Source organism: Pinus tabuliformis, chromosome 1_2 (genome assembly GCF_031772625.1).
Source record: "Pinus tabuliformis cultivar Carrire ecotype Pingquan chromosome 1_2, CPIR1, whole genome shotgun sequence".
Lineage (NCBI taxonomy): Eukaryota > Viridiplantae > Streptophyta > Pinopsida > Pinales > Pinaceae > Pinus > Pinus tabuliformis.
The window spans coordinates 1,041,519,634-1,041,591,722 of record NC_142298.1 but is presented as its reverse complement, the minus strand read 5'-3'; positions in this window follow the sequence as shown (position 1 = coordinate 1,041,591,722).

The window sequence follows — 72,089 nt, the reverse complement described above, 5'->3', positions numbered from 1 at the left end:
TATGAGGAGTAAAGGAAGGGTACCACCCACCACCCCCCACACGCTCATGGCGATGGGTGCGGTGGCCCTTCGCATGAATACATGCAAGGGTGGTGGGAAAGGTGGCAGGCATGGCAAGGAAAAGGCGGGAAGCGTAGCAAGTAAGGTAATATAGGGGATTGGCAATTCTATTGTTGTTTGTGGAGTTAAGGTAAGATAGGGAAGTGGTAATTGTATTGTTTTTTGTCAAGTTTGGAGCTGGATAACTGGAGCAAGGAGCTGCAGGCATTTTCGACGGCATCTGCGGAGCGAGCACGGGTATGTATCTTGGTCCTGCAACCCTATTGCAATGGAAACATGGTTTGTTTCTTCCTGGAGGGATCGGGAGAAACCTGGGAGGGAAATTGGGGGACTTGCTGGGGAAAGTGTCACAAGCATTGTATGGCTGTTGTTTGGTTCTGCATCTTGGTTATAAGGCATCCGAGTATTGACGTAGCCAGTGGCCGGGAAGCCCATCCTAAGAGCTGCATTGTGACCTCGCATGATAACTGGGGTGGAACGGGAGAGGTTGTGTACTGGGGATGGGTAGACTATAAGGAAAGCAGAGGACGATGATGTAGTTTCACTGGGCAGAGGGGAATGGAAAGGCTCACTCGAGCATGGGGACTCTTGCTTGGCCGAGAGAGGGGACTGTCAACCATTCTGGGTATGAGTGACACTAGGAAGGGAGAAGTGAGAAGCATGCCAGGGTAAGGAGACTGGCCTCGTCTTCCAACTGGGCTGTCACCCAAACTACGTCCTGCTCCGAGAGTAAGTGGGCTAGGAAAAGGATTAAGGAGAACACCGGCAATGAGATTCAAAGCTAGAGGTTAACACCTCGTTCCTATGAATAGGTCTTGAATAGAGTTGTGATGGCTCATCTTGCAAGAGGAAGAGTTCACGACACACATGGGAGGGAGCCTACAAAGGCTAAAGATCCGAGCACTTCAGAACTGCGTAGAGGACGAAAGTTTGTTGAACACCTCATTAGTAAATTCATTGCGGATTAACAAGAGGGAACAGATGTAGGCATTCGTAATCTGCTAGAATAATGGGAGGAAGAAATTAAGCAACATAGTGAGATAGAGGAGGAGATAGAGAACTGCAGGACCTTAGTCCCAAACCCTGGGAATACCAGAGGAAGAATAACTCAATTTAAGCAGACCCTTTATCTCTACTGGCTTATGAAAAGCCTGTTCGGGAAGGCCATGGAACAAATATCAGTGGGGATGGCTCTATCCCTCCAAGACATGCCCAATTACAAATAGGATTTGCAGTGAATCCAATTCTAGTTCCATAAGAAGGACATCCATCTGGATAGAATCCAAAGGCACATCCCATGCATCATCGAATTAACTTAGATGCTTAGTGAAACTATCAAGGATTTGGAACTAGTCGAATTGGCATCGGAAGAGTAGCAGGAATAGTTATTTAATCTGATCTCTTTTTGTTTTATGCGGGTAGCATTTACTTTACATTATGCATGCTTAAGATAGGTAGACATATAGCATTTTGTCATGAAACTAAGACATACTTAGCTTGGTTAAAAAGGCTGAAACTTTATTGTTTTTGGATGGCTTATAACAAGGATAGGTGGCCAACAAACTTTGTTTCCCAATGGGCAAGTTGAGGCCACCTATCTCATATATGTGGTGTAAATTCGCCGTTTATAAATAGAAAATGAAGTATCCTGCCAAGCTTAACAAAAAAATAATTGCAAATAATCTTAAGAGAAATACAAGAACAAAATATAGAATCTTAAGATATTTATTAATCAAAACTCTTGAGCTAGGGTAACACCATACAAATACTCCTTAAGGAAGGAGATCACTCCACAAGTCATCGCTTGTCAATACAAAACCAATACTTGACATGTCTCAATGGAGAGTCTCTAGCTTCTATGTAGGCTTCATACATACAATACCATGGGTAATAACCATGGGTATTTCAATACCATATATCCAATACTATGGGCATATCACATTATTTCCTAACTACTTGTGGTCTCTTGCATTATGCAGGTAGAACACTTTATTTACTAACTATGGCCCATTTATTTATTATCCTTACATCACATTATTACTTTGGGTACCTCCATATTATCCCCCTAGGTATACTACATTTCACATTACTTCAATCAACAATTGAGCTTCCCCCCAACAACATTTTGTGTTTATGATTAATAAGTTTAGAGAGAATTTTTTGTAGCTCTCTCTTTAGTTTTCAAAAAATAATAATTTATGAAAATCAATGCTACTAGAAATATTCTGACATTGAGATCTAGCGTGAGCATAAGCAAAGTATTATAAGATAAAGTGTTTTCATCAGTGTAGATGATTTTCATGAAGCTCATTACTTGATTGTTCAAGATGATTCTTTAGGATTCCAAGGATATCACCACAAGTGATTAAATAATTTTTTGCATTGGGAACTTTGAAATTGACAACAACATATTTTTTAATTGACAATGTTAGGTATTCATATAAAGTGTTAAAAGATGTGATAGGTAGTCTTGTGTCACCATTATGCAAGGTGTAACCATTTGTGTCACCATAATTCAAAATCATTCATAAAGTTCTTAAAAATTCCTTCAAGGCATTTGTTTACCACTTTGTCCATTTTTCATTGGATTGTATTCAATATTTATTGTTAATGAGGTTCCCACTTGGTGAAACAATTCCTTTCAAAAGCTGCTAGTGAATTTTGAGTCAATAATTTAACTGGCTTTATCTTTTTTCTAGATACTCAAATGGAGTGAGCATATTTTGTTAATCACTTGGTGACTGTAAACATGATATTTTTTGTCTCTTTGTGGACCACCACTCCTCTTGGAAAGATGTGCCAAGGAACCTATTGAGGAAAACCTCTAACTCATCTTAAGGGAGTAAACACCTTCCAACCTTATCCATCAAAGAAGGAACTTCTAAAATTATTGGGGTCTTGGTTGTATGTTAGGGTCCAACCCTAACCCCCTTATTGATGTAATAGGATCGAGTCATAGTTATAGTTAAGTAAAGAGTCAATAAAGCCCATATTAATAATTGTAAGTGGTTGAACCGCATTTAAAGAAGGGACCACAATTAGTTGTAAATGGGCCATGGTATTAGGTAGATGGTATTAATAGGAACCATGGTATTGACCCATGGTATTGCATGTATGAATCCTATATAAAGGATATAGACTCCCCTCGAGGAGCATTGTGTCTTATTTTGTAATTGAGCCCATCTCTATTAGAGGTTGCCCCCTCGAAGAGGCAAGTGAACATTGCTTTCTGAATAATAAAATACTTGTTGTTATTTCTTATTGTTCTGTGTTATGGGTATATTTCTTCGCATATTTTGTATTCTAGTATCTTCTCACAGGTCAAGAGCATAACAAGTGGTATCAGAGCACTTTCCAGGGCCGGTAGGATCTCCAATTTTTAGCATTTTTTTTTGGCTAGAGACGTGTTCCGGCGTCTTTAAACCACGAGATCTTTCGTTGAGCGCATAAACCTACGGATTTGGGGAGGCATGCACGCAGGAAATACAAGAGGTGGTCACGCTTGTTGGACTCCCTTGTAACCCATGTGGGTACCCCTTCGAGTAGTAGCGCATTAGACAGAACAACGCACGGACTATCTTCCAAGTACCCTCTGGGTATATCGGAAGCCCCCTAGGCTCTCTTGAAACCTCACCATAGATAAACCATCGGTCGTCTTGCTGCTACAGTACACCGATAATAGCACTCGAGGAGATTACTCACACGTACGATAGGGTAGTCGGGTTGTACGGCTAAGGGTACGATTGATCCTCCTTGGTTAGTTCCCTGAAAGATTGGGCCGAGTACTACTTTTAGGCCCTTATGTGTATTGTGATCTGTAGCACCTGACACTCCTTGTGACCATCATTCCTGTGTCTCTCTCTGGATCATGCATCATCTTTGCCAGATAAGATCTAGCAGGTGGGGTTCTGTTGCAGCAGCAACAATCAGTTTCGGTTTCAGATCTATTCGATCCTCCATTCAGATCTATCCGATCCGCCATTCAGATCCATCAGATCTGCCAATAAAATCTATCAGATCCGCCATCCAAATCTAACAGTTTGGGTTCTGTAGCAGTCGTAACAATCAGATCCGCCATTCAGATCTAGCAGCAGGGGTTCGATCACTGCTGATAGATCTGACTATTTGTGTGGGCTCCTATACTTGTGCATGATTCTCGCAAGACTTTGGGCAGCATTGACTTTTCTGGGATTCGGCTACTGCAGTATTCCTAAGCGAGTAAAACTCCTTTCGGAGAACCCCCAGGACGCTTATATGAGACTTAGCCCATAAGAATCAGGACGACGAGCTGAGCAAGAGGGTACCATTCAATTGTTAGTGCCAAAAAAATTTCGGGCGGTCCCAAATTTTAAGTACATCAGAGCAGTGCATGGTACAAACTAGAGCTCAAGCTATGGCCAATGAGAAGATTGACAGCCTGGAATCAACATTGAACAAGGTATTGTCGTCGTTGAAGACCTTAGTTTCCACACTCTCAAAGGGCAAGATGGAGGAACGCGCGGAGGCATATAATTTCAATGAAAACATTGAGGGCGAGTCTAGCCATTCTCTTCACCTCTTTGGAAACCACCAACAATCTCAAACGCGACCACCCAAGCTGGACATGTATAATTTTGATGGCTCTCATCCGGCCACATGGATAGCACAAATGGAGCAATATTTCACACTGAATCACATCAGAGATGATGTGACTCAGCTTAGTGTGGGTAGCATGTACTTGGACAATGAAAGATGGCAATGGTGGTAGTGGCATCAATGTTGCTATGGAAGGCCCGTGACTTGGCAGACATTCACAAAAGCTCTTACGGATCGCTTTGACCATGAATCTAACTTTTTGAGTCGTCTCACTAAACTCCGATAGACAAGAACAGTGAACAAATATATTACAGTCTTTGAAGCCTTAGCTTTCCGCACAGGAGGTCTACAAGATGAGTTCCACTTGGAATGTTTTGTCAATGGTCTCAAAGAATCCATACAAGCCCACGTCCGACTGCAACACCCTATCTCATGGCTGCATGCTTGCAGGATATCCCGTGAAGTAGAATGTGCATTAGCGGCCCAGTCCAATTGCCCAAATTTCATAGCCAAGGGTCACCCCACCCAGGCTCAAAGCACTACCCAAACACTCAAGGTTCAAAAGGTGTCATTGGCGGAAATGGCGGAAAGAAGAAAGTAAGGATTGCGTTACTACTGTGATGAGAAATACTCCCCTGGGCATAAATGCAAGGAGCCCAAATTCTTTCAAATTGATGCTACTGATCACAGTTCATTGCAGGAAGCCCCACCACTGGAGGAACCAGAGGAGGAAGACGGGGACAACCAGTCAGTCAATGTACTTGAAGAACCAGTTATCTCGCTAGATGCTTTGGAAGGGATTTCTTCTCCCCAAACTCTCAAAATCTAAGGTTTTATTAAGCATCGCTCGGTAGTAGTCTTGATTGATAGTGGTAGTTGTTATCGGGAAATCTAGTGTCCACTCAGAGCTGCTTGTCCCACTAAGACGGGTAGCTATCTTAGAAACAAACAAAGTAAAACTACTTTCGCTTTCCTTTATGAGAAGTAGATAAGAGGGGAACAGAAGATACCAACCTCAATCTTGCGCTTGGTTCCTCACTTGGTTCCTCTCCCTTCTGACAGATCTTTGCCACTCCTTCTTCGCTTACCCGACTTCAAAGAGTACCTGTAGAGTCAAAGCAGCATAATACTATCGAAGAATAGAGATCTACAATCATAAACAATATAGGACCAGATATATATTGACTACACAAATGCATATATCATCAATCATACAAGAATGTGGAGGAAAACTCGAATAGCTTCATTAATAATAAGAATAGCAAAGAGGATTACAACCATTTGTTCTGACCCAGCGTCATCCTCCCAGCATGAAAGCCCTTCTTCACCTCATGAAAAGCTTAGATCACCCAACACTATGATTTTCACCAAGAAACCAACAGCACTTCCTTACCAAATACAAGATTCCAGCCTCTGGATCTCTGTGATGAGGGATATATATATAGATGTTTGCAGGGGGGTGAGTCAGCTGTTGGGTTTTTAATTAGTGTCCTCTCTCTGATAGTTCATGGTTCCACTTGGAGATTGTTAGATCCCTATAATACTAGTGATTACCCCATTACTATTGTAGTTGTATCCCTTATTAATATTATTGTGCCCATATTGCCCCCATATTGTTATTATTGTGCCCCATAGAAACCCTCTATTGTTATTTTTGTGGCTTTATAATATTATTGTTAAGTTGGCTGGGTTATATTGTGACTCCTTAGACTCCTATATATAGAAAGGAGTTTTTGTCATTTGTATCATCCAAGAATTGTTCATTTATGTAATGTAAATGAGGTTTCCCCCTCGAAGAGGGTGAATTCTAAGGCGTTGATCTATCTTTTCTATCTTTTCTTGAGCTGGTTTCATAACATTTGGTATCAGAGCTTTTGATTCTAGGGTTTCGCTGCTCCAAACCGGTCATCGTGGAATTTTCCCTATAACTTTTTTTTTTGTGATGTTTCAGAAGCTAAAAAAAAAACCATTTGAGAAGACATCGCACTGAATCTTGGTTCCAAATTTCAGAGCTTTTCGCTCTATATTTGCGGAGATATGATCTGAGGAAGTTGGTCTTTTTGCAGACTCCTAAATTACATTCCAAATAGGTGACCTGGGGAAAATCGTCATAACTTTCTCTCTGAGCATCGGATTGAAATATCGTAAGAAGGTACAGAAAGAGAACATACTTTAGTTTTCTTATATATATTTTTCAGAGCCAAAGGTCGAAACAGTGACTCGTGGCACGTCATACAAGTTCGTTCTACTGAACTAATGTATAATCAGGTCACTGTGGGAGATTTGACATAACTCTTCTGTGGAGAATCCAATTTCGATTAGACTGGTGGCATTGGAAAGACGACACAGAGGGCTATCACAGGTTTCAATTTTAGAACTAGATGATTTGAAATTACATAGATACATCAGATTCAATATCAAGCTCCTACAAAGTGAAAAAAGGTGTGTAATTTTTTTTAAATTTTTTGATAAGCCTGGTTTGAAAAATTAGTTTGAAGGAACTCAAAGGGCATAGTTTTATTATCGGTAATTTATGACCCGAGGAAGAAAATGCAAACACCTAGTAGGCAACCTGAAAGCTCTAGCATGACTCATGAAGAAGAGGAAGAAATGCAACATGATATATCAAAATTACGAGACCAAGTGCAACAAGTGTCACTTGCACAAAAAGCAACAGAATATAAGATGGATGGTTTAAAGAAAGATGTATAAGCTAAGATGGATGGTTTAAAGAAAGATGTAGAAGCTAAGATGGATGGTTTAAAGAAAGGTGTAGAAGCTAAGATGGATTGTTTAAAGACAAGCATGGAAGATTTGAAGACATGCATGGAAGATTTGAAGACAGATTTGACAAAGATTCTACAAGAAATGCTTACTAATGGTGAAAGGGTAGTAAAGGAAACTCATGATGGGAACAAAAGAAATTTTAATCATGATTTCATAGACTCTAATGTTGGATCGAAGACCCACCATATTCCAAAAATTTATATGAGGAAGTTTGATGGCAAGGATCCCGCAACATGGATATTACAGATGGAGCAATTTTTCGATCTCAATAATGTGCAAAACACACAAAAGGTATGTATTGCAACTTTATATTTGGAACCAAATCAGTTTGTATGGTATCAATGGCTTTTCTCTCGTAAAAAAATTATCACTTGGGCAATTTTTACGGAAAAATTGCTAGCACATTATGAGGATACAAAAAGCAACACTTTTTTTAGCCAATTGATAAGTCTCAAATAAAAGGGTTCAATAATGGAGCACATTGAGGAGTTCCAAAAATTGAACATAAGGGTAAAAAATATTCCAGAGGAGCATAGGATTGATGTGTTCATAAGGAATTTAAAGGATAATATCCAACATGATGTTTGCCTTTGGGAACCTGATTCATTAGAGAAGGCATTTAGGTTAGCAAGAAAAATGGAAAGCAAAATTATGGCAACCAGGAAGCATACCACTCACAACTATAAAGATGGAAGTGTTGTTTCCCCTAGTCTTCCACAACCTATAAGGTTGACACCACAACAATTGGAAGAAAAAAGAGCAAAAGGGATTTGTTACAGTAGTGATAGCAAATACACTAAAGGTCATAAGTGTGCTGAGAAGAAATTATTCTACATAGATTGTGAAGAGGAAGAAGAAAAGGAGCAAGAAAGGTCAAAATAGGAGGATATACTCCAGGAACAAAGCCTAGATAAAGAAGAAATGAATCCGACCATTTCTTGTAATGCATTGGCGGGAATTACCACTCCTCAAACCATCAAGATAGAAGGACAAATCAAGAAGAAAAAGGTAATAGTGTTGATTGATTCAGGAAGTACCCACAATTTTATTCATTGTAAGGTAGAAAAAGAATTGAATTGCTTCTTATATCCAGCACCAGAGTGTCAAGTGATGGTTGCAAATGGAGGAACAATAAATTTCTCTGGAAATTGCCATAATATCGAGCTATCCATGGGAGAATATGTGTTGACTAGCCCAATGCTTTCCATTCCAATGGGAGGTGCTGATGTTGTACTAGGAGTCCAATGGCTACAATCCTTGGGTACAATATCTTTTAATTTTCATGAAATTTTCATGAAATTTTATGTGGAAGGAAAGGAAGTTGAATTAAGGGGTATTGCAGGGAAACTGGGAAAGATAATCATCTCTAACGATATGACAAAGCTTCTAAAACAGGAACAAAGAGGTGTAATTGCACAATTATGTTCGCTAGATGCTTCCACATTGGAATCATATTTTTCTCCAGATCTCCAAAAAGTCTTGGACAATCATTCCAAGGTATTTGAGACTCCCAAAGGTCTCCCACCTATTCGTGATCATGATCATGCTATTCATCTGATTCCAGGAAGTGTTCCTCCAAACATCAAGCTGCACAGATATTCCTATGCCCAAAAGAGTGAAATTGAACGTATGGTTGCAGAAATGCTAGAGGTTGGTATAATTCAACCTAGTCAAAGTTCTTTCTCTACTCCAGTAGTATTGGTGCACAAGAAGGATGGATCATGGCGCATGTGTCCAGATTATAGGGAGCTCAACAAGCTCACTATTAAACATAAGTTTCCCATTCCTATCATTGATGAATTACTAGATGAATTGCATAGATCAATTTACTTCACCAAGTTGGATCTTCGTTCACGATATCATCAAATCAGAATGAAGACTGAAGACATTCTGAAAACAACATTTAGAACTCATGAGGGTCATTATGAATTTTTGGTCATGCCTTTTGGCCTTACCAATGCACCTTCTACATTTCAAGGTTTGATGAATTCCATTTTCAAACCCTTCCTTAGAAAATTTGTGTTAGTATTTTTTGATGATATACTAATCTACAGCAAGTCTTGGAAGGATCATGTTGAACATGTTGACAAGGTGCTACAACTATTGGAGGAGAAACAATTACATGCAAAAAGATCCAAATGTTTCTTTGGAGTACAAGAGGTGGAATATCTGGGTCATATTGTATCTCATGAAGGAGTTAAGGTAGACCCTAGCAAAATTAAAGCCAATAAGGAATGGAAAATCCCCACATCCATAAAGCATCTGCGAGGATTTCTCGGGTTGACAGGGTATTATCGCATATTTGTTAATAATTATGGGAGAATAGCAGCACCTCTAACAACATTATTGAAGAAAAATGCATTTTCATGGACTCCAGAAGCAACAAAGGCCTTCGAACATCTTAAAGAGGCAATGTGCCAAGCACCGGTCTTAGCTACACCGGACTTCACAAAAACCTTTATTGTGGAATGTGATGCTTCAGGAAATGGAATTGGTGTCGTTTTAATGCAAGATGAAAGACCCATTGCTTTGAAAGTCGTCCAATCAAGGGAAAGTTTTTACACAAAGCTATTTATGAGAAGGAAATGTTGGCAATACTACATGCACTTAAGAAATGGCGACCCTACCTAATGGGAAGACACTTGAAGGTAAAAACGGATCATGATAGCCTTAAATACTTTTTAGAACAAAGATTATCCTCTGAAGAGCAACAAAAGTGGGTCACAAAGATGTTGGGTTATGACTTTGAAATCATCTACAAAAAAGGGAAGCAAAATGTGGTGGCAGATGCACTCTCAAGAAAGGATGAGGATGTGGAAGCATTGTTGTGCGCCATTTCTATTATCCAACCCGATTGGATAAACGAAGCAAGGGAGGAATGGAAGAATGATGAAGAAGAGTGGGCACTTATTTGAAAGTTACAACAATATTCTAGTACATCTGATACATTTAGCTGGCAAAATGATTCGTTATGGTACAAAGATCGCTTATACCTCTGTAAGTATTCCCAACTCAAACAAAAGATTCTTATGGAATTGCACACTTCTCCCTTAGGAGGGCACTCTGGATTTTTAAAAACTTACCACAGGGTTAAGAAGGAATTTTTTTGGGATGGCCTTAATTCGGATATTCAAAAGTTTGTGGCGGAATGTTTGGTTTGCCAACAAAATAAAGTTGAACAATTAAGACCCCGGGTCTATTACAACCTTTATCCATTCCAAGCCAACGTTGGGAGGAGGTTTCAATGGATTTTATCACAGGTTTACCCAAGTCTGAGGGAAAGAATGTCATCATGGTGGTAGTTGACAAACTTACCAAGTATGCACACTTTGTGCATTATCACATGCATTTAAAGCCAGTACAAGTTTCTACTGCATTTATGGAAACAATTCAAAAGCTACATGGAGATCCAAAGATTATTGTAAGTGACAGAGATCCCATCTTTACTGGAAATTTTTGGACAGAATTATTTTCTTGTCTTTGTACTCAGTTAGCTCATAGCTCATCTTATCATCCTCAATCTGATGGGAAAACTGAGATAGTAAACAAATATCTGGAAAGATATCTTCATTGCTTTGTCTCTGATAAACAGACACAATGGGTCAAATGGTTGCCTCTAGCTAAATGGTGGTATAACACATCCTTCCATACAGAAACAAAAATGACCCCATTTATGGAACTTTATGGATATCAGCCACCATCCATCACATCATATTTAAGAGAAAATTCTAAGGTTCAAGTAGTGGAACATCACATCAAACATCAACAACAATTCCTCCAACACTTAAAGGATAACCTCGTGTTGGCACAGAATAGAATGAAACAACAGGCAGATCAACATCGCAGCGAAAGAAGTTTTGATGTAGGTGATTGGGTATTCCTACGGCTACAACCATATAAAAAAATGTCCCTGAAGCAAGCTAAGAAGGATAATAAATTATCACCAAAGTATTATGGTCCGTACAAGGTGTTGCAAAAGATTGGTACTATGGCATACAAATTGGAGTTTCCTGCAGCTTCTTGAGTGCACCCAGTTTTCCATGTTTCATGTTTAAAGAAGGTTATAGGCGACAAGCTCCTAGTTCAAACAATATTCCAGAACTTGACGAGGAAGGAAAAATTATATTGGAACCGGAAGCAGTCACAGAGACAAGAACTAGACAGCTACGAAATTGATCAATTTCAGAGTATCTCATCAAGTGGAAGAACTTATCCACTGAAGATTCCACATGGGAGGATGAGAATTTTATACAGAAGCATCCAGAACTACTCAAGCGTTGAGGACAACACTTTTTTGAAGGAGAGGGGCATGTTAGATCCCTATAATACTAGTGATTACCCCATTACTATTGTAGTTGTATCCCTTATTAATATTGTTGTGCCCCTATTGCCCCCATATTGTTATTATTGTGCCCCATAGAAACCCTCTATTGTTATTTTTGTGGCTTTATAGTATTATTGTTAGGTCGGTTGGGTTATATTGTGACTCCTTAGACTCCTATATAGAAAGGAGGTTTTGTCATTTGTATCATCCAAGAATTGTTCATTTATGTAATGTAAAGGATGTTTCCCCCTCGAAGAGGCTGAATTCTAAGGCATTGATCTATCTTTTCTTGAGCTGGTTTCATAACAAAGATTCATGATCTCTTACTCATCGCTGGGCGAATTCAGAGAGGCAAGTGTCATTGGAGAAGTTTCTGGAAGATTCCATGATCCTCCACCTTGCAAATTGTCTCTGCCATTTGTCTACTCTCGCTCATTGCACCCTATAGAAGGGCTTTCCAGTATGCATCACACTTTTTACACTGAGCAGGTGAGATGCATCACACCCTTAGCACTGAGCAACCTATATGGTCCAGTTTTGACCAGTTCTGAGCAGTTTTCCATGGAGAACTTCTGGGATATGATGTAATCAGCTGACCTTGTTCCTTTAGGATGTGAAGCAACACTTTTAAGGACTTAGAAGCCCTTCATTTATGGACATGTATGATTTGGGTTGTAGCACGCCCAAAAATTTCTATAATAGCAGTACACATAACTTTATCCATCAAAGAGTCGCGGAAGCAGTGCATTGTTTTTTCAGAGCAGTTTCTAACTTCCAGGTCCAAATTGCTGATGGGGGGACAATGAAATGTGAAGGCCGCTGTGAAAATGTCAAACTTCAAATGGGGGATTATCAGTTAAAGACCCACATGTTTGCCATACACATGGGAGGGTGCGACATTGTCCTAGGTGCTGAATGGCTTCGCACACTTGGCCCAATCACAATGGATTTCCAGGAGTTATATATGAGCTTTAAGCAGAAAAACCACACACATACCCTCTGCGGACTCCAAGCGGGTGATCCCTCTATCATCAGCTCACATAGGATGGAAAAATTGTTGAAAAAGGGCCACCATGGAGTTATAGCCCAATTTAATGCCATCCAGGCCTTCGAACCCACTTCTCTTCATATTCATCCTGAGATGCAACAGATCTTAAACAACCATCTTCCAGTCTTTGACAAGCCTCATGAGCTTCCACCCTCGATAGGGGAACATGATCATAGCATTAATTTGGTCTCAGGGGCCCAGCCACCAAATGTGTGCCCATATAGATATCCGTTTGTCCAAAAGAATGAAATTGAAAAAATCATCAAGGAACTCTTGGAAGTAGGCATCATTCGTCCCAGCATTACTCCTTATTCATCGCCTGTGGTCATGGTGCTCAAGAAAGATGGGGAATGGCGTATGTGTCTAGACTTCAGGGCCTTCAACAAGTTGACGGTCAAAGATAAATTTCCCATCCCGGTTGTCGATGATTTGTTGGATGAACTAAATGGGGCTCAATTCTTTACTAAGCTCGACCTTCGCTCGGGCTATCACCAAATTCACATGAAAGAAGTAGACATTCCAAAGACTGCTTTCCGAACTCATGAAGGCCATTATGAGTTCCTGGTCATGCCATTTGGTCTTTGTAATGCCCCATCCACTTTTCAGAGCCTTATGAACCACCTGCTCAAACCATATCTCAGAAAATTTGTCCTTGTTTTCTTTGATGACATCCTCATCTACAGCCGCACCTGGGCCACACATCTTCAGCATGTAGATCTGCTCTTGCAACTGCTCCGGAAGCATAAATTATTTGTCAAGATGTCCAAGTGCTCTTTTGGCATGGAAGAATTTGAGTATTTGGGCCACATTGTGGGGTGTGAAGGTGTCAGGGTGGACCCCAAAAATTCCAGGCAATGCAGGTTGGCCTCAACCAAAGACCTTGAAGAGCTTGAGAGGATTTTTGGGTCTCATAGGCTACAATCGCAAATTTTTCTGCAATTATGCTCGCATTGCTAGACCCATCACTCAAATCCTCAAGAAAAATTCATTTCTCTCGAATGATGGAGCACAACAGGCCCTTATAGCTCTCAAACATGCCATGTGTTCCACTCGCGTATTAACACTACCCGACTTCAAAAAATCTTTTGTGATTGAATGTGATGCTTCAGGTACAAGTATTGGGGCGGTATTAATGCAAGAAGGTCGACCCTTGGCCTTCACTAGCCAACAACTAAGTGGGAAAAATCTGGGACAATCTACCTATGAGAAGGAGATGATGGCCATCTTACATGCAGTAGATACTTGGTGGCCATACTTATTGGGCAGCGTTTCCAAATCCGCACAGACCATCAAAGCCTTAAATGTTTTTTGGAGCAATGCCTATCCTCACCACAACAAAATAAATGGCTCGCCAAAATGTTGGGATATGATTATGAGATAATTTACAAGAAAGGGCACGAAAATATCGTAGTAGATGTGTTATCACGCCAATTTGAGGAGGAAAGCACCCTACTCGCAATCTCCCTTCCTATTCCAGAATGGATTGAAGAGGCTTGCAAGGAATGGTTTTCACATCCCTGGCTCTCCCAACTCATTAATCAATTGCAGGCGAATCCAAATTCCACAGCGGGCTACTCTTGGCAGCATGAGATTCTTCGCTACAAGGACAGAGTCGTGATATCACCAACATCCACCCTCAAAAGTCGCATTTTGGCGGAGTTGCACTCATCTCCCACTGCAGGACATTTAGGCTTTCAGAAGACTTATGCTCACACTCGACGATCATTCTTTTGGACAGGCATGAAAAAGGACATTCTTACTTTTGTAGCTGAGTGCGACGTTTGTCAGCACCACAAAGGAGAAACAGTCAAATCCCCAGGCACATTACAACCATTGCCCATCCGGCCTCAATATGGACGGAGGTTTCTATGGATTTCATTACGGGTCTTCCGAAGTCAGGAAACAAGTCCATCATCATGGTGGTTGTGGACAGACTTTCTAAGTATGCTCATTTTTGTGCCCTACCCCGCCCTTTTACACCGAATTTGGTCGCTCAATGTTTCATGGACCAGATCTTCAAATTGCATGGCATGCCCACTTCCATTGTGTCTGATTGTGACTCGATCTTCACTAGTAACTTTTGGCAGGAACTCTTCAGGCTACAAGGTACCCAAATTCAACTCAGTACTTCCTATCATCCACAAACTGATGGTCAAACTGAAGTAGTCAACAAATGTTTGGAGACCTACCTTAGGTGTTTCACTTCAGAAAAGCAACACCTATGGGTACAGTGGTTACCTCTAGCCAAATGGTGGTATAACACCAACTATCATGCCACCACCAAAATGACTCCATATGAAGTAGTTTATGGTCAACTCCCTCCTTCCCCTACTTCTTATCTCAAGGGATGCTCGAAGGTACAAGCAGTGGATCAACTCCTACAGAACTATACAACCATGTTGGCCCACCTTAGAGAGAATCTTCATCAAGCCCAAAACCGCATGAAGCAACAGGCAGATCAACATTGCTCAGAATGCCAATTTCAAGAAGGGGATCAGGTATTTTTGAGGCTGCAACCATATAAGCAAACATCACTCAAAGACAAGGGTTATCAGAAATTATCTCCAAAATTCTATAGATCTTATCAAGTACTTCAGCACATTGGAGAAGTCACCTACAAGCTAGCTTTTCCACCCACTGCAAAAATCCATCTAGTTTTCCATGTCTCATGCCTCAAGAAAGTGATTGGGAACCATTGCCGAATTCAAACCAGTCTACCTGAATTGGATGAAGAAGGGTCAATCTGGCTCCAACCTAAACAGGTTCTTGACACACGAGAATGGCACCTGCACGGCCACACGATCAAGGAAGTCCTCGTCAAGTGGAAAGACACCTCTTCGAAAGATGCGACCTGGGAACCAGCCACTATCCTTCAGTAGTTTCCACAGCTTCAACCTTGAGGACAAGGCTATTCTTATGGGGGAGGTCATGTTAGGGTCCAACCCTAACCCCCTTATTGATGTAATAGGATCGAGTCATAGTTATAGTTAAGTAAAGAGTCAATAAAACCCATATTAATAATTGTAAGTGGTTGACCCGCATTTAAAGAAGGGACCACAGTTAGTTGTAAATGGGCCATGGTATTAGATAGATGGTATTAATAAGAACCATGGTATTGACCCATGGTATTGCATGTATGAATCCTATATAAAGGATAGAGACTCCCCTCGAGGAGCATCGTGTCTTATTTTGTAATTGAGCCCAGCTCTATTGGAGGTTGCCCCCTCGAAGAGGCAAGTGAACATTGCTTTCTGAATAATAAAATAATTGTTGTTATTTCTTATTGTTCTGTGTTATGGGTATATTTCTTCGCATATTTTGTATTCTAGTATCTTCTCGTAGGTCAAGAGCATAACATTGTAATAGATTCTCTAATCAAGCTTTAGATTTCCTGTTGTACCCTCCTCTTCTTTTCCCTTAAGCCTTACATGACAAAGGGGGTGAGGTGGAAAACATAGAAGAGTTTGGGGCCATTTTCGAAGAAACATATGAGCTCAAAGACCATATCAGACCCACTCAATCAGAAATTTATCTGAAAAATATTTCCAATGGTATAAGGAAGTCTGAAATTGGCCTCCTAGATCAAAAGATAAGGGTAGTCAAAGTTGGACCCATAAAAGTCAAAATCTCGGAGACCCTATGACCCTAGAATCTCATAACTCGTTATAAAATCAAATTCAAAAGGCTTTTAGGGACCAGGGACCATGGATCCATCAATTGTCGGAGTCAGGGTCGTCTATTGACGTGACCCTGTAACAAAAATTAGAGGCTTAGACCTCGCGACCATGAAGCCCTGTAACCTTTTGTTAACTCAAATTTTGAAGGCACTCAGATTGAACCATTTATAGAAGGAAATGATCGCATAGAAAAGCACTAGGGACCCTTCTCTCTCTCCTTTGACCAGACAGGTGGAAAAATATCATTGGGAAAAGGTGACATCAGCAACCACCCACTGGGATGGGGACACATGGCAAACAGTTTTGAAGTTTTCAGGTACCCAAAGGACCCATATATGGATGACACATGGATTAATCACATGTTGACATGTGGCTTTGTTGGCATCATCCCAATAGTATACCCCAGAGGGTCAGAACCCTGTCACAATTGCAAATTATGTTTCAAAAGGAACCAGGATTTCAGGGACCAGGGTACTACAGCACTGGGGCATCTGGGTTCCAGCGTAGTAGTAAGCGACACCATTTTTCGGCATGGAGGAATCACCAAGTGGTAGTGGGCCTTCCCCCATTTCTCAAATGAAAAGGATTAAAGGGAGGCCACCTACGGAGCAGATCATCATCCATCTTGAAGCTACCTCACCCAAGAGAAGCTCCAGTCGGTAAACAATCGAGGTCATTAATCCGATGCTTGCCCCTGGAAAGTTAGAGTCAACAAAATGGATAGTGCAAACCAATGGTTGTGACTAATTCTGGTGGGTCAAGCCTTGCCTCCAACTCCACCCAGGAACCCTGCTAGATGAGATAAAATGGGCCCGCCACCTAACAGGGTAGCATAACGACCATGTCAGCAACTAGGACCATTATCAACTGAGCGTGGCAAGCTAGTGTGAGATAGTTTGATACATCACCCTCCTCCCTTTTCCTCTGCCCAATAGAGTTACTCCACGTGTCTCCCCCCCATGCCATCTCCTCCCTTTCTCGCTTGAAATCCCCGCGAACCGATGGTTGCATCCCGCGCGCCGACTGTTGCAATTTAAATAGGTCTATTTAAAACAATTTTATGGCAAGCCATTCCATCTATTTGCAACTACCTCCAATCAACTTCCAACCAAAGTGAAGACCTTCATGCACTCACAGTGTTCTATTCCCTCCACTTACAAAGAAATCCTATACCACCCTCATCAGGAAGAAATGAAGAAGGCCAAGGGGAAGTTGAAAGCCCCTGTGTAGCAACCCGCCGCTCTATTTAGAGAAACCATGGATGAAAAGTTACTAGGGGTAGGACTATTTTCGGACACTGTATGCACTTGGGATTCAAGGCATTCCTCGTGGGAGGAATTTTACAAGTATTTTAAATATGAAGGTCCCTCGAGTGACTGTTAGAATAGTCATCGTCAACGATGAAACCCCCACCTCAGAGGCAACCCCACATAACAAGGCCAATTATTTCTTGCACAGAATTGGAGCGAGGCCTCGCATTCTGGCTTACACGGACATGGTTAGATGGGTTATCGAAATGGTGGATATCACAGAGAGGAAGTTCCACACCATTAAGGGCAACACAATTGATTTGTTTTCAAGAAAAGCCTTTAAGGAGATGTACCACTTGGCAAACCCTCAATGCGTCTATGAAAAAAAGTATGTGGATGACTTAGGTAAAAAGCATGAGGATCCAACTGACTCCATTAAAGACTAGAGGAGTGACCCGAACAAGCACAAAAAGGAGAAAGATGGTAAGTACTCCATATGTTCACTAGCTTCTTCTTTTAGTTAGTAGTTTCCATGCTATGTAGGCTACATGCATTTCCAAATGTGTCTAAATTCCCTGATGATTGGGTCCCTTAAATTGACGGGTCTTCTGAGGGGTACATCTTCAATTGGGCCACTATTTTATTAAATAATTTGGCCAAACACATTCTAGCCTTCCACTCTTCCCGTATTGTCTCGGAGAATAAAATTCCTTCATTTTATATGTCAACCTATGTCATGGAATCCCTCTATTATTCCCTTGAATTTTGATTCATGGGATGGAAGTGGACCATCTCTGATCCAACACCAATTTACATTTATCAGGATGTACTCTGTGAGACCAATTATTTTTGTCTTTTCTAACAAATCTATCACAAGGTCATGGTCCCAATCTATGAAATCATATTTGAAACTAAGCCCCCCAGAATGTCCTGGGAAGCTATGGAATACCATAGGAGGATTTGGAATTGGTTTGGTGAAGAGTCATTCACCTACATCAGAGTCTTGGGCAGTCATGCACCCCCACATGTCTTACCACTATACGTCCCAGACAAGTTGTTGTGTAGGTAGGTGGCATACCAAACAGTTAGCCATGAGATTACCAAATCCTTAGAAGATTCCAACAAGAAGGTGTGGCCTCAATTCTCCCTGCCTTTTGTAATCTTCTCTTTGGCCAAATATGGGCATGCTAAAAGGGAACTAAAGCCTATTGAGATATTAAAGTTGGCCATTATTCCTACTGGGCTTTATGACCCATATAGAGTGGCAAAGCAAGTAGCCCCGAACTCTGGTATCAGAAGGTTCCTCCACAAAGAAAACATGTTTGATGACTTGTTTGCCGAAACAGGTTCCTTTGATTTAGTTTTGAAAAGGGTGAATGAGGATTTGTCAGTCCAGGAGCGAAAGAAATTGCTCACCTTTAGAGATGCAAGACTGCCCCCCTGCCATTGGATTTTTTGAAACTTCCTCTACAATGAAAAAGATATTTAAAGGATACCTTAGTATCTACTCAGCAAGGGAGTTCCTCCCAACCATTGGTCTCTCCCCAAAATGATGAACAAAAAAATTGGTTCTTCAGATCCCGAAGAACAACTACATACAATGAACACAAACTTGGAGCAGGTCTGGGAATAGTTTGATCAGGCCTTGAAGAAATCTAAGAAAGGGGAAAGAGGGAAAGAGGTCTTAGAGGGAGAAAATATTTTCCAGAAGTACACTCCATTCAATAGTCCACCATCTCAGCAGCACATTAGGCTAGAGAAATCCACAACTGAAAAGACACCAATGGTTACCAAACCTAAAGTAGAGATTATCCCAGTTAATCCTACTTTAGAGATCTTCCTTGACATTGAAGAGATTCCCCCAATGGATATTTTTTATAGCCCTGTGCATAAGGCAGTGGTAAAGAGAGGAAGGAAGAAGAGAAATATAGTACAGTCCCAGGCCTTAGTTCCAAGGAAAACCTCACAATATTCCCCCCTTGAAGTCCTCTGAAAAGGTACTTCAGTTTCCCCTGATGCGGAACTTGGAAAATTAACTCAGTTCATAGTTTCATATGATTTTTCCACCATGGACAAAGCCATGGAAGTTCAAGAATTTCTAAGAGAGAAGGATGAGAATATTTCCTCCTTGGAATGGGAACTCATCAATAAGAAGGAGCAACTGGAAGCATAGTGGCAAGCTTAACTAGATCAAAAGGAGATTACACTCACAGATCTACAAAATAGTTCAATTCCCTTCAAATTCATCATGTAGAGGAGATTAAGGCTAAGGATAAACAACTCCAATAATCCCATCAAAAGATAAAGCAATTACAAAGGGGGACCCTTCAGCTGAAGGATTTCAAGTAGGAGGCCCATAATTTGAATGTACGACTACAGAGGCAGCAATGATTGTTCTGTGAGAAGTTGAACTTGATTTAGGAATAATGCAGGTTGGGAAATGCTCTGACTAATGAACTTGTGGAAATGATTTCATGTTTTGATGAAGCTAAGAAGGACCTTAATGAAATGTTAGAATGGCAAGCCAATGTTGAGGGGAGGAAATCTGACTTTCCTAAAATTGATGTAATGCATAAATAAGTTATCCTTAAGGTATGGAAATCCTAGATACGATCAGTTAAAAATAACATCAGTGATGTGTGTGAGATGTAAAATGCCTTGTTGGAAACCATTAATGATTCCTCACTTGAATCGAATCAAATCTCCAATTGTCTCAAAGATTCCTTGCCATATGTGGAGATCCTACTTAGGAATTGGCTTGAACAGTCGGTTGAGTTCACATAGAAGGTTAACTAGCTGAGAAAAATTGATCTCGAAGCCAATTGGCACTTTTAGGTCAAACCCCACATGAATTGGTTGGTTTTGAAATCACTCACCAATATCTCCACTTAGATGTTGCCACCATTGTGAGAGGCTATCTTCAATAGTCAAACACAAATCAAGCCTTGTTCCCCTCCTGAGTTGGCGATACTTCTTAACCTTCAAAAATCATGGCAAAGATGGATAGTGGAGCATGGGTCCACCTCGAAGGATCAAGCAAGCCAATATTGCAGATCTTTTTTGATTTGAAATCATAACATATCTCTTCCATTTTGACATTTTTTGTAAATATTTTATTTTCAAGAAAGAATCAAGTTGTTATGTAATAATTAGAATAGTTAGGCCTTTGGCACACCCACATAGCTTATTATTTTAGACGGTTTTCGCACTAAAAGATATTTTGTAACTGTTTTTTGCTAGGAATCTTCCTATAAAAGGGAAGATGAACTCATTTGTAGGTGTTCGATTTTCTATTTTAGAGGCTGTAATTTTTCTGCAAGTTTTGCAAGTTATGAGGATTAATGACATGTATGTTGTTCTGAAATACTAATGAAGAATATTTTAGTGATTCCAAGCATTGATATGTGGAGTATGTGTTCCTATATATGTCTATGATTTTCATGTGTTTCTTTCCTTTTAGAAATCATGTAATTGTAGCTGCTGGAAATCAATCTTGTATGTCATATTTATCTATGTCATGCTATGGAAAATGGTACATGTAGATGTAATTTTTAAAGCCTTAAAATGCGCTCCATGGTTTCTAATTGCATTTCCTTTGTCTACACATTATTCAACTGAAGCTTAGTATACAAGATTCTATCTCTAGCCCTCTTCACGAGATTTCATTCTTCATCTCTTTCCTCACCTATACTACAACAACTAAATAATCTTCACTATCTGTGTGTAGGCCACCATGGCTGACCTTTAATTATTTGGAAGGAAATGTTGTCAATGTATGTGATGTGGTTGGTATATGAGTATGATTACTGAACCAAATTTAAATCATTCAATATTTCAACTCTTGAGCAATAATGATTCATCTATAAGAGACTCTAAGATGTCCTAAACACTGACCTTCTCCTCAACCTGGGGGTTGTCTCTAGGAGCGTCAACATCTTTTGTCGCCATTGTTAGGGTATGAATTAGAATATATTTGTAATGCCACCTCTCATATCACCCACTTTCACCATCATGTTGGGGTAAACATGAGATGAGGAGCTACGATGTCATGACTCAACCTTCTATATCATCTTAAGGAAATGGAGTCTACAAACCAAGACCTTCCTGACTTCTCTTAGGTGCTACAGGACCCCCAAGAGCTAAACCATCCCTCTAGGTTCCCAAACCCTGAGTTAACTTTCTTTTTCATTGATATGGACCCCCATATTATGGAATAAAGCTACCCAAATTCGATTGTAATCCTCGAGTCACATGCATAAGCCTGCAACAGAGCGACTGCAGTCTTTTTTACCCAGTTATGTGCTAGCAACCACGATATCTAAGACACTTTTACAAGGCTAGTCACCAGGCCACTGCCTAGAACTTGATGAGACTTTCTAGAATGATGTATGACACATAAACAAAGCTTTTAACACAAAACTTGATCAGGTACTCACCCTAGCCCATCCTAGTCATGAGAGTCATTTTGTCAAACACATTATGAACACGCAACCTACAGGTCCTAAATGCATATCTGAACATAGAGATCTGAAACTTATCTAAGGTTTACCAAGGAGGACTATTGCCCTCTCACAATAGTTTCAATAACATCTATTAGGTCATGCATTCAATAAACCTTCATTTATCAATCAAACATGATAAGAGCCATAACTTGGATCTATCATAAAACCATGCTTATAACCATAAATATGAAAATAATAGAACAACAATTAAATCCACATAATAACAAGTACATTTACTCATGAAATAAAAGAGGAACTTAGCTCTTATTGACATATGCAAAGGCCAACCAAGTTAGGGACTTCCACGTACCACTCAACCATAGATTGTGTTGAACCAAATATTTCTTTCAGCTAATCACCCATGTGCCATATTCCAAGCATGAATGTGGAATCTCATGGGATAAACCAATCCATAAACAACCAAGGGAATCTAGAGGTTAAACCACCTCCACCCTCACACTACCGTAATCTCACCTAAACTGGTCTCGAGATCACAAAACCAAAATGATCTTGGATGCCTCAGAATTCCTTCACCATCCCTTGAGTAATTTTCTTGTCTCCAGCCACCTGCTGAGGGCTTCCTAGAGAAATCCATCTCCACCCCCAACCCTTGGGATTTTCCTGAGACCATCTCACCCTGATCCAAAACCTTCTGGTAATCCAAAGCTCAACCAAGAATGAATCCCATCACACCATGACTATCCGGAAATGGAAAGGCAAGGCTGAAGCCACTATCGAAACCCAGCAAAACCCATGTCATTCACAACAAATAACCAAATACACACGTGAATATACCATGCATGCAAAAACCATCTAGGAAATCGTACATGCACCCTGATACCTACAAGTATTCTCGTTGAAGCTTCTTTATCTAACCTTTCCTTGCTTGATCCTTTCTTTCCTTTGCTTTCATTTTCCTTCCTTTTCTTTCTTTCTTTCCTTTTCCTCTTGGTGCTCTTCTCCTCTATCATAGTAATTCGAAAACTGAACTGACAAAATGCTATAAACTAATCCTCAGAAGCCTTTTTATCATTAAGGCTTACCATTTACTAGAGCTTTATAACATAGCTCAATACGGTATTTACAATAACAAACACATATACTTATGCACATTTCCTTCAATGAGAAAATAATCATATTGTTTATGGAGCTTTATAAATCCAACTCGATACAATATTTACAATAATATACACATATATACATATGCGCATTTCCTCTAACCAAAAAATAAAAGGATATGATGCCTACATATGCAACAAGGGAATCTAGAGGCTCACACCTCCACCCTCAAGATTAGTACCAAGATTCACCTCCTTCCCAGGAAGTCCAAAATCCACTGTCAGATTCAAACCTGCATCAAATGTCTAGTGTTGCAATCCTTGCACTACTTGTTCCCTTAGTGAACAGTTACTGACTCATTGTTCTAGGGCACACTCACAATATGCATCGGATTCCCTCTGACAATGCCACTGACCAAAACAAATCCATCCCTTGGCCTTCCCTTCTCTACTACATAGTTCCTCAGGAAATCTAGTCACCCCCTTTAGTGTAGTCACTCACCTTCCAAGTTCACCTGCATCCCCTATACCAGGTGATTCATCCCTTGACAAGGTTTACTCGCATGAAAAGGTCCAAAAACTAAGGCATATCCCTGCCTCAAAACCATCATACTAGTCATAACATGCTCATGGAAACAAATGGGAGCTATTAGGTACCAGTGTCCCATAATGGCCCTAATCCTGAATTATTTACCAACATATTGTTTCTTGATCCAATTCCTTTTTCTGTTGTTGCTAACCCTTGTAGTCAGTTTCAACCACCCAAACTAGGGATTACCTTGCTTTCCTATACCAAGCGCATAATTTCCATTAGAATAAAATGAATTAAAACTAATTCAAATCACACCTCATTGGTGGCTCCTCAATAAGGTACACTTGCAATTCCATTTACTTTCTTCCACAACAAGTCAAACCAGATCTTTGACCAAATCATCATGTCTAAACATACCACATCCAGTTAGCTCAAAACGCAACCATCATAAATCAGAGTCATAGATCACATGCTTAAAAAAAATTAAATAAAATAGAGATATTTATCCTTTAATCGATCTTTTGCTTCTACCTTTGTTCTTTATCATTTCTATACACACACTGAATTGGTTGCCAAACCCGACAAGCACCGATGCCTTCTCTTTAAGAAACAAGGGGATCTAGAAATTGAACTACTTCCTCCCTCAATATCATCAACAAGTGTATCTTGAGACTAAACCACCTCAACCCTCAATAGCAACAACAGTATCCCAAGACTAAACAACCTAAACCCTCAATAGCAATATGGCTATCTTGAGACTAAACCGCCTCAACCCTCAATATCAACAACAAGGGTATCATGAGACCAAAGTGCCTCAACCCTCAATATCAACAATAAGGGCCATAAAGTATCATACCTCCGTGTTTTATCACAATTTATAACACATACACATACACAGTGTACAACAAAACACATACACCAACACCTAGTGTAAAACACAACACATACACCTACACCTAGTGTACAACACGACACATACATCTACACCCAGTGTACAATACAACACATACACCTACATCTAGTGCACAATGAAACACATACACCTACACCCAATGTACAACACAACACATACACCTACACTCGACATACAACATGAAACATACACCTACACCCGGTGTACAACACAATACATATACATACACACAGTACAATACCACAAATACACATACCATGATACAACGACTATGCAATACCTATAGCACCATACCAAATACACACAACACAACATGTATAACATGTACACAATACCACATGTATAGAATTTCCCCTACACAACGTGTACAAAACACCCAATGTACACAACACCACTTTTCCAAGGTGTACACATCACCCAATGTACGTAACACCATCTTCACAATGTATACACGACAACACATGCACATAGCGCCATATGTACAACATGTGCAAAACACCACATGCACACAACACCATATGTACATAGCACCACTTATATAACATGCACACAACATTATATGTAAACAGTACCATATATACCATATGTACGCAATACTACATATGCAACATGCACACCATACCACATGTTCGCAACACCACATGTACAACATATACAAAGTAATAGCACTGAACAATTAGAGGCCACAATGTCTCTACCAAGCAACATAGCTTCTAATGTCTTTCCACTATCCATGCTTGTCCAACATGTCACAAATCACACTAATTTCATTCAGTTGATGTATCCCTCAACATTACCTACCATAGCGTAAACATAGACACAGTATAATCACATAATATCAATTCATATTCACATGATACTGACCTTGTAGATATGTCAGGCTACTCTTCCACTTGATTCCTCATAAACCAGGAACCTCTTCATGCCATTCACTAGCATAAGAAATCATTCCTCCACAAGAACGATCCTTGATGATCATGTCAGACAACTACATACATACATACATAGATATAAACATCAACATAAAACAATCATGACCCCTGACGAGCCCGTCAAACAATGAGATACATACATACGTGTATAAATTTATAGACATCATCATAATTATGATCACAACATAATTACTAGTTACCATAAAGTCAAGGTTAAGAGAACTCCCTTTATCCATGCACACCATGCACAACATTGAGAAAAAGGATACCCAACATAGCCAAGGCATCTGATGCTTTAAATACATTTAATTCACCTTTCCTATTACCTTTCTCATGACTATCCTGCCACCGTCCATCTATCCCAATGGACCCAATCCAATCCAAATGGATGTCATATTCTTACCTTAAATTGCCCTTTACTCATGCATTGATCTTCATTTGAGTATTACATTACCTGTTGGGTTTCATTCAGCTCCCTTCGACCTCCATTAACTTTCCTCTTTCCCAAACCAATTCCCAAGACTCTTAAGCACAAAAAGTAGAATAAAAAGTAAACAAGAAGAAAAATCATGGAAACCAATAACAATACGACACCCCAAACAAAATGGCATGGCCATGCACCAGAAATAAACAAAATTGCAAATCAGGTGTAAACAAATCATAAAAGACCGAAAGCACAAAACTCCCAACAAACACCCTGACTCAATTCCCATGGGTTCCCAATTCTTCCTAGGGAAATCTCAACCTGAGTCTTCTTCAAGATTTCATTGGAGCCTCTTCTACCATGCAATCCCATGCATCATACTACCATAAACACATAATTGTAAGTGCATAAATAAACATAACAATATACCAGTTACCTTACCTTGTTGTGTGAAACACACTTCCTTGTAACTGAACATGTACATATATAATCTCTCAGGGGATACCAATTCCTTGATGAATCCAACCATAATTGGAAACCAACTATTATACATGTCAAATACATGTTCATGAATGTAACACATATCCTCATAATGTCAGACAAAATCAAGGTTAAGAAGACTTCTTGTATTCATGCAAAGCACTCATTCGTTTGGAATTGTAGTTTCCAACATAGCCAAAGGAATTCTCACGCAATTCCTTTCTTGTACTTTTTACCTTGCTATAATTGAGTCTTACTATGCACTATCACATCACCCAATTGATATTTATATAAAAAAATTAACTATTACCTTGTCATGCTAGTACCAAGCATGTTGCCCTGCAACTGCTCACACATATCAGTTACATGCTCCAAATATCAATACATCATATCTATTAATTTGAAATCAACCTTTACCAATACTAACAACCATGTCATAATCTGGAATCAACTCATAGTCAGTCATAATACTAAAACTATCACCTACTCACACTCAAGTACATATCAACGGTCTCAACACATATCGAGTTAATACAACTGTATTAAAAAATATCATTCCTTCATGCAATCTTATAGACACATGCTCATATAATGCAATTAATAAAAAATTCAAACAAATTATAAACATAACATGTTAACTAAACCAAATTGGCGACATGATCAAACTCATACCTCAATGTATCTTAGAGGAGGCTACCACATCTGCACAAGTTAATTTAGATTAGTATGACACAATATCACAAGTATATCAACTCATACCTGAATATCATAACCATAACCATATTCATAGAGAAACCCATATAGCATGATACATATAACATCAAGATCTTAGGTGCAATGACCATAATCATCATGCATATGACCGCAATGCATATAACAAAAAGTTGCTATCATTCATGACTATCACACGTGTGTGCATATGATCACACGTATATATAACCATAACAACCATAGATGATATGCATGTATATAGCCACTAGGAATATACAACCATTAACCAACATACCTACATACCCAACGTATAAAGTTGTATGAGGATCTGATCTTACCCCGAGGTCCAGTGTTGTAACCTCACTTTGATGATCTGCATCTCTTTCTCTATTTTAGCCAACACATCAACATCATAACATACATCCACCATCATAATGAAATAAACTTCATACAATGACCTCATGCCCAACAACCTTAACTATGACAATGCATGCATAGCAACATGCATCTACCCCATCGAGTCGAAGTATTGAACCATGCTCTGATACCACTCATACCACTCTGTAACGCCACCTCTCATATCTACCCATTTTCATCGGCTTGTTGGGGTAAACATGAGATGAGGAGCTACTATGACATGACTTAACCTCCTAGATCACCTTAAGGAAATGGAGTCGACAAACCAAGACTTTATTGACTTCCCTCAGGTGCTACAGGACCCCCAAGAGCTAAACCACCCCTCCAGCTGCCCAAACCCCAAGTTAACTTACTTTTTCACTAATCTGGACCCCCAAATTTTGGCATAACACTGCCTGAATTCAACTGTAACCGTGCAGTCACATGCATAATCTTTCAAGGGAGAAACTACAGTCTTTTTTACCCTGTTCTGTGCTACCGACCACGATATGTTAACACTGCCTGAATTCCGCTGTAATCGTCTAGTCACATGCATAATCTTGAAGGGAGCAACTACAGTCTTTTTTACCCAGTTCTGTGCTAGCGACCGTGAGATCTAAGCCACTTTTTCAGAGCTAGTCATCAGACCACTGCCCAAAACTTGATGAGAAAATTAGCTACTAATATTCTCGTTCAAACATATGAATGCTCATTGGTAAAAAAAAGTCTTCCACTCACCTGAGAAAATTGCTTTTCAATGTTTTTGTTGAAACATATATCTAAAAAATTTCATGACCATGATTTACCATTCAACTTGATTTCCCACCTCTTTCTTAGAGACGAATTATAATATTTTGATATTAAAAATAAGAAAGATATCGGTCTCTCACCAATTTGTAAACCAAAAAATATTACGTAAACTCCCATCACTCACTCTATTTGATAATAGAAGTTTCTTTAATTTAATAAGATTCGATTAATAAACTAATATAATAATGATGGGATAAAATGTTACTATTTTGAAATCCTTTTGATTCCGTATTGTTAGATGATAACGATTTATTGTTTATTAAGAAAGATTAGGCTACCAAAGAATTCGTAGAACTTTTGTAAACTGCATTTCGTTAATTCGTTAATTTTGGTAATGTGAAATAGAGTTGTTTTAGAATTAAATGGTTTAAAAGTTGTCATTATATTTCACTTGATTTATTTTTTAAATATTTTTATTAAAATAAAATAATGATTTAAAAGTTGTTATGATATTCTACTCAATTTATTTTTTAAGATTCTCATTAAAATTTAAATAAACAGAGTTATTTTAATTTCGAGTATATTAAATATAAATAAATTAAATATAATTTTAGAAATTTAAATTATCTGGTAAATTAAAAATAAATTTTAATTTATTTTTTATTCATATTATTATTAATTGTGTTGAGAGGTGTTTATTAAACGTAAATGTGAACATAATGTTAAACATTTAACATTTAACATTTTTAATTTAATGTTGGTCTTATTTTAAAATCAATTTAATTATTAATATGCATAAGCATAATATAAATTAAAAAATATAAAGAGCTTTAGGAACACTCAAATAAGAGGTATGGTAAATAAATAAACCTTTTTTTTATATTTACTCCAAAGTCCAGTAAATAAATAAAACATTTTTTTATATTTACTCCATAAACATCTTTATATTTAAATAAAACTCAAAAAAGAGATTTTATTTAGATGAAGCCTATGAGAGAAATAACTATTAATACCATGGGCCAAATACCATATTTATAAAAGAGATATGGTAAATAAATAAATATAAAAGAAGTTTAAAAAGTTATGGTAAATAAATAAAAATATATCAAATAGGATTAGAAATCAACATCTAATTATATACAAAGCCTACCGGCCAAATACCATGGCCCAAATTATTATTAATGCTATGCAAAATTTTTTTATTAACCCTAATATTAATATTAAAATATTATTATTATTACTATTAAATCTAATATTCATATTAATATATTATAATATTAATATTATTAAATTTGAAAACTTTGGATTAATACAATATTAAATTTGTTATATTATATTATATATTAATATTCATGATATATATTAACTCTAGAAATATATGGGAGGGAAGAACAAAGACAGAGTGATAGCGGTGGAGACATGGGGGGGTGACAAGGGAGAGATGGAGATAAACTGAGTGAGAGGGGAGAAGATAAACAGAGAGAGGGGGGGAGATGAGTGAGAGAGGTAGAGAAGGGTAAGAAAAGGAGAGGGAGACACAAAGATGGAGGAGGGAGAGAGAGAAGGAGAGAGGAGTGAGATAGTGAGAGAGAGAGAGAGAACTTGCGAGAGAGGAGGAGAGAGGGAGGGATAGAGAGATGGAGTTGGAGGGGGAGAGAGAGAGGGAAGCAGAAAGACATAGAGAGTGAGAAGTGGAGAGAGAGGGAGTGACAAGGGAGATCTGGAGAGAGGGAGTGTATGTTTAGGGTTGAGATAAAGGGACAAAGAAGGAGTGAATGAGAGGAGGGGGAGAGAAGGAGAGAGTGAATGAGAGGGGGAGGGATATAGTAACATAGTTGGAGAGGGAGAGAGAGAGAGTGAGTGATGGGGGAAGAGAGAGGGAGGTAGGATAGAAAGGGAGAGAGAGGAAGTACGAGAGAGCGAACTTGAGAGAGACGAGGAGAGAGGGAGGGATAGGGAGATGGAGTTATAGGGGGAGAGAGGGAGGGAAGAAGAAATACATATAGAGTGAGAAGTGAAGAGAGAGAGGGAGTGACAAGGGAGAGATAGAGAGAGAGTGTGTATGTTTGGGGGTGAGATAAAGAGACAAAGGAGGAGAGATAGAGAGAATGGGGGAGAGAAAGATAGAGGAGAGAGAAGGAGGGATATAGTAATAAAGTTGGAGGGTGAAGAGAGAGAGAGAGAGAGAGGGAGAGAGGAAGGAAGACAGCGAGGATGTGAGAGAGTGGAGAGAGGAAGGGAAAGAGAGATGGAGTTGGAGGGTGAGAGAGAGGGAGGTAATCCTCCAGTCGTATGCATAATCCTGCAAGGGAGCGACTCCAGTATTTTTTACGTAGCTTTGTGTTAGAAACCGCGAGATCTAAGACACCTTTTCAGGGCTAGTCACCAGACCACTGCCCAGAACTTGATGAGACTTTCCAGAATGATGTATGACAAGTTGAAAAATCTTTTAACACAAAACTTGATTAGGGACTCACCCTAGCCCATCCTAGTTATGACATTCATTCTGTCAAACACATGATGAACATGAAACCTATAGGTCATGAATGCATATATGAACATAGAGATATGAAACTTATCTAAGGTTTACCAAGGAGGACTAATTTCCTCTCACAATAGCTTCAATAACATCTACTAGCTCATACATTCAATAACCCTTCATTTATCAATTAAACATGATAAGATCCATAACTTGGATTTGTCATAAAACCATGCTTATAACCAACATATATCTAGATAAATAAAAATAATAGAACAACCATTAAATCCACATCATAACAAGTACATTTACTCATAAAATTCAAGAGGAACTTAGCTCTTATTGACATATGCAAAGGCCAACCAAGTTAAGGACTTCCATGTACCACCCAACCATAGATTGTGTTGGAACCAAATATTTCTTTCAGCCAACCAACCTTGTGCCATATTCCAAGCAGGAATGTGGCATCTCATGGGATAAACCAATCCATAAACAACCAAGGGAATCTAGAGGTTAAACCACATCCACACTTACACTATTGTGATCTCACCTAAACTAGTCTCAAGATAAAAAAACCAAACCGATCTTGGATGCCTCAAAATTCCTTCACTATCCCTTGAGGAATTTTCCTGTCTCCACCCACCTATTGAGGGTTTTCTGGAGAAAACCATCTCCACTCCCAACCCTTGGTATTTTCTTGAGACCACCTCACCTGGATCCAAAACCTTCTGGTAATCCAAAGCTCAACCAAGAAGGAATCCCATAACACCACAAATATCCAGAAATGGAAAGGCAATGCTGAAACCACTATCAAAACCAAGCAAAACCCATGTCATTGACAACAAATAACCAAATATACACATGCATATAACATGCATTCCAAAACTAGACAGGAAATCATACATGCAACCTGTTACTTGCAAGTATTCCCATTGAAACTGCTTGATCCAACCTTTCCTTGCTTGATCCTTGCTTTCCTTTGCTTTCATTGTCCTTCCTTTGCTTACTTTCTTTCCTTTTCCTCTATCATACTAATTCCAAAACTAAACTGACAAAAGGTTGTGAACTGATCCTCAGAAGCCTTTTTATCATTAAGGCCTCTATTTTTCCTTCAGTTTATTTCTCATGCAAATATGTGACGTTTCACCTTCCTTTTCTCCTAATTTCCCTCATTTTCATAAATAAAATGCCAATAATTCCTTTTTTCCTTTTCAAATATTTTTATAATGCCTTTGCTAATTTCCCTTAGCCATAATAAACAACAAGTGATGCCCATTAGGATGCTTTTCCCAACATTCAACTTGAAATATGTGTTCCATGACCCTGGGCTATTACAAACCCCTCCCCCTTAGGGGAGCACCATCCTCGGTGTTCTATGACACCTACAACCAGCAAGACCACTGAAAACCAAAACATACTGCCCATGGAGCTTTATAACTCAACTCGATGTAATATTTACAATATCGACCTGCTGAAATCATGACAATCATACCGTTTACTAGAGTTTTATAACACAACTTATTACAATATTTACAATAACAACCACATATACTTGTACACATTTGCTTGAACCAGCAAATAACCATATTTTCTATGGATTTGTATAAATCCAGCTCGATGCAATATTTACAATAATATACACATATATACATATGTGAATTTTCTCTAACCAACAAATAAAATAATACAAAGCCTACATCCGCAACAAGGGAATCTAGAGGCTCAAACTTCCATCCTCAAGAGTAGTACTAGGTTTGACCTCCTTCCCAGGAAGTCCAGAATCCACTATCAAATTCAAACCTGCATCTAATTTCTAGTGCTACAATCCTTGCACTTCATGTTCCGTCAGTGAACAGTTACCATCTCATTGTTTTAGGGCACACTCCCAATGTGCATCTGATTCCATCTAGAAATGCTAATGACCAAAACAAATCCATCCACCGCCCTTCCCATCTCTGCTACAGAGTCCCTTGGGAAGTCCAGTCACCCCCTTCCATGCATTCACTCACCTTCCATGTTCCCCCACATCCCCTATCCTAGGTGATCCATCCCTTTGCAAGGTTTCCTTGCATCAGAAGGTCCAAAAACCAAGGCATATGCCTCCCTCAAAACCATCATACTGGTCATAACATGATCATGGAAATCAATGGTCCACATTATTGGGTACTAGTGTCCCACAATGGCCCTGCTTGTGAATGCTTTACCAACATACTACTGCCTGTTCTAATTCATTTTTTTGCGACTGCTAATCCTTGTAGTGAGTTTCAACCACCCAAACCGGGCATTACCTTGCTTTCTTGTACCAAGTTCATAATTGCCATTAGACTAAAAGGAATTGAAACTAATTCAAATCACACCTCATTGGTGGCTTTTCAATAAGGTATACCTTCAATTCCATTTACTTTCTGTCACAACAAGTCAAACCAGATATTTATCCAAATCATCATGTATAAACATATCACATCCGGTTAGCTCGAAAGGCAACCATCTTAAATCAAAATCATAAATCACACGCAACCATCATAAATTAGAGTCATAGATCACATGCATAATAAAGCTAAAATAAAATACAAATACTTATCTTTCAATCAATCCTTTGCTTCCATCTTTGTTCTTTGTTGTTTCTATACACACACTAAATTGGTTGCCAAACCCAGCAAGCACCCAACGCCTTCTCTTTAAGGAATAAGGGAATCCATAAATTGAACCACCTCCTCCCTCAATATCATCAACAAGGGTATTTTGAGACTAAACCACCTCAACCCTCAATAGTAACAAGGGTATCCCAAGACTAAACTGCTTCAACCATCAATAGTAAAAAGGGTATCCCAAGACTAAACCACCTCAACCATCAATAGTAAAAAGTGTATCCCAAGACTAAACCGCCTCAACCCTCAATATCATCAACAAGGGTATCTTCAGATCAAAGTGCCTCAACCCTCAATATCAAAAATAAGGGCCCAGACAGTCCCATACCTCGTTTTCTTATCATACTGTGTAACACATACACATATGCAGTGTACAACACAACACATACACCAACACCTGGAATACAACACAACACATAAACCTACACCCGGTGTAAAACATGACATATACATCTACACCTAGTGTAAAACACAACACATACAACTACACCCAGTGTACAATTTCACACATACACCTACACCAGGTGTACAACACGACACAGACACCTACACTGAGTGTACAACATGACACATACACCCACACCCAGTGTATAACACAATACATATACGTAAACAAAGTACAATACCACGAATACACATGTCACAATACAATAACTACGCAATACCCATAGCGTCGTACCAAATATACACAACAAAACATGTATAACATGTACACATTGCCACCTTCACAAAATGTACACAACACCACTTGCACAATGTGTACACATCACCCAATGTACGCAACACCACCTGCACAATGTGTACACAACACCACTTGCACATAATGCCACATGTACAACATGTACACAACTCCACATGTACAACACGCACACAACACCATATCTACATAACACCACTTGTATAACATGGAGACAACACTATATGCACACAGTATCACATATACCATATGTACACAATACTACATATGAAACATGCGCACCGTCCCACATATTCACAACACCACAATTACAACATGTAAAGCATATACACAACAATAATACTACACATATGGAGGCTACATTGTCTTTAGCAAGCAACATAGCTTCTAATGTCTTTCCACTATCCATGCTTGTCCAGCATGTCACAAATCACACTACTTTCATTCAACTGATGTATCCCTCAACATTACCTTCCATAACATAAACATAGACATAGTATAATCAGATAATATCAATTCATATTCACATGATACTGACCTTGTAGATCTGTCACGCTACTCTTCCACTTGATTCCTCATAATCTAGGAACCTCTCCATGCCATTCACCCGCATAATAAATCATTCCTCCACAAGAATGATCCCTGATGATCCTATTAGAAAATGATATACATACATACATACATATAAACATCAACATAAAAAATCATGACCCTAACGACCTAGTAAGATAATGACATTATACATACATGTATACATATAAAGACATCAACATAATCATGATCACAACATAATTACCAGTCACCATATGGTCAAGGTGAAGAGAACTCCCTTTCTGTGCACAACATGCACAATATTGAGAAAAAAAGTCCCCAACATAAGCAAGGCATCTGATGCCTCAGTTACATTTAATTCACCTTTCATGTTACCTTTCTCATGACTATCCTACAATCGTCCATCTATCCCAATGGACCCAATCCAATCTAATTGGTTGTCATATTCTTACCTTCAACCGGACTTTAGGCATACATCGAGCTTCATCCAAGTCTTACATTACCTATTGGGTTTCATTCATCTCCCTCCAAACTCCATTAAATTTTCTCTTTCCCAAACCAATTCCCAAGAATCTCAAGCACAAAAGGAAAAAGAAAAAGCAAGAAAGAAGAAAAATCATGGAAACCAATAACAATAAAACACCACAAACAAAATGGCATGGCCATGCACCAAAAATAAACAAAACTGCAAATCAGGCACGAACAAATCACAAAAGACCGAAAGCATAAAAATCCCAACAAACACCCTGACTCAATCCCCATGGGTTCCCAATGATTCCAAGGGAAATATTAACCTGAGCCTTCTTCAATATTTCATTGCAGTCTCTTCTACCATGGAATCCCCTGCATCATATTGCCATAAAGAAATAATTGGCAGTGCATAAATAAAGATAACAATATACCAGTTGCCTTACCTTTTTGTGCAAAGCACGCTGCCTTGTAACTGAACATGTACATATATCATCTCTCAAGGGACTCCCGTTGGCTTATTGGGCCCTGACCCAGGTTCAGAAGAGTGATTAGCCAAACAAATCTCGTAGCTACTAGCCCTTTTGGCAACGGCTTGCGAAGCGCAGACTGAGGTCTCACCCAAAGTAGCAAGGGAGGGTGCTGGAACCAGGTTTCTGCACCCTTGGGATGTCTTGATGTGGTCTGGAGGGGTCGCGAACCATTCTGTAGCCTCACACCATTCTGTACTACTATTGGGCTTCCGAGTAGATCCGCACGGGTGTACTTTCTTATTAATGAAATTATTATAGATCTGATCTTCTCGTTACAGTCTTTAAGAAAACGTTTAACAATAAAACCCAATGCGCGCAATTATAAAAAGATATAAACTCATATAACAGATGCATAAATTAGAACATAATAGATCCGTGAAACTTCAGAAACCACTTATCTTTATCAATATCTTCCCTCAATACAACTAGATCCGCCTTACGCACTCAGCTGTAGGGGTCCGCGCACACAGTTGCGGACTTTACCAAGCCTTTGCGTGCACAGCTGCAGAGCCTATATCTATCTACTAACACCCTTGACTTGGACTTACAGACGCAAAGAATATTTCCTTCACAAACTCATAACATCAAGATCCCAAACAAAACTTCCAAAAAACTAACTTCTAGCCATAGATCCTTGCTCTATTTATACATTCCCATGGTTCGTAGACCATGGGCAAGCTAACTCACTTCCTATTATTTTACATTATTCTCGGGTTGACAACCCTTTGACTTGACTCATTACAATTCGTGCTCCGCGCACTTCGCAGAGTCTTTACCATACCTTTTTCCAAAATTGTGGACTTTGAGTCCCAAAACCCTTACGTGGGGCCTCCGCTACCCAACAGGCCCCCAACACAATAAACGTGACTCATCTCGAGTCACTTGGCTGGTGTGGCAATCTTTGCGCGGAGGTCATTCAGCAACTTCTGCGCTTCGCTTACCCTCGCAACAAAATCATCTGCCATCTTCTTTACCCGTTCTACGCGAGCCATCGATGTATCAATATCTGATTTCATTGCTTGCCTGGGTTTAGATGTTGCCTGCATGTGTGCTAACTTTCCCTCGATGTTGGAAGAGACCGCGAATGCCTCATCAAGCCAAGGCTGGATGTGTTCTTTAAGCATTGCTTCCTTCTGCCAAGCTACGTCAACCTGTGCCTTGAGAACCCAGGTCTCCCTCATTTTGGCCAGTTGTTGTGTGATGGCGACCATTTGTACAGTCCCCCGGACTTTGTCATATTCCTGTTATAACTCCCGCACTTTTGTTTCTACCTGTTGTAGTGTTGGGTCGTCCTGTAGGGATGTGAGCGTAAGGAGGGACTGATCCAACAATCCCGAGCAATCTTGGACTACGTGCTTTATGACTTCCAACCCTGCTTGAATTTGTCGCAACACTGCTCTCGAACTTTTGGGGGTGTGGGTGGTTGTGCCTTCAGTCTTAGCTTCACAATTTTCAAATTTAATTCCCACGGAGCTTTCGCGGCCTCCTCTTGGGCCGTACAAAATCTAGAGGCCATGTAATGGATCTTGTTTGTTATTGGAAGTTCTGCTGGGACAACCAACTCTGGTACCTTGCTTCAAGCCGCTGCCACAGCCTGTTCCACTTCCTAGTTGTGGGTGACCAAGTCATCACGTTGTAGGCTAATTTGGTCCAGATTTTCCTTATGCTCCATTAAAATTTGGAGTGCGCGGTCTTCCTTAGCACGCAGCTCAGCGGTTACTCCATCCTACAATTGGTAAAGGGTTTCTCGAGGCAGAGCGGTGAAATTCAACCACCAACTTCGCATGTCACCCTCAGGTTTGGTTGAGACAGCGCCAACTAGCAATACTAAAGTGTTCATTGTGTGACTACGCACCATCTGCTCGGCTTGCTGCTATATCATCTGTTAGGTTTGGTATCATCCCTCCTGAGGGTCGCACCTGTAATCCCTGCAACTGCACTCTGAGCTCCCCCAACACAGTTGTTTTCTCTGTCATCAGCTCCTCCAATGCGCCGGTAGCGATATTGCATGCTGGTTCACTACTATCAAGAAATTCTTTCTCCAAAGTCTTAGCTATTTTGGACTTCTTACGTGCATGTGGCAATTCCTTGCTGCGCAACCTTTTGCCTTGGGTCGATTTTGTGGTAAAGTCGGTGCATTCCTATGTCTTTGATTCCTTCTACCTATCCTATTCCGAGGACATTTCCTGATCTTCCATGGTCTCTTCAGCAATTACTTCCTAGGTCGCCTCCTGCAGCGAAGCGGCCTTTTGTCCCTGACGTGTCCTTTTTGCTAGTTTAGTGAGTCACAACTGGATTTCCTTCTTTCACTACTGTGCCGCCATCCTTTCTAATGTGACCATGTCTGGGGCACGCTATTCCGGAGGCCATGCTACCAATACTTCGTAAATTTCATCGTCGGTTGCAATGAATGGGAGCTTGACCCATGTTCGCTTTGGATCCTTCCGCGCCCGGATATATAGGTTGTGCATGTCTACTTTGAACTCGGCTGTGCTTTGCAAATTGTTGCAGACCGTTGGGGACATCCACGGTCTGCAAGCGATCCATGTCCGGATACTTGCTTCCATGAATATCCAGAATACCTTGATCTCTATTATGAAACCAGCTCACAAAAAGATAGAAAAGATAGATCAACGCCTTAGAATTCAGCCTCTTTGAGGGGGCAACCTCCTTTACGTTACATAAATGAACAATTCTTGGATGATAAAAATGACAAAACCTCCTTTCTGTATATAGGAGTCTAAGGAGTCACAATATAACCCAGCCGACCTAACAATAATAATATAAAGCCACAAAAATAACAATAGAGGGATTCTATGGGGCACAGTAATAACAATATGGGGACAATAGGGGCACAACAATATTAATAAGGATACAACTATAATAGTAATGGGGTAATCACTAGTATTATAGGGACCTAACATGCCCCTCTCCTTAAAAAAAGTGTTGTCCTCAATGCTTGAGTAGTTCTGGATGCTTCAGTATAAAATTCTCATCCTCCCATGTGGAATCTTCAGCGAATAAATTCTTCCACTTGATGAGATACTCCGAAATTGATCGATTTAGTAGCTGTCAAGTTCTTGTCTCTGTGACTGCTTCTGTTTTCAATATAATTTTTCCTTCCTCGTCAAGTTCCAGCAATATTGTTTGAACTGGGAGCTTGTCACCTATAACCTTCTTTAAACATGAAACATGGAAAACTGGGTGCACTCAAGAAACTGCAGGAAGCTCCAATTTGTATGCCATAGTACCAATCTTTTGCAACACCTTGTATGGACCATAATACTTTGGTGATAATTTATTATCCTTCTTAGCTTGCTTCAGGGAAATTTGTTTATATGGTTGTAGCTGTAGGAATACCCAATCACCTACATCAAAACTTCTTTCGCTGCGATGTTGATCTGCCTGTTGTTTCATTCTATTCTGTGCCAACACAAGGTTATCCTTTCAGAGTTGGAGGACTTGTTGTTGATGTTTGATGTGATGTTCCACTGCTTGAACCTTAGAATTTTATCTTAAATATGATGTGATGGATGGTGGATGATATCCATAAAGTGCCATAAATGAGGTCATTTTTGTTGCTGTATGGAAGTACGTGTTATACCACCATTCAGCCAGGGGAAAACATTTGAACCATTGTGTCTATTTATCAGAGATAAAGCAACACAGATATCCTTCCAAACATTTTTTTACTATCTCATTTTTCCCATCAGATTGAGGATGATAAGATGAGCTATGAGCTAACTGAGTACCAAGACAAGAAAATAATTCTGTCCAAAAATTTCCAGTGAAGATGGGATCTCTGTCACTTACAATAATCTTTGGATTTCTATGTAGCTTTTGAATTGTTTCCATAAATGCAGTAGAAATTGTACTGGCTTTAAATGGATGTGATAATGCACAAAAGTATGCATACTTGGTAAGTCTGTCAACTACCACCATGATGACACTCTTTCCCTCAGACTTGGGTAAACCTGTGATAAAATCCATTGAAACCTCCTCCCAACGTTGGCTTGGAATGGATAAAGGTTGTAATAGACCCAAGGTCTTAATTGTTTCAACTTTATTTTGTTGGCAAACCAAAAATTCCGCCACAAACCTTTGAATATCCGATTTAAGGCCCTCCCAAAAAAATTCCTTCTTAACCCTGTGGTAAGTTTTTAAAAATCCCGAGTTCCCTCCTAAGGGAGAAGTGTGCAATTCCATAAGAATCTTTTGTTTGAGTTTGGAATTATTACAGAGGTATAAGTGATCTTTGTACCATAACGAATCATTTTGCCAGCTAAATGTATCAGATGTATTGGAATCTTGTTGTAACTTTCAAATAAGTGCCCACACTTCTTCATCATTCTTCCATTCCTCCCTTGCTTCGTTTATCCAATCTGGTTGGATAATAGAAATGGCGCACAACAATGCTTCCACATCCTCATCCTTTCTTGAGAGTGCATCTTCCACCACATTTTGGTTCCCTTTTTTTGTAGACGGTTTCAAAGTCATAACCCAACATCTTTGTGACCCACTTTTGTTGCTCTTCAGAGGATAATCTTTGTTCTAAAAAGTATTTAAGGCTATCATGATCTGTTTTTACCTTGAAGTTTCTTCCCATTAGGTAGGGTCGTCATTTCTTAAGTGAATGTAGTATTTCCAACATTTCCTTCTCATAAATAGCTTTGTGTAAAAAATTTCCCTTGATTGGACGACTTTCAAAAGCAATGGGTCTTTAATCTTGCATTAAAACAGCACCAATTCCATTTCCTGGAGCATCACATTCCACAATAAAGGTTTTTGTGAAGTCCGGTGTAGCTAAAACTGGTGCTTGGCACATTGCCTCTTTAAGATGTTCGAAGGCCTTTGTTGCTTCTAGAGTCCATGAAAATCCATCTTTCTTCAATAATGTTGTTAGAAGTGATGCTATTCTCCCATAATTCTGAACAAACTTGCGATAATACCCTGTCAACCCGAGAAATCCTCGCAGATGCTTTATGGATGTGGGGATTTTCCATTCCTTAATGGCTTTAATTTTTCTAGGGTCTAGCTTAACTCCTTCATGAGATACAATATGACCCAAATATTCCACCTCTTGTACTCCAAAGAAACATTTGGATATTTTTGCATATAATTGTTTCTACTCCAATAGTTGTAGCACCTTGTCAACATGTTCAACATGATCCTTCCAAGACTTGCTGTAGATTAGTATATCATCAAAAAATACTAACACAAATTTTCTAAGGAAGGGTTTGAAAATGGAATTCATCAAACCTTGAAATGTAGAAGGTGCATTGGTAAGGCCAAAAGGCATGACCAAAAATTCATAATGACCCTCATGAGTTCTAAATGTTGTTTTCGGAATGTCTTTAGTCTTCATTCTGATTTGATGATATCCTGAACGAAGATCCAACTTGGTGAAGTAAATTGATCCATGCAATTCATCCAATAATTAATCAATAACAGGAATGGGGAACTTATCTTCAATAGTGAGCTTGTTGAGCTCCCTATAATCCGGACACATGCGCCATGATCCATCCTTCTTGTGCACCAATACTACTGGAGCAGATAAAGAACTTTGACTAGGTTGAATTATACCAGCCTCTATCATTTCTGCAACCGTACGTTCAATTTCACTCCTTTGGGCATAGGGATATCTGTACGGCCTGATGTTTGGAGGAACACTTCCTGGAATCATATGAATAGCATGATCATGATCACGAATAGGTGGGAGAATTTTGGGAGTCTCAAATACCTTAGAATGATTGTCCAAGAATTTTTGGAGATCTGGAGAAATATATGATTCCGATGTGGAAACATCTAGCAAACATAATTGTGCAATTACACCTCTTTGTTCCTTTTTTAGAAGCTTTTTCATACCGTTAGAGCTGATTATCTTTCCCGGTTTCCCTGTAATAATTCAACTTCCTTTCTTTCCAAATAAAATTTCATGAAAAGTCCTTGAAAATTAAAAGATATTGTACCCAATGGTTGTAGCCGTTGGACTCCTAGTACAACATCAACACCTCCCATTGGAATGGAAAGCATTGGGCTAGTCAATAAATATTCTCACATGGATAGCTTGATATTATGGCACTTTCCAGAGAAATTTATCATTCGTCCATTTGCAACCATCACTTGACACTCTGGTGCTAGATATAGGAAGCAATTCAATTCTTTTGCTACCTTACAATGAATAAAATTGTGGGTACTTCCTGAATCAATCAATACTATTACCCTTTTCTTCTTGATTTGTCCTTCTATCTTGATGGTTTGAGGAGTGGTAATTCGAGCCAATGCATTACAAGATATGGTTGGATTCATTTCTTCTTTATCTAGGCTTTGTTCCTGGAGTATATCCTCTTCTTTTGACCTTTCTTGCTCCTTTTCTTCTTCCTCTTCACAATCTATGTAGAATAATTTCTTCTCAGCACACTTATGACTTTTAGTGTATTTTCTATCACAACTGTAACAAATCCCTTTTGCTCTTTTTTCTTCCAATTTTTGTGGTGTCAACCTTATAGGTTGTGGAAGACCAGGGGAAACAACACTTCCATCTTTATAGTTGTGAGTAGTATGCTTCCTGGTTGCCATGATTTTGCTTTCCATTTTTCTTGCTAACCTGAATGCCTTGTCTAATGAATCAGGTTCCCAAAGGCAAACATCATGTTGGATATTATCCTTTAAATTCCCTATGAACACATCATCTTATGCTCCTCTAGAATATTTTTTACCCTTATGTTCAATTTTTGGAACTCCTCAATGTGCTCCATTATTGAACCCTTTTGTTTGAGACTTATCAATTGGCTAAGAAAAGTGTTGCTTTTTGTATTCTCATAATGTGTTGTCAATTATTCCGTAAAAATTGCCCAAGTGATAATTTGTTTACGAGAATTGATACCATACAAATTGATTTGGTTCCAAATATAAAGTTGCAATACGTACCTTTTGTGTGTTTTGCACATTATTGAGATCAAAAAATTGCTCCATCTGTAATATCCATGTTGCGGGATCCTTGCAATAAACTTCCTCATATCAATTTTTCGAATATGGTGGGTCTTTGATCCAACATTATAGTCTATGAAATCATTATTAACATTTCTTTTGTTCTCATCATGAGTTTCCTTTACTACCCTTTCACCATTAGTAAGCATTTCTTATAGAAACTTTGTCAAATCTGTCTTCAAATGTTCCATGCCTGTCTTCAAATCTTCCATTCTTGTTTTTAAACAATCCATCTTAGCTTCTACACCTTTATTTAAACCATCCGTCTTAGCTTCTACATATTTCTTTAAACCATCCATCTTAGATTCTGTTGCTTTTTGTGCAAGTGACACTTGTTGCACTTGGTCTCGTAATTTTGATATATCATATTGCATTTCTTCCTCTTCTTCATGAGTCGTGCTAGAGCTTTCAGGTTGCCTACTAGGTGTTTAAATTTTCTTTCCTCAGGGCATCAATTACCGATAATAATGATTTACTATGCCCTTTGAATTCCTTCAAACTAATTTTTCAAACCAAGCTTTTGCAAAAATTTAAAAAAAACTACACACCTTTTTTCACTTTGTAGGAGCTTGATATTGAATCTGATGTATCTCTGTAATTTCAGATCATCTAGTTCTAAAATTTCGATCTACAATAGCCCTTTGTGTCCTCTTTCCAATGCCACCAGTCTGATCCAAATTGGATTCTCTAGGGAAGAGTTATGCCAAATCTCCCACAGTGACCTGATTATAGACTAGTTCAGTAGAGAGAACTTGTACGATGTGCCATGAGTCATTGTTTCGATCTTTGGCTCTGAAAAATATCTACAGGAAACTACAGTCTGTCCTCTTTCTGTACCTTTTTACGAAATTTGAATCCGATGCTCAGAGAGAAAGTTATGATGATTTTCCCCAAGTCACCTGTTTGGAATGTAATTCAGGAATCTGCACAAAGACCAACTTCCTCAGATCATATCTCCGCAAATATAGTGTGAAAAGCTCTGAAATTCGGACCCAAGGTTCAGTGCAATTTCGTCTCAAATGGGTTTTTCTTTAGCTTCTGAAACATCACAGAAAAAAAAAGCTATGGTAAAAATTCCACGATGAGCTATTTGGAGCAGCGAAACCCTAGAATCCAAAGCTCTGATACCAAATGTTATGAAACCAGCTCACAAAAAGATAGAAAAGATAGATCAACGACTTAGAATTCAGCCTCTTTGAGGGGGAAACCTCCTTTACATTACATAAATCAACAATTCTTGGATGATAGAAATGACAAAACCTCCTTTCTATATATAGGAGTCTAAGGAGTCACAATATAACCCAGCCGACCTAACAATAATAATATAAAGCCACAAAAATAACAATAGAGGAATTCTGTGGGGCATAATAATAACAATATGGGGACAATAGGGGCACAACAATATTAATAAGGGATACAAATACAATAGTAATGGGGTAATCACTAGTATTATAGGGACCTAACAATCTCCCAGACCCTTGTGGCATCCTTTGTAGCCCAGAGCAAGGTAAACCGCACTACTTCAGGTAGGTTGTGCTCAATGTTGGGAAACTGGCTACCCTGCGGAAATTCTCCTGCAACCAGAAGGATTGATAGTAGCAACCATGCATAATGGAAAGTCTTACCTTTTTCCTATGCTTCCTTACAAGTTGTCAGAAATGCGTCGCATAAGAACTGCGCCTAGTTGAATTGGACTCCTTCTGCACACTGCTCCACAAGCGCAATGACAGGAGCTGGCACCTCATCTGTGCGACATTTCCTCATGAATTTACTGGCTAGTAGTTGGGTGGTTACCCGCACCCCTCGGTCTTTGATGCTCGCTATTACATACCCACGCTTTCGTTTTTCCAGCTTATATTTAGCCTTCATTGTTTCTACAAGACCCACATCGCTACTTGTTCCAGCTATTTTTGTGGGGTTGTTCCCTTTAATAGGTAGGTGAGTAATCTGGTGTACTAAATCGGTTGTAATCAGAATTGGCTCTTCCAACCAGAGATACCCATCATGTACTAGACATAGTAACTGTCGGATCACAAAAATGGTGATGGTCGCGCGGTGATAGTGGGGTATCCACCTCAGATTCAGTAAGCCTACCTTTTCCATACCCAATAGCCATTTCCATGGTCGTAATTTGTCTGTGGCTAATTGGGGGAACTTGTCGCTGTTTTCCAGATCCCAATATTCAAACTTGATACTCGATACTCAACCCAGCAGCAAACCATCAAACCTTATCTCATCCGGAAGAAGCGGGGTCTGGAGCATACTCTTCGTAGTGTCCAGGTCCTTCGGTATGTTGGCCATCCCATTCCATAGAGAGACATATGGGGGTAATGAAGGTATTTGGAACGCATCTTCTTCGTCCTCATCTTGTCCTTCAATCTGAGTGATCAGGGCTTGCAAATCTTCTTCATCCTTGTCGGGTTTGGTGGTGATTGCTTTTCCCTTTTTGGCTACTGACACTTTACTGAATCACGGTGATACCCTGACTGGCCCCATTGTCTGCTTGTTTTTCCAGGGCCGTGGTGTGCGTGGGGACTTTGGAACCTTGGGGGCTGCAACCACTTCATCTGGCTCCTCCTGGGTTGGATGCAGCTTTTCCGCGAACTGTGCTCGGGTTCTTACCATGGTACTCATGGGATGCCTGGTAGCAGGGTGTTTGTTGGTCTTCACTGGTTCATATCTCACATATCCTAGTGTTGTCCAGAGGGTGTTATAGGGAGCACGTAAATTTTAATATATCCCTTCCCTCCACTTCTAGGTCATTAATATCTTTTAGGCGGCAAATATTTTCGTATCTATCTTGGAACTTTTGTCTTAATGACCCACCACCCTCTCCTCTCTACCGTAACTGGAACTTCTTATCAGGAATAGTGGTGTTAACGGTCACCTGCCAACCTTTCCACATGGCAGCACAGCCCCTTTGGCGCAGTCGCGATCGTGCTCTCCGACTGGCCCTGCACGGAACCTTCTTTCTGTGCTGACCTTCCGCAGACTTGTTTATAGTCCTGTGCCTTCTTTCAACTGTGGGGGGCGCTGAGACTGTGCTTTCCACAGCTAGTCAGGCGGTCGCACCCCAGGTGCGATGTCTCAGCACCCCTACTAGCTCGGGCTTTGGGCACCTTTTGGGTGCCTTCGTATCCTTCAACTCCTTAGGTGCTGCTGTATGGGGTACACTCCTCCATTGGTGCGGTCACAGCCATGATAGCAGGGTCACAGCTCGTCCTATTACCGAGGTAGACCTGGCCAGACCTAGTTCCCTTATGTGTAGATTCACATGACCTGCTTGTACGCCCTGTTTTATTTTGCTGATTCCTTTCCCTAACATCACGCTTTTCCTTCTCTGCTACGCCCATTTTTCATTGATTTTACGAGGCCTGATACTACCACGCCCATTTTGGGTTCCCTCTTGTCTTACTATTAAGAAGTGCACCTTTGCCTCCCTCCTGTGATAGGTCCATCAACTCTCTGGTATCTGCAGGGTCCCAGTGGATCGTCTTATGTTGTTCGTGCGCCCTCTTACTTTCCTGCTGGTTTTGTTGTGGACAGCTGGCGGGCTACATCGCTGCGGTGAATTCAGATTTTTGCTTCACATGCGGTTAGGCGTTAGTACACCATACACCCGCACCCTACGTTGCTGATGGATGCTCACCCCCTTTTGTCCTCCAACCCGACTGCGCACCCGCCTCCTATATTCGCACCACTTTCCCCTAGTCTTTTGGTGTATACTCCACCCTTGTGCAGTTGTTGCACACGGTGACCCCGTTTGTGCACCCTGCTTTTCTTCCAACCTCACCGGTTCGCAGTGGTCTACCAGTTCCTCCGCTTTCATTGCACCCTCATTGGTTTGCCGCGCCCTTGCTTCTATTGTTACACGGCGTAGTGATCTAATCATCATATTACAATTTAGTGTTGTTACCTCACGCAATCGGTTCTGCCATCGCTCAATCTCTTCATCGGAGTTCGATGTACAGGAACTGTCGCGTTCCCATGATATTCTCCCATCCACTGTCGGATTCACCCAATCTTGATCTTGCATTGTGATCTGGTAGATATGATCCAAGTCCTCATCACTCTCCTCATTGCGTACGGGTTTAGTGTAGTGCGCTTCTTCAGCCAGATCTAGCGGAACGACTATGTGTAGAGACTTTTTCTCAAATATCATCTTTCAGTCTTTTAAATTAATGACTCCGTTCATGTCCGTGGGCCAGTCTATCCCTAATAGTGTTGGGTAAGGGTTACTGTCATCCACAATTTCTATTACCTCAAAGTTTGTTTGTGTGCTCGCACCTTCTATATCTACTGTGACTCCTTGTAGTCTCCCCATGGGCAAGATCTTTTGTTGGTTTGCCATCCATAATTGAATAGGAGACCACTGTAATGTGGGCCTACCCATGCGTTCCCATGTCTGTTTAGGTAGGACATTCGCATCTGACCCCAAGTCCAGGATGACTTGATCCATCTCATAGTCGTCAATCTGGGTAGTCAACCGCATTTCCCGCCCTGTGCACAAAGCATGCTTTCCTAGCTTCCTAATCATGCGCGGTTCACCAGACCCTGCACATCTAGTTATCAATTCTTGCAATCCCTTCACCGCTTTAGTGTCCTGTATTAGCTTCATGCATGTCTCAAAAAAGGTAGTTAGCATAGAAGTATCCAACTCTAGCTCAGTCTGATCCTTGCTACCCGAAGTAGAAGGCTTCGCGAAGCTCTTCTTAGCTTCCATAAACGTTTCCTTCGTGCGTTCCAAATCAAATTTGGGTTGCTTTGTAGGGTCCTTGCGAACCCATGCATCCTCCTCAGTTTTCTTCCCCTTATCTTCTCCTGTAGTTGCACCACTTCTAAGCATCATGTTCACGTTAGGATCCTCCTCGCGCGGTTCCGCCTTCATCATTTGGACATTCTGAGTGGGAGTAGCCTGGAGCACCCCTTTTTCCCGCATTTGTGCAATTAGTGTGGGGAAATCTACTGCATCATGATCGAATTGGTAACAGTACGGGTAGCATGTTCTGGTCGGGTTCATGTAGCCCCGCCTGTAGTGACCAGGTCCTCCACAATTGTAGCAGATTAATTGTCCCCGGCCTCGTCCAGGTCCCATTCCTCCTCGTCCCCGTCTGTGTCCCTAAAATCCGCCCCGCACTATCGCTGCAGATGGATCCTGACCTCGTGCCTTAGTCTACATCCTATAAGCAGGTGTCCAATCCATCAGCAACTCATAATTTCAGAAATTGCGTTCATCATGGCCCATCGATCTACAAAAATTGCAAAATAGCTGCTGAGGGGGTTGTATCAGTTTCGACAATAGATGACAGTTGTTTGTGTTGTGCTTTCCTCCCACCTGACAGATTGCGCACCAGACCGAAGGTGTCGTGCTTGGCCCTACTTGTGCCTCTGGTCGCAATGGCATTGGTCCCCCTCCTACCAAATAGTTTGCGAATATCAGACAGTGATCCTTATCATGGCCCTAGCCTTTACATTTTATGCACCATACCTCTGCACACGCTTCTGACTGGGGTGCTTTATCTTGTTTCAAACTTTGCATTTCTAAGCATAGGTTTTGTAGTTGCACATGGATTTGCTAAACTCCCAACCCCAGATCTTGTATTGGAGTTTCATGCAACCTCATCACTGTCTCCAATGCTTCAGCTTGGGTTGAGATCTTTTTTTGTTATAGCGCTGTCCTCAGATGTGGTGTCAACGATGCCAGAAACCACGCGTAGTGTTGCACGTCCGTTAGCATCATGTTAGCCTCGCGGATTGTACTTTTCAATCTCTGATCTAGATCCCACAAGGTTTCACCAGACATCATCGCAATCTCCTTGAACCTGATGATCGACTGCATTTCTGATTTTGGTCGGCTAAATTCTTTGTTCAACGCATCCTGAATCGCCGCTATTCCCGCATTCGGGTGATCGCTAGAGTACTTTATATACCATGTCAATGCGTGGTGCTGTAGTGCACTAACCAGAGAAGCCTTTTTGATCTTCTCATCTGCTACACCTTGGGCTTCCCATACAGCCTTTACCACGAACCAGAACTGATCTGGTTCCTCATTTCCTACGCCTCTAAGTACCGGCAACTTGATCACACCTACCATCCCACCCCTCAGTGGTGGCGGCGGTGGGGTAGGTGAATATGGGTTGGATGTAGGTGAAGTAGGTGATGGCGTGGACGGCAGTGGTATTAGTGGAATGCGCTACTTTATCAATCGGACTGCGCTTCTCGGAGAGAACCCTGCGAGCTCCTCCTCGCTTTCTTGTGAGAGTGAAATCAGAGGAATGTTTTCTAATCCTTCGGTCCCTCGGTAGCCTCTTCCACTCCTCGTTACCCCAGACATCAATGGATGTGAATAACCCGTTTTTCACATAACAACATTTTAATCCAAGTATTCAACGATTTGATGTACTTACCCTGCGGTCCTTGGAGAAAGCGCCTTTTTGCTTCGCTGTAACTCACAGTTGTGTCTATTGCGAACTTGGTTATAAATCCTACTATTATTCGATCTAACCAGTGATCTACTGCCCGTGCGATTTTATCTTCAAATGCTTCCAGCCTACGCACCAACTCTGGAGTCCACACAATGGGCTGATCCAGTCGGCACCTTCCCTGATTGTCAGCTAGCCTCGCGATCCACTCATACAGTTCTGTTGAGAAATACGCGAAGAAGATCTCGTGGATTTCTGTGTATATGTAGCGATCCAGCCACCTTTCCTTAGATATCTGCGGGTTTCTATTTTCCTGTACCATGAACTCGTGAAGCTTCTGATCCAACCAATCTTCAAGCTCTTTCTTTGTAGGGTTCTAGCATTCTGATAGGAGACATCCCTTAGGCAGATCCCAGTCCCAACAACGGAACCATTTGTTGGCTTATTGGGCCCTGACCCAGGTTCGGAAGAGCGATTAGCCAAACAAATCTTGCAGCTACCGGCCCTTTCGGCAACAGCCCTTGGAGTGCGGACTGAGGTCTCACGTGAGGTAGCAAGGGAGGGTGTTGGAACCAGGTTTCCGCACCCTTAGGTTGTCTTGATGTGGTCTGGAGGGGTTGCGAACCGTTCTGTAGCCTCGCGCCACTCTGTACTACTATCGGGCTTCCATGTAGATCCACACGGGTGTGCTTTCTTATCAATGAAATTATTATAGATCTGATCTTCTCGTTACAGTCTTTAGGAAAACATTTAACAATAAAACCCAGTGCACGCAATTATAAAAAGATATAAACTCATATAACAGATGCATAAATTAGAACACAATAGCTCTACGAAACTTCAAAAACCACTTATCTTTATTAATATCTTCCCTCAATACAACCAGATCCGCCCTGCGCACTCAGTTGCAGGGGTCCACGCAGATAGCTGCAGACTCTACTAGGCCTCTATTGTTGAGTTATGGAAAAGGTATGCATATCTTACTTATTTCATCATCCTTTTCATTAGTTATATTCCCTTTATATCCTAAGATGATAATATATCAAAGGATTATAGTAAAAACAAAGAAATTATCTATTATCACAATTTAGCTGATTGTTGTCCTTCTTCATGTAGGAAAAAGGACAAAATGGGACAACTGCCATTCCCTAACCAAGAAAAGGAAAAAGACGAAATGGAACAACTGTTGTTCCCTAACCAGGAAACAGCATACAGGCAGCAAGCCAAGGATGGAGCGCGCAGTTATGGACAAAAGCAAGGCAAATCACAGGACTAGCGCAAAGGAGGAAATACGACTAAAGTTAAAAGATTGCGCGAATCACTCAGGATCTCTTGATCCTAAGGGATCGCTGTTACTATTTATCCTTCTTACCTCTTTGCCATTGTAAAAGGTAGCGATTGTAAGCATAGGGGAGAGATTATTCGAGAATTACTATTGTATTTTTAACTTTGATCATCGACTCTCATTGTTGGAACAGAGTACGAACTGGTTGTAACTATTTTGCAATGATTAATATATAAAGCAGTTGTTGTTCCTTCTCATATACTGAAGTAATCCGATGATGTTCACTATTGGCTAAGGGCCTAGCCCTAGTGGATTCACTTGTTTTTCCTGTACCATTATTTTATGATTTATGTCGTGTGATGGTTTGGTTTGATTTCCACTTCTTATAATTGCATTACTTTGCTATTTCGCATTTCCAAACTCAACGAAACTACTCTGTTTTACATGTTGCAGAAATATTAATTTACGTTGTTATTATCTCTAATCTAATAATTTGCTTCAGTATTCCATTATTGTTATTTCATATTTAGTCATTTAGTCCAGCGTTATATTATTATTTTTTCCAATAATTTAGTTCAGCATTCTATCTTGAGATTCTCTCCTGCAAAGAGTATTGACTACTATTGTCTATGCTCTCAGACCGAGATCCCTGCTGTTCAGATTAGAAATTGCGTTTGGAAAATCAATCAGTTCAAAGAGAAATGAGTTATTGTTACTATATTCTTGACTGATACTTGAATGAATGCATGATTTGGTTTCATTAGTGAATTGAGCTTTCTTTTAATTGTAATTAGAGTTCTATAAGCTGCATCCATTTACTCTTGTATTAGAAAGAATTGTACTGCAATTTAGATGCATTACTCTTGAGTAAACAGCCACCACAAACTGTGTACACTCTTGAAATAGAAAGTCTTACCTGGATTGATAACTAATGTAAAGATAATTAGGAGTTAAAAAGACACCTTTTATCACTTAACATTTTGGCGTCGTTGCCGGGGAGAGTGTAGCCATTTCTGAAGAGTAGTGTACATTTGATGCTTGTCTGTTAGGAGAGAATTGGGTATTAAAAACGAAAGGTAAGAACTTGCATACAGAGCACGTAAAATGCCTGTTCCCCTACTCGCTTTCCAACAGAATTGTTAAGAATTTAGGGTAGAGGTAAATATTTGAATTGTGTGTATGACTAAGAAGAAGAAACCTGAAAATAATCCAATTTCCCTACCCAAATCTGACAGATCTAAGGGACCGGTGACCCTTGGACGATCAACTTTCATAGATGACATTATAAAGAAAGTCGAATCTCAGCCATCAGTAGGTCCTAGAAAAGTTGCTTCCAGACAACCTACTGACTCCCTTCAAGCCACAGGTTCACCATCTATAGCCTTTGTTGAGGTACATAGCAAAACAGAAGAGACTGAGCAGAGTTTTCAAGAAATTGAAAAGTCTCACCCAATTTCTTTACAGGAATGGAATTCTAGTAATCTCCGTGAAGGAGGAGGAGAAACCGAGGAGACAAAGGAGCCAAGGTCCCCTCAGGTAATAATTCAACCAGGAACACTCAGTACCCCAGATAAAGGGAGTGTTGTTAAGTTCCTTCAAGAAGAAGCAAGGGAAACATAGGAGCTAAGATCCCCTCAGGTGGTAGTTCAACAAGGAATGCTTATTATTCCCGATCAGGGAAGCGTTGTTAAGCACATTCCTATCCCTTCTAGTCATCCTAGGAATAATCCTTTAGAGATCCCAGAAGGGTATTGGCACATATTTGATCAAATGGCCCACAACCAACAAACACCTCAGACCTCCACATTGCAATATCCCATCATTGACACAGTAGTCAACGCACCTATGAAAGCAATTCCTCTCCAAAATATTCCTACCTTTCATGGGCTGACATCAGAGGACCCAGATGCATTCTTGTTTGAGTTTGATGTATTGTGTCGGGGATATGATTATACCACTGATCCCCAAAAACTAAAGTTATTTCCCTCCACATTGAAAGGAGCAGCTTTACAATGGTTTATGGGATTAGGTGGAGGCAAAATAAACGATTGGGATCAAATGAAAACCGCTTTCCTAAAAAAGTATTAGGACTATTGTAGATCTAGGGAATTGAAAGACAAAATATTTCAGATGGCAGCAAGACCAAGCGAAACATTAGAAGAATATGTGGAACGATTTCAATATAACCTTCAGCGGTCTCCCTATGCAACTCTGCCTTTACCTGATAATGTGCTGAAAACTACACTAATTAAAGGGATGAAAGAACAATGGGTAGAAACATTGAATATTATGGGTAAAGGGGATATATATCAGGAAAATTTTGCTGACATCATTAATTTGTGTATCAGGTGTTCAAGAGGCAACACAAGATTGAAGCCAGCAGAATGTGACATGATCACAAGGGATAACAAAATCTCTGGTGGAGGTATAACTCGCGCAGAAATTGGCAATCTGCTAGAGGATTTCAAAATTGATATTCTAGGGACTCTGACAACGCAATTGGACATTATGAAAGCCAAACAAAAGCAAGCAGAAGTAGAACAAAACTTGGTGATATTCTGTCCTAGATGCAGAAAGAAGCATAGCCACAAAGAGTGCCTGCTGGATATGGTCCAAATCTGTGCCATCTGTATGAAAGATCATGCCACAGAAAGCTACCCATCACTCCTAGGATTGAAAGCAGTTTATAAAGAAGCAGAAGAAGAAACAGAACTGGTATACCTGATAAATCAACGCCGCCAGTGGCAAGCACAACCAACAGGTATGCCCATTGACCCATCCTCTTCTTTTCAGCCTCCTCAGTATAGTGCTCAACAATACCTGGGAACCATGTGGCAGAACCAGCCATCTTTTTCAAATTGGTCACAACAACCATTCCCTATGCCACCCTGGCCCAACCAACCGAATCAAAATAATAATTGGCCAAATTCCTCTTACTTCCCACCGTTTTGGCAAAATAATGCTTATCAATCTCAATGGCCACCCTCAACTTCACAGAATCAGAACTGGCAGTCAAGCTAGCAGAGACCTACAAATCAGCCAGTAGGAACAATCCCCTTACCTCAACCCACACTACCAGCACCGTACACATTGCAACAGAATCCCCAGACCAACTTAAGACCACAGCTCCTAGCCCAACCCAACCCGAACCCCAACAACAGACCGGTTCAATCTCTGCAAATTAATGAAGGTCCAGAACCAGAAACCGAGTTAAAGGAGTGCAATGACCTTCAATTAAGCTCTGGGTGTATAATAGAATCAGAGGGGGATAAAAATGTTCAAATTGAAAATATGTTACCTATAGAACAAGCACCACAATAAGAGAACATGGTTAGATGGAAAACTCATGAACAAGCAACCACCTCTTCTCCACCATTTCCAGAACGACTAATCATACCTCACCCAATTGAACACCCTGATTTTGATCTTCTGGGAGAATTGAAAAATTTGTGTATAAAAATACCACTCCTCCAGGCTATTCAAGGCATCCCAATTTATGCAAAAACCATCAAGGAATTATGTATGAAAAAGCCAAAGAGGAAAATAACAACAAATCCAACTATCCATGTAGCCGGTACCTTATCTGATTTACTATCAGGAAGAGAAACACCTGTAAAATATGAGGACTCGAGAAATCCTATAGTCACGGTGCAAATCAATGGATGCTCCTTCCCCAATGCCTTAGTTTATTTAGGAGCAGCAATCAATATTCTTACAACCACAACTTGTCAAAAGCTTGGCATTACATCATTGGACCCAACCATAACCTTGTTGGAATTGGCTGACCGGTCGGTAGTCAAACCAGAAGGCACATTACATGATGTAATGGTGTCTGTAGACTCCTGGGAATACCCTGCAAACTTTCTGCTCATCAATCCTAGAAACTGACTCAATGGACACCCCTTAATTCTAGGTAGACCTTGGCTAGCAACTGCGGATGCTTACATTAGCTATCGAACAAGCAGCATGACTATAGCAAGAGGAAGCAATGTAAAGAATTTAGCCTTATATCCTCCAACTCAGCCAAGTTTAAATATAATAAAAACCAGAAAACAAACTATATCATACCTAATTAAAAACATTAGATCACCACTAACCATAAAAGATGCTCTCAAATTTAAAGATCAAACAGAAGATGACATCATTAACACCTACATTAACCAACCAAAAGTCAGATCCCATCTAAAATGTCACATGATCGAAGCAACATTCGATAGTGAAGTAGAAGAAAATCCCCTAAAAGATATTAATGATCAATCAATACCAACCACCTCTATTTATAACAGCAAAACCATAGAAATTGAGCCAGGAAAAACTTTGAATATTAACAAAAACTTGACTGCTGACCAAGAGCAGAAACTGGTTCAACTCCTGAGAAAATATAAAGAGGCCTTTGCATGGGATTACCCGGACATGAAAGGCATTGATCCCCAATTATGCACACACCACATTTATACAGAAAAGGATGCTAGACCCATTCGCCAACCCCAACGAAGATTAAATCCTCATCTTAAGGATATTGTGAAAACTGAATTGCAAAAACTTTTAGATGTAAACTTTATTTACCCAATATCTAACAGCAAATGGGTCTCTCCATTAGTATTGGTGCCGAAAAAGAATGGAAAGTGGTGGATATGTGTTGACTATAGAGAACTTAATAAAGCCACCCAGAAAGACCATTTCCCCCTTCCATTCATTGACCAGGTTTTGGACACATTGGCAGGAAAGAAATTCTTTTCTTTCCTAGATGGCTTCAATGGATACAATCAGATTCAGATTTCCCCTGAAGATCAGGATAAAACTACCTTCACCTGCCCTTGGGGAACATTTGCTTACAGGGTCTTACCCTTCGAGCTGTGCAATGCACCTGCCACATTTCAAATGGTTGTACTCAACATTTTTTCATATTTAATAAATGAAGGGCTCAAAGTGTATATGGATGACTTCACACCTTATAGAGATGACTTCGAGCCAGCATTACAAACATTAGAAAAAGTGTTACAAAGATGCATTGCCACCAGGCTCTGTTTAAGCCATGAAAAATGTCATATGACGATGACCGAGGGACTCATCTTGGGACATTATATCTCAGCAGCTGGAATACAAGTAGATCTAGCTAAAATTCAGATAATTATTTTAATACCTACCCCTTCCACACAAACAGAGGTACGCAGTTTTTTGGGATTTTCTGGTTACTATAGAAGATTTATAAAGAATTTTTCTTAGATTGCTACACCATTATATGCACTAACAGGATATTAATTTCATTTGGACAGATAAATGTGACAACGCTTTTGAGGATTTAAAAAGGCTTGTATCAACAGCCCCAGTGCTAAGGGGCCAAAACTGGGATTTTCCATTCCAGATTTCATCTGATGCTTCAGACACAGCAATTGGAGCAGTTCTCGGCCAGGAAGAAGATAAAAAACCATATGCAATATATTATGTTAGCAAAAATCTATCTCCTACTGAATTAAATTATACTATGACTGAAAAAGAATTTTTAGTTGTAATATATGTTGTTAATAAATTCTGACATTATATAACTGGATATCCTGTAGTTTTATATACAGATCACTCTGCCATTAAATATCTAGCGAATAAACCTATTACAAATGGAAGAGTGACAAGATGGTTGATTCTCTTGTAGGAATTTGACATCACAATTAAGGATCGACCTGGAAAAGAAAACCTTGTAGCTGATTTTCTCTCATGAATGCCAAAGCCAGTTGACGCAGCAGCAGTTGAGGATCAATTTCCTAATGAACATTTATTTGTTGTTACTGTCAGAATGCCATGGTATGTGGACATTGCAAATTATTTAGCAGTAGGTAAATTACCCAAGCACCTGACGCCTAATGAAAGAAAACAAATAGTGCAGCGCAGTACCCGATTCTCTTGGATCGGGGGCTATTTATTCCATACAGGAGCAGATATGCACATTAGAAGATGCATCCAGGAAGATGAAGTGTTTGACATTCTAAAAGCATGCCACGATGGGCCGTGCGACGGACATTTTGTAGACCGTAGAAACAGTCACAAAGTCTTACAAACAAGTTATTACTGGCCCACTATCTTTAAAGACGCTAAAAATTTCATTCAAGCATGTGATAGCTGCCAGAGGGCGAGACACCCTGGAAAATCTAATGAGATACCTCTGAACCCACAATTAGTAATCGAACCTTTTGAGCAGTGGGCGCTAGACTTTATTGGTCCTATTAACCCATAATCTAATCAAAAAACATACATACTGGTTGCAACAGAATATGTTACTAAATGGGTCGAGGCAGAGGCGTTACTAAGGGCAAATGAGGATTCAGTGATACATTTTATTTTCCAACTATTTGTGTGATATGGCCTTCCAAGAGATATAATTATAGATGTAGGACTGCAATTTGTAGGCAAAAATATTGCTGCAACATTGAGAAATTATCATATCCTCCACAAAATTACAACTCCATATCACCCACAAAAAAATGGCCAAGTAGAAAGTACTAATAAGGTAATTGAGGCAATACTTACAAAGACAGTTGCATCACATAGACATGATTGGGCTTCCAGATTGCCAGAAGCCTTGTGGGCATACCACACAACATGGAGAAATACCACGGGATATTCACCATATCAATTAGTATTTGGTAAATAACCCATCTTCCCAATCGAATTCGAAATTCAAACATTAAGAACAGCTCAGGAGGTGGGTTTGAATTTAAATGAAGCTCAGATCAATAGATTACAACAAATCAATGAATTAGATGAAATCAGGTTATCAGCTCTTCAGCACACTGCATTGATCCAACAACAAAGAGTGAAATGGCATGATGCCCTTATTAAGAAGAAGATCTTCCATGAGGGAGATTGGGCACTCCTATATGATTCTAGGTTTCAAGATTTCCCCGAAAAACTCCAGACCAGATGGTTGGGACCTTATGAGATACAAAAGGTGCATGATAATGGCACCATTACATTAGCAACCATTGATGGATCTGGCTATTCTTTTAAAGCGAATGGTCATCGAGTGCGACTTTATCGCAAACTACTTACCAGGGAGTCCTTTTGTCAACAGTTATGGGAAGATTCCACCATGCAAATTCTCGCTGAGGAGGGTAACCCATCCTCAACATCAATCCAGTGAATAATTCATTTGTTTTTGAATTTTGTATATAAACTTTTCTTTCTATTTGAATTTTCTTGTATAAATTGTAAATAAACTCTTGTTTTCTTTGGCTGTTCCATTTAAAGAATAGTTGTTGTTCCCTCCTAAAGAACAACTATCGTTCCTCTAAAGGAACAACAATTTTGTGTACAGATTTTGTGTTGTTCCATTTAAGGAACAGCTGCCATTCCCGTCAAGGAATAGCAACCGTTCCATTTAAGGAACAACAGTTTTCTGTTTATTTGATTTTCGTGTTGTTTCGTTTAAGGAACAACTGCTGCTCCCTCTAAGGAACAGTTGTCGTTCCATTTACGGAACAGCAGTCCTCTGTATATACGATATTTTTGTTGTTCCATTTAAGGAACAATTGTTGTTCCCTCTAAGGAACAGTTGTTGTTCCCTCTAAGGAACAACAGTCGTTCCCTTTAAGAAACAACAGTTTGGTATGTGTCTTCTTTTTGTTGTTCCATTTAAGGAACAACAGTTTCACGTGGTTGTGTTTTCGTTGTTCTATTTAAGGAACAACTGTTGTTCTTCTTAAGGAACAGTAGCTGTTCCATTTAAGGAACAACAGTTTCATGTGGTTGTGTTTTTTTTGTTCCATTTAAGGAACAATTTTTGTTCCTCCTAAGGAACAACAGCCGTTCCATTTAAGGAATAGCAGTTTCATGTGTTTCTTCGCATTGTTCCATTTAAGGAACAACTGATGTTCCCTCTAACGAACAACAACCGTTCGATTTAAGGAACAGCAGTTTCGTGCGTTTCTTTTTGTTGTTCCGTCTAAGGAACAACAGTTCCGTTTATATTTGTTTTCGTTGTTCCGTTTACGGAACAGTTGTTGTTCCTTTTACGGAACAGTTGTTGTTCCTTTTAAAGGAACAACAACTATTCCATATAAGGAACAGTTGTTGTTCCTTTTAAAGGAACAACAACTATTCCATCTAAGGAACAACAGTTTCGTATGTGAGTGCTTTACGCTGTTCCATTTAAGGAACAATTGTTGTTCCTCCTAAGGAACAGCTGTCATTCCTTCTAAGGAACAGTGGTTTCATCATTATTTTCTTTTTGTTGTTCCTTCTAAGGAACAACAGTTTCACTTGGGTTTGTTTTAATGCTGTCCCCCCTAAGGATCAACACTTTCGCTTGCGTCTGTTTTTCCATTGTTCCTCTCAAGGAACAACTACTATTCCTCCTAAGGAACAACAGTTTCGTGTGCAATTTTTTTGTCCTTTTGTTGTTCCTCCTAAGGAACAACAGTTTCGTGTGCAGTTTTTGTTTTTTTTACTGTTCCTCCTAAGGAACAACGGTTGTTCCTTTTAAGGAACAACACCTTTTTTTTGTGTGTATTTTTTTGTTGTTCCTCCTAAAGAACAACACTCTTTTTGAGAGGTTTTTCTTTAGAAAATAAGCACCTTGGAAAAATTATTTTATTCTCTATCATCCTCTATAGGGCAAGAATACAAACATATATGTAAAGATACAAAATTTAAAGGTTACTGGAACAAGCAAATCAAAGAAAAATTATCATCTTTAATGAGATTACTTTGTATTGATTAGAAAAGGGGAGCACACAACTATCTATATCACTTTGCTGTCCTTATCTTCACTATAACTCAAATCGATTGATTACTTGTACCATGCTGGCTTTTCCCTAATCCCCATAATTCTCTCTGCTTATTATCATTGAATAAGAGTAAGGGCATATTTTCTTCTATTGATATGTTCAGACTTCTTCCACCATCCCTACTCTTAAGGAGTGCTGAGCCACCCTCTATATATAAATAGGAAGTGCTATATAAAAGAAAAGAAAAAGAAGGAAAGAAATATATATATATATATATATATATATATATATATATATATATATATATATATATATATATATATATATATATGTTTACTAACAATTCTATGATTTGTCAGATAGAGGATAGGGGGTCTCATCATGAGCCATCCTACCATGATCATAAGGAAGTAGTGCAGTGGAATTCCCACTATGGCCACCACACCAAGGATATGATCCAATGGACACATAAGAAAAATAAAAGTCCTTGGAACAGGAGGTCTCATCACGAGTCGGCCTGCCCACCTTTCACTCCTTCCCAGTGAATGGCATTGTCATCCCTTTGGTTACCAAGCCAGCACAAGGGCCTCCATTCTGACATCACAAGGCACTTTCCTAATTATACATAAAGGATCATGGTTCCAAAGGGTGAAAAAAGCAACTCTATCAAGGTTATAAACACCTGTGGGAAACGAAAGCTTTGCTGATGGTATTGGAGTCATACTTTCAACCTCAATAGTGATTATAAATCCCTTTTCTTATTTCTTTATCTTTATTACAGAAGAGATTATCTTCCTAATTCCTTTTTTTGAACCTTTATGCATGAGATATCGTTTAAAAAGTCAATCATAACGGTTTAAGTGGAATAATGACCGCATAGCATCTCACCCATGTCAGATGTCCTTTCTCCCTTTTCAAATCACTCCATGGCATCTCCACATTTATTCATAATTTTCATTCTATGCATCGATTCCAGCAACTCGATATTTTTGTGATCTTATCATAAATATGTATACCTTGCCATTTTTTACTACTGTATGATTTCCACCAGTACATCGTTCCTTCATTTAACCGGTCGAAGGCGACCTCTCATTTTTCAGGGGGCGCGGGTGACTTCCAAAGCACTTTTGCATGTGTGTCAGTCTTTTATTTGGTTGTATCGGGCTACATGATATCCCATAATAGCAATTTTTAATGGTATCTATGTTAAAAACGTATTATCCGATATTAACAACTTGTTGTTCCCTTGCTGGCTCTGTGTATTGCTGTGTTACCTATGTTAAGCTAACAGTGTGCAGAATTCAGACAAAATAGGAGGACGATCAGTGCATAGGGAGCCACAGATACTAGCTGTTTCGTATGCTGCCCGAGAAATTCTAGTACAGGCCAGATGGGTCGCATATTTTACATGATTGCAACAACCCAATGAAACTGTGGCTATCAAATTTTTACAAAATTTACAGGATGATCATTCTATAATAAGAGGAAGGTGAATGATAGTAACAGATGCAGTAATAGCTGAGGTGTCTGGATTACCAGCAGTCGGACCCATATGGACACATAAAAAATTGAGGCTACAAGATGCCATTGCCACCTTTCGGGATGAAGGAAAGAACCTGATTGTCAAAGGCAAAGGAGTTCAACCTTCATCTCTGGGAGAACCATGGATAGAGCTAGCTAGATTCGTTTAGATCTATATCACATGCGACAGAAGAAAAGATGTGGTAAGGCCATGCCGCCTTAAATTATTAGCAGTTCTAAAAAAGAAATGTTCTATAAACTTGCCTGCATATTTGAATTTCTTGTTGCATGCCACTGCTCAAAGCATAAAGAAATCCCGACATATAGAGACTGTTGTAATTCATCATTGTTTAATTAGGCTGGTAGTAAGCTACAACCTTGCCCAACAGCAAACCAGTTGGGAAGAATTAGTGTTTACTATAGAGGGGGGGTTAGCCTTACCTGCCCCAAAAAGGAAAAGGACTACCATCACAGTAAAAAGACCACAAAAATGCAAACGATATTCTGAGACAAGCCTGGGAACAGCTAAAAACCTCTTGGGTAGTAGCAGCCAACCCTTAGAATTATCTAGCCCTGAAAATGAGCAACCTTTACAGCTGGAAGGAAGAGATAACCAAGAGTCAGAACTTGAGGAGGAAACAGAGCATACTAGTGAAGAGGAGAGGGATGAAGCAGAACTTCCCTTAACTCCCAGCACAAGTCCACCACAAGACTCATTACATGATGTTGAATTGGCCCAGATTTTGGCCAATATGAGTGAATTCATACAACCCGAAAGCTCACTCAACCTTAATATTGAAGTAGAGTAATTAGAAGAAAACTCTGCCCACAGTAGGAGCATGATGGAAAATGAAACTGGTGAGGAAGAAACAGGGGCAGAAGTTACTTAGGAAGAGGCAGACCAAACTAGGAGTACACATCCAGAAAGACCTAGTCGGGTCAATTTGAACATAGAAGATGTGGGCCAAATAGGAGAAACAGAAACCAGTCGGGGCAAAGACACATCCCTTGGAGAGAAAAGTGCAGGTGATCAACCGAGCTCGTTAGGAACGGAAAGAGTTATTGAAACAACCGTTCCTCCCAAAAAGAAGAAAAACAAAATTGAAAGGTTTAGAAAGGAACAACAAAGGATGCAAAAATTAATTAAAAGACTTCGGCAAAAGATAAGGACATTAAAAAGGGGAAAAATTTCAAGCAGAACCCTAAAAATGGTGAACATAGCCATTCAAACCGAATTTCATGACATAAGGGTTACTGGGACTCAAACTGAGCCCATATTCATTCAAATTGATAAGGAACAACATGCAACTATTACAGAAGCAGTTGCCCAAATAGAGAATGTACATTTTTGTAATGTAGTTGTTCAAACAGAGGCAATACCCTCCAACAGCGCGGCCACCCAGACAGAAAGACCGACTGTCAATAATAAAAGAACACAGACTTTAAGCATTCCATCCCATAATAAGAGTATGCAGACTATAGGTACTCAGTCTCATAATAAAAACACCCAGACAGATATCCAAGCCAAAGATGTTTTGATGTGTAGCGATCCTTGTATAACAAATCTTCAAGAAAATCTAGCACAGGCTCAGCTGACCATAGAAAGGCTTGAGGAAGAAACTGTTCCCCAACAAAAGTACCAGGAATTACAAAGGCAATTGTAGGATATAAATGTGTTGGAAAGTGAGGCCTTCGATAAATATTGAATGGCAGAAGAAAGAACTGAGAAAATAAATATCAGACTAGAGATAGTCATGCATCAAATGGATACTCTTTGTTCACTATACACGGATGTTTTGGCATGCAGGTCCCCTACAAATAACTATGCTTTATTTTTGTTAGAAAGGTATTTACAGCTAAAAATCAAGGCTGTCAGGGCAGGGAAACCCATAGAATTGAAAATTGTTGAAGATTTCATAAACTGCTGTAAACACCATGGAGTAAAAGTTCAATGATTACTCTATGAGTTTTACTTGCATAATTTTGTATTGGAAGAAGAATTGGAGAAGAATCCCAACCCTTTTGTGGGGGATGTATAATTTCAAACCTTCATTTCATTTGCTATTAACCAATTGAAATGGTTTAGAGCCCATAATACATTCCAGAGGTAGGAAAATGGATTGGACCTTTGGGTCAGAGGTGAACTGAAGAACCCACTACAAATGCTGGCCAAACATAAAAGTTTGATGAAAAAGGAAGGAGTAATCCAGATCTTGGGGCCCATTCACAAAGAAATTGTCCAACAGGGGGTAGAGTATTTTCTCTCTATTAAAGACAACTCCTTGGCAGCAGCTAAATTCAGATGGACAGTTTCCAATCGTAATGTACAGGACAGAGAACCATTTAACTATAAAAACTTTAAATTGGCTGCAGATCGCTTTGTTACTTATAGCAACCTCATCTTGAGGGAAGGCCCATATTGGCTAGGCTGTCGGTTCTGAAGCCCTATTGTCTGGTATCCTACCGAAGGTATAAAGCTATATATGAATTACCTGAAGGGCAGACAGGGCACATCTTTGAAATTTTGGCTAAAAATCATGGTTTCAGACCACTTCATGACCTTCCTTCTCCAACCAATTGCTTGACTACTTTGCACACAAACTACATGGTTTTCATGAGGACAAGAAAAAGGGTAAGCAAGGGAGTGTGTTTAGTTATGGAAAAGGTATGCATATCTTACTTATTTCATCATCCTTTTCTTTAGTTATATTCCCTTTATATCCTAAGATGATAATATATCAAAGGATTATAGTAAAAACAAGGAAATTATCTATTATCACAATTTAGCTGATTTATGTCCTTCTTCATGCAGGAAAAAGGACAAAATGGGACAACTGTCGTTCCCTAACCAAGAAAAGGAAAAAGATGAAATGGAACAACTATTGTTCCCTAACCAGGAAACAACATACAAGAAGCAAGCCAAGGATGGAGCACGCAGTTATGGACAAAAGCAAGGCAAATGAGAGGGCCAGCGCAAAGGAGGAAATATGACTAAAGTTAAAATATTGCGCAAATCCCATAGGATCTCTTGATCCTAAGGGATCGTTGTTACTATTTATCCTTCTTACCTCTTTGCCATTATAAAAGGCAGCGATTGTAAGTAGAGGGGAGAGATTATTCAAGAATTACTATTGTATTTGTAACTTTGATCATCGACTCTCGTTGTTGAAACAGAGTACGAACTGGTTGTAACTATTTTGCAATGATTAATATATAAAGCAGTTGTTGTTCCTTCTCATATACTGAAGTAATCCGACGGTGTTCACTGGTGGCTAAGGGCCCGGCCCTAGTGGATTCACTTGTTGTTCCTGTACCATTCTTTTATGATTTCTGTCATGTGATGGTTTGGTTTGATTTCCACTTATTATAATCACATTGCTTTGCTATTTCGTATTTCCAGACTTAACGAAATTACTCTGTTTTACATGCTGCAGAAATATTGATTTACGTTGTTATTATCTCTGATCTAATTATCTGCTTCAGTATTCCATTATTGTTATTTCAGATTTAGTCATTTAGTCCAGCGTTCTATTATTATTGTTTCCAATACAGTTATTTAGTTCAGTGTGCTATCTTGAGATTCTCTCCTGTAAAGAGTATTGACTACTGTTGTCTACACTCTCAGACCGAGATCCCTGCTGTTCATATTAGAAATTGTGTTTGGAAAATCAATCAGTTCAAAGAGAAATGAGTTATTGTTACTATATTCTTGATTGATACTTGAATGAATGCATGATTTGGTTTCATTAGTGAATTAATCTTTCTTTTAATTGTAATTAGAATTATATAAGCTGCATCCATTTACTCTTGTATTAGAAAGAACTGTACTGCAATTTAGATGCATTACTCTTGAGTAAACAGCCGCCACAAACTGTGTACACTCTTGAAATAGAAAGTCTTACCTGGATTGATAACTAATGTAAAGATAATTAGGAGTTAAAAAGACACCTTTTATCACTCAACACCTTCAGTATTCCATTATTGTTATTTCAGATTTAGTCATTTAGTCTAGCGTTCTATTATTATTGTTTCCAATACAATTATTTAGTTCAGCGTGCTATCTTGAGATTCTCTCCTGTAAAGAGTATTGACTACTGCTGTCTACACTCTCAGACCGAGATCCCTACTATTCAGATTAGAAATTGCGTTTGGAAAATCAATGAGTTCAAAGAGAAATGAGTTATTGTTACTGTATTCTTGACTGATACTTGAATGAATGCATGATTTGGTTTCATTAGTGAATTGAGCTTTCTTTTAATTGTAATTAGAGTTCTATAAGTTGCATCCATTTACTCTTGTATTAGAAAGAACTGTACTGCAATTTAGATGCATTACTCTTGAGTAAACAACTGCCACAAACTGTGTACACTCTTGAAATAGAAAGTCTTACCTGGATTGATAACTAATGTAAATATAATTAGGAGTTAAAAAGACACCTTTTTATCTTTATTAATATCTTCCCTCAAAACAACCAAATCCGCCCTACGCACTCAGCTACAGGGGTCGACGCACACAGCTGTAGACTCTACCAGGCCTCTGCACACACAGCTATAGAGCCTCTATATATCTACCAACACCCTTGACTCGGACTTATAGACGCAGAGAATATTGCATTCACAAACCCATAACATCAAGATCCCAAACAAAACTTCCAAAAAACTGACTTCTAGCCATAGAGCCTTGCTCTATTTATACATTCCCATGGTCCACGGACCATGTGCAGGCTGACTCACTTCCTATTATTTTACATTATTCTTGGGCGGCCAACCCTTTGACTTGACTCATTACAATTCGCGCTCTGCGCACTTCGCAAAGTCTTTACCATACTTTTTCCCAAAATTGTGGACTTTGAGTCCCAAAACCCTTACACGGGGCCTTCGCTACCCAACAACTCCAATTCATTGATGGGTCCAAACATAACTAGAAACCAACTGTTATACCTATCAAATACATGTTCATGAATATAACACATATTCTCATAATGTTAGATAAAATCAAGGTTAAGAAGACTTATTATATTCATGCAAAGAACTCATTCATTTGGAATTGTGGTTTCCAACATATCCAAAGGAATTCTCACCCAATTAATTTCTTGTACTTTTTACCTTGCTACAATTGAGTCTTACTCTACACTGTCACATCACCCGGCTATTATTTATATAAAAAAATTAGCTATTACCTTGTCATGCTAGTACAAAGCATGTTGCCCTGCAACTGCTCAAACATGTGAATCACATGCTCCAAATATCAAGACATCATATCTATTAATTTTAAATCAACCTTTACCAATACTAACAACCATGTCATAATCTAGAATCAACTCACAGTCATAGTCATAATACTAAAACTATCACCTACTCTCACTCAAGTACATATCAACTATCTCAACACATATTGAGTTAGTACAACCATATTAAAACAATATCATTCCTTCATGCAATATTATAGACACATGCTCATATCATGCACTTAATCAAACAATCAAACATATTATAAACATACCATGTTAGCTAAACCAAATAGGAGACATAATCAAACTCATACCTCAATTTATCTTAGGGGAGGCTACCACATCTACACAAGTCAGTGTAGATTAGCATGACACAATATCACAAGTATATCAACTCGTACCGAATATCATAACCATAACCATATGCATAGAGAAATCCATATTAGCATGATACATATAACATAAACATCTTAGGTGCAATGACCATAATCATCATGCATATGACTGCAATGCATATAACTTGTATGGTGATTTCTCTTACACTGAGGTCCAGCGTTGTAACCTTGCTCTCATGATCTACATCTCCTGCTCTATCTCAACCAACACATCAACATCATAACATACCAACAACATCAAAATGACCTAAAATTCATACAATGACCTCATGCCTAACAACCTTAACTATGACAATGCATGCATAATAGCATGCATCAATCCCATCAAGTCCAAGTATTGAACCATGCTTTGATACCACTCTGTAACGCCACCTCTCATATTTACCCACTTTGACCAGCCTGTTGGGGTAAACATGAGATGATGAGCTACTATGACATGACTCATCCTCCTAGATCACCTTAAGGAAATGGATTTGACAAACCAAGAATTTACTGACTTCCCTTAGGTGCTACAGGGCCCCCAAGAGCTAAACCACCCGTCCAGGTGCGCAAACCCTGAGTTAAATTGCTTTTTCACTAATTTGGACCCTGAAACATTGGCATAAACTTGACAACGTCACATGCATAATCTTGCAAGGGAGCGTTTGCAATATTTTTTACCTAGTTTTGTGCCAGTGACCATGAGATCTAAGCCACTTTTTCAGGGTTAGTCACCAGACTACTGACCAAAACTTGATGAGACTTTCCATAATGATGCATGACACACCTACAAATATTTTAACACAAAACTTGATTAGGAAATCACCCTAGCTAATCCTAGCCATGATAGTCATTTTTAAACACATGATGAACATGCATCCTACAGGTCATGAATGCATATCTGAACATAGAGATCTGAAAATTATCTGAGGTTTACCAAAGAGGACTAATGCCCTCTCACCATAGTTGCAATAGCATCTGTTAGGTCATGCATTCAATAACCATTCATTTATCAATCAAGCATGATAAGATCCATAACTTGGATCTTTCATAAAACCATGCTTATAACCAACATATAACCAGATAAAGAACAATAATAGAACAACCATTAAAACCACATAATAACAAGTAAATTTGCTCATGAAATACAAGAGGAATTATCTCTTATTGACATATTCAAAGGCCAACCAAGTCAATGACTTCCATGTACCACCTGACCATAGATTGGGTTGAACCAAATATTTCTTTCAGCCAATCACCCCCATGCCATGTTCCAAGCATGAATGTGGGATCTCATGGGATAAAAAAATCCATAAACAACTAAGGGAATCCAGAGGTTAAACCACCTCCACCCTCACACTATCGTGATCTCACCTAAACCGGTATTGAGATCACAAAATGAAACTAAGCTTGGATGCCTCATAATTCCTTCATCATCCCTTGAGGAATTTTCCTGTCTCCAACCACTCATTGAGGGCTTCCCAGAGAAAACCATCTCCACCCCCAACCCTTGGGATTTTCCTAAGACCACCTCACCCAGATCCAAAACCTTTCAACAATCCAAAGCTCAACCAAGAATGAATCCCATCACACCACGACTATCTGGATATGGCAAGGAAAGGATAAAACCACTATCGAAACCTGAAAAAACCCATGCCATTGACAACAAATAACCAAATACAGACATGCATATACCATGCATGCCAAAACCAACTAGGAAATCATACATGCAACTAGTTACCTGCAATTATTCTCACTGAAGCCACTTGATCCAACCTTTCCTTGCTTTATCCTTGCTTTCCTTGTCCTTCCTTTGCTTGCTTACTTTCCTTCTCCTCTTGATGTTCTTCTACTCTCTCGGACTAATTCCAAAACTGATATGACAAAAGGTTGTGAACTGATCCTCATAAGCCTTTTTATTTGTAGGTTTTAATCTTGTACAGAAATTACTTGCAAACAAATTCCTAAAACAAAAAATATACAATGGAAAGAACATAAATAAAATATACATAGATATTTTCCCTTGGATCCCAAAACTGGGACTACCAAATTGATTTTTCATTATGTTCCTTTTAATGTTACAGTACAATAGTATTATAAGTAGTATTAATAGTATTATAATTAATATTAATTAATATATTAATAATAATAATATGTAATTAATATAATTAATAATTAATATTAATAATAATTTAATTAATATATTTAGGATTAATAATATAATCAATAACAATAAAATAAAATAATTGATATAAATAATTAATATAATTATTATTAATTAATATAATAATAATAATATTAATATAATCAATTTAATTAATATTAATAATATATTAATAATGTAATTAATATAATTAATATAATTAATAATTTAATTAAATTATTTAGGAATTAATTTCTTATTAGAATTAATATTATTTATCAAAACAAAATAATTTTTTTTTAAACATATTAATATTATATATTAAAACAAAATAAAAATTTTAAAAAACATATTAATATTATATATATAATATTAATAAAACAAATTAATATATTAAAATTTAAAAAACAAATTAATATTAAATTATATAAAAAATAAGAATAAAAATTAATTAAAAATTATTAATTCAGCCGACAAGTTTGTTATTCCAAAATGTTTTATCCTCATCACTATTTATTATTCCTTTGCTTCTCTTCTGTCATCATCATTCTCTCATCCTGAAGATGGATCCCATTTGGGATTTGAAACGTTGGTTAAAAAATGATAAAACTGTGGATTCTCCGGTCAATGATTCAAAACAATATATACATGTCGAAGCATTCATAAACCCCAATCCATTAACCTTGGATTAAAACATAATCATAGTTCCCTTAACCATATCTACAAAATATCATGGGAAGAAAAATATTATGCCCAAAACCATGTGCAAAAACCATGCAAAAAACCATGGTAGGTCCACCCACCATGTTTGGGTTCACCCAACTATTATTAGGTCTGCAAAAAAGAAATAATAATAATAATAAAATAAAAAATAAATTGGCGCACTATCCCGGACCCCGTGCAGGGGGGCTACTGCCCACCTTGTAACCCCCCTGCCGCCCCTGGCACAACGTACAATGTGTTAGTGTGAAATTTATTGGAAGGTGTACCAAAACAATTCACTTAAGTCACTAGATGAAGAGTGACCCTAACAACAATTTGATGGCTACTTACGATTCATATTTGTAATAAAAATTGAAAAACTTGCAACAAAAATATAGATGATCCAGAATAACAAACAACAGTAAAAATATACAATTTAATAACTCAAATGGAAATACTTTAATTGAATAAATTATTTATTAAAAACACCTTGTGAAGGAGATCTACATAAAGGGTCTGCAAATCCCCCTTCTTGGGATGGGTCTTTTGATGTCCTTAATGCTTCAGTAAACGATATTCTTTCTCAAAATGTGGATAACTCAAATGGGAGCTCAAAAGAAAAGAGACAATAATGGTGACGATGATAATGATCATGGTGAAGAACGAATGGAAAAACCGTCCTATTTATAACAAAGTATTGAGTTAATCTAAAAAATGGAGAATAATAAAATAATATTGACTAAATCAAGATCTAACCACTAGGAATAGTTTATTATATTTATTGGAGAGGGAAAAGATATTTAAAATGGTTAAATATCTTTATTTAGAAATAATTAAAAAATAAAATGATTTATTAATTATTTCGCGAGGATTAAGAATGGTGTGATATTGAAATAATTATTAAATAGTTATTTAACAATTATTCCAATAGTGGACATAAGGAATAATAAATAAATAGTGATTTATGTAATTTTTCCTAGGGGATTTAGTCAAAAGGAATACTTATTTAAACAATGATTTAATAATTATTCCTAGAGAAAAGTTAAATAAATAATTATTTATCTAATTATTTTCATGGGTTTTTTTATTTAACTCAGAAAATAATTTAATAAAAGTGGTTTACTAAATTATTTTCCACTGAAAGTGATTTTACAATCCTACATGGTGTATTTCGATCCACCTAGTTAGAAATGGCTAGGTGATCATTTTTTGGTGATAACAGATTACCCCCAACGTATGAGTGTTAGGAGAAAATTGTATGACCGAAATACGTTGTAGGTTACACTTCACCAAAGGGGAGTCAAAGAGAGAGAGAAAGAATTGAAGCAATACAAGGACAGACAAATAATGGAGGGGGAAAGACCTACTAAACTGATAGAAGTCTCCTTTTATGTGGGAGTAAATGATCTCAAATGAGGCGGGGGAGGCATTCCCATACCCACCGAGATAACCATGTACAAATAATAATGATGAGCCCAGTTATGTGGGACTGAGCTACAAAGTACATGATACATGATACACTGACATCAATGGGCTTAAAAATAATACAATGGATCCCATATACATAATGCGCCTGGAAAAACATAGGCCAGGATTGAATACAATAAAATCTGATTACATGAGACATAATGCCCCTCAAGCTGACATGGTGAGGGGGGATCACAACCAAAGAAACCCTGATGAGTAGGAAAGGGCTCTAAATATCTGAATGGGTCATCTGAAGGAGAAATGCAAGAGGTAGAAACTAAACCCGTCACATATGTGGAACTACATCTAAGGTTGGATCAACATCTGCGGTCATCTGGGCATGTGGGGGGCTACCTGAAGGGCCACCCCCTCATGAGGTGTGAAACATCTAACACACACTTGAGAATCACTGGGACAATCGTCTAGATCAATGAACCGTCAGGTGTATGAATCTCAATTGTGTGATAAGGAGTTGGTGTCGAGCACATGAGAAACAACCAAGTCAAAGGGAAATGATGATTCCCTTTTCTTGATCTAAGGCACTAAAAAAAGATGGACGCTAGAACCAAGGTACACCACCCTCTAGACCACTCTTTTGGAATAAATGTGCTAAGGGTGATAGAAGGGAATCATAGCAGAGTGACTGATGGGCTGACACTAGGGATGATGATGGAAGGAAACAAAATGTGTGGCGGACTGACGAATTCCCTTGTCATAGCATAATAAGGATGGTGAACCTGGAAGCGACTGATTCGATTCTGGAGGGGATGGTCAATGACTCAAATGGAGGTTCGGAAAATATTGAACAGTAGAGCTGGAGGAAAAATATGAAAAATGGGAGGGATGTGACATGACAATGTATGGAACACTGTAACTGGACAGAAGGGGACTCAAAACAGACGCCATAGATACAAGGGTAACTCATCTCAGAAGATATGAAGAAGGGTGACTCGATGATGCTAATGTTGGCTTGATGGGGCCCATGCCCAACAGTTGCCACGTGGGAGAGGCCCGGAGGGGACCATAAAAACATGAGTGATTACTCATGATGAAAATCAACACCCAGACCTAGACCTAGACCTTTTGATATCTAGACCTAGACCTAGGCATATTAACCTAGACCTTGTGATATCTAGTAATTATGTTATGATCATGATTATGCTGATGTTTATATATGTATACATGTAGGTGTATATGTATGTCATGTTTAATAAGGTCGTCAGGGATCATGATTATTAATGCTAACATTTATGTGTATATATATGTATGTATGCATGTCATTTTCTGACAGGATCATGCTTGTTTATGCTACTGTTTACATATATGTATGTATGTATCCATGTATCTATGTCACTTTCCAACAGACCATCAAGAATCATTCTTGTGGCAAAATGAATGCTTATGTAGGCGAATGGCATGAATAGGTTCTTGGTCTTACG